Source organism: Paroedura picta, chromosome 9 (genome assembly GCF_049243985.1).
Source record: "Paroedura picta isolate Pp20150507F chromosome 9, Ppicta_v3.0, whole genome shotgun sequence".
Lineage (NCBI taxonomy): Eukaryota > Metazoa > Chordata > Lepidosauria > Squamata > Gekkonidae > Paroedura > Paroedura picta.
In genome coordinates, this window is record NC_135377.1 from 4,099,493 (window position 1) to 4,171,581 (window position 72,089).

Here is a 72,089-nt window from a genome sequence, read left to right on the forward strand (position 1 = left end):
GAGAATTTATAATCTTGGCGTTGGAAAGGGCCATAGAGGCCATCTAGTCCCACCCCCTGCTCAATGAAGGATCAGCCTAAAGCATCCGAGAAAAGTGTGTATCCAACCTTTGCTTGAAGACTGCCAGTGAAGGGGAGCTCACCACCTCCTTAGGCAGCCCATTCCACTGCTGAACTACTCGGGTGGTGAAAATTTTCCCCTGCTGTCTAACTGGTACCATTCTACACATACTTTCAAGCCATTACTACAGGTCCTCTCCTCTGCTGCCAAGAGGAACCTTTCCCTGCCCTCCTCCAAGTGACTACCTTTCAAATCCTTCAAGAGTGCCATCCTTCAAGAGTGCATAGTGCAGGGGGTTGGACTAGATGACCCAGGAGATCATCTAGAATCATAGAGCTGGAAGGGTTGTGAGTATCCTGCATAGTGCAGGAGGTTGGACTAGATGACCCAGGAGGTCTCTTCCAGCTCTATGATTCTATGCTTCCATTGTTGTGATTTTTCTTCCCAAGGCCAACAAGGCAGGTCTGCCTGGCTGTCCGTTGTCCACCTCCGAAAGGAGCTGCAGGGCGGAATTACCAGGGAAAGGGCTGCATTTCGGCCCATCAATTCCTTCATTGTTGTGATCAAAACAGTTAGGGAAGATGCCAGACAGGAGCGAGGCGCTAATTAAACAGGGATCCCCGCACGGTATACTTCTGGCCGGCCACCTATGGATTAGACCTGTCACTGAAGAAAAATGTTGCTTCTTTCTTTCGAGACCTTTTCTGCCCTTTCATTGAGAGAGGGGGGAAAAATAACCCCCCAATGCATTTCAGGGCTACAAAATGAACCAACAGATGGTTTTGTGTGACATGGTGACATTCCATCGACTGCAAAGGTCAAAGGAGATTGCCGTGCACGCTTGAGTGATGGTGATAGTCTGTCTGCAAAGATATGGGAAGAGGGATTCCATCTCTCGCCGGGCAGTCTTTTTCCACCCAGCTCTGCCCCTCATGCGCTACTCAGGGAGCATCATTTTCAGCTCGTTCTGGTTTCAAACAAGGACATCCGCTTGATCAGGTTGCAGATTGGCCTGACAGACTAGTGCCTAGATGCATGTGACAGAGTCACTGCTGATAATTTAATCCCTTGCATCCTCTACGGTCCTTTCTATAGGATCTTTCTTTAAGATCCCTCCCTTGAAGGTCAGTAGAAAGACAGTGAAGATCAGCGTTCCCCAGTGTGGAGCCCATGGGTGGCATGGCCCCTCTGATGCCTTTCTTGGTGCTCACCGCATACCTACAATAGAGTTTTAAGAAAGATGCCACCAGAAGAAGAAGAAGAAGAAGAAGAAGAAGAAGAAGAAGAAGAAGAAGAGGTGGTTCTTATATGCCACTTTTCCCTACCCGAAGGAGGCTCAAAGCAGCTTACAGTCGCCTTCCCATTCCTCTCCCCACAACAGACACCCTGTGAGGGAGGAGAGGCTGAGGGAGCCCTGATATTACTGAAGAAGAAGAAGAGTTGGTTCTTATATGCCGCTTTTCTCTACCCAAAGGAGTCTCAAAGTGGCGTACAGTCGCCTTCCCTTCCTCTCCCCACAACAGACACCCTGTGAGGTGGGTGAGGTTGAGAAAGCCCTGATATTCCTGCTCGGTTAGAGCAGTTTTATCAGTGCCGTGGCGAGCCCAAGGCCACCCAGCTGGTTGCATGTGGGGGAGCGCAGAATCGAACCTGGCATGCCAGATTAGAAGTCCACACTCCTAACCACGACACCAAACTGGCTCTTTGACTTAGAGAGAAACTAGATCTCGAGGGATGCTGGAGGGAAGTTTCATTTCTACATTTCAGCACAGGACGGGCCAGGTGAAAACCGGTCTACATTCTGGATAGATGGATGGACACATAGATAACAGATAGACAGGTGACAGATCATCATACACATATGGCCAGAGATAAAAGACAGGTGATAGAGATGTACGTAGTCTGACAGAGAGATAGGTAGACAGACTCACAAACACAGTTCCAGCAAAGAATGCTCTGATGGTTTCCTAAAACAATTTCTGAGAATCAGGTTTTCGCAGGTTATGTGGAAACACATAATCTGCAACAAACTGATTCTGGCTGGCAGCCCCGCGGCTGCCTCTTTCATTCCGGCATGAAGCCAGGAGAAGGAGACCGGGGCCCTCGTCCTCTGGTGGGGCTGGGGACGGATGACAGGCAGCAACTGAGCAGGGTCAGCACTGAGCCTCACTCACTACGCCACCATGGCTGGCCCCACTGCCAGGAGTGCGGGTGGAGGAGTAATGGGCACAGCGGTGTCTAGCCATGCCCGGTGCTGAGCCCCACTCAGCCCTCTCCCTTTGCAGTCTTAGCTGCCCACCCTCAGCTGCCTCTTTCAGAGCCATTGGTCTCAGGCAGAGCCTGGGATGGATGGAGGAGTAATGGCCATGGCGGCAGCTGGCCAGGCTCGATGCCTGAGCCCTGATCACTCTGCCGCCACCCGTCTTCCATGCCCATTCCTCCTCCACTCGCACTCCTGGCAGTGGGCTGGCCACAGAAGACAGGCCGTGGAGGTGGTGGCAGAGCAAGGGGGGCTTAGCACCAGGCCTGGCCAGCCACCACCCATCTTTTGTGGCCTTCTGTCAGTGGGGGGCGGAGTGACGGACGTCACATCCGTATTCACTTCCGTTTCCCTGACAGCGCCAGTAGATGTGTTTCCACATTAATAATGACAAAAGCCAAATCTTTGAGACGTGTTTTAGAGGGCTGCTGCCTCAGGCTGCAGTAGGGCATCCCAATTCAATTCCAGGAACCCCTTCGGGACCAGCAGGATTTGGAGGAGCATGTGCTTCCGAGAGTCAGAGTCCCCCTGGTCTTTTGCAAAATGAAGCATTTAGGGCAGACCCCACTCCAGGCTGCACCACACCTTTGCACATGCAGGATTCAACCCCGCTGGTGTCTCATCAGAAGTAGCCGACACAGCCAGCCGAAGAAGGTGCACTCAGAAGAGCTCTCATCTGAATTTGCCTTCAGCAGGCTGCAAATCAGCTTAAGGGGATGAGAGCATTGGCAATGTGCTGTATCATTGGATAAAAGCAAAGCATTTATTTTAAGTAAAATTTGTTTCCGTGCACTGGAGGGGAGGGAGCAAAGTGCTAAGAGCGGCTATTTCTTTCCCACAAAACCCTCAACTTGTTGAAGCTGCTGGGATCATGGAGGGGTATGGCAAGGAATGAATGAACAGGCTGAAATATCTGGGAGGGGGCTGAAATACCCCTCACATCTAGGGCTGACACCTTCCAGGGTGAGCCTCAGATCCCCCAGAATATCCACTGGCTTCCACTGATCTCTCAGTATTACACTAGATCTCCAGCCAACAGAGAAAATGGCTGCTTTGCAGGGTGGGACGTTATACCCTGCCGTCTCCTTCCCAAACCTGACCCTCCCCAAAATCCTTAGGTGATGATGTGGTGGTGAAGAGCAGCAGCTTCTAATCTGGAGAGCCAGGTTGGGCTACTCACAGCCCTGTTTAAGCTGTTTTTGCAGAGCAGTTCTGTCAGGGCTCTCTCAGCCCCACCTATCTCCCAGGGTTAGCCTGATCTGAGCAGCTCTTGGAAACTAAACAGGGTCAATATTTGGATGGGAGACCACCAAAGAAGTCCAAGGTTTGCCATTCATAGGCAAGTGCTGACAAGAGGTGCTTCACCACCTCTTCCAGCCACCATGCTGAAGAATGCTGTAAGAAGACCATCTTTCCACCTGTCCGTGAAATGCCCTTGAGGGCGCAGGGGGGATTCCTGTTTGCATGCCAGAAGCATTCCTGTTCTCCTTGGTGTAGTGGTTGGTGTAGTGGTTAAAAGAGGCGTCTTCTAATCTGGAGAGCTGGGTTTGATTCCCCGCCCCCCCACGTACAGCCAGCTGGGTGACCTTGGGCTCACCACAACACTGATAAAGCTGTTCTGAGCAAGCAGTGATATCAGGGCTCTCTCAGCCTCACATCCCTCAAAGGGGGTCTGTTGTGGAGGAGAAGAAGAAGAAGAAGAACCACAACACCAAACTGGTGATTGTAAGCTGCTTTGAGAGAGCGACTGGTAGAGAAAAGCGGCATATAAAAAACCAAAACCAACTCTTCTTCTTCTTCTTCTTCTTCTTCTTCTTCTTCTTCTTCTTCTTCTTCTTCTTCTTCTTCTTCCTTGGCTCCCTCCCCCACTCACAGGGAGGACCGGTGCTTCCTTCCAGAGTCCTACCTGGTGCTGCCGACAGCAGGCTGTGGCTGGGGGATGTGTGTTTGAATTCCGATTAGCCCTACTTTGAAAACACGCCCGCAAACGGTGCCAGCGCTCCGAGACACTCCAGCGCTGATGGATGCTTGTTTTGCCGCTAAACTGTGGATGTTGAGCATAATCAAGGTGCACAAACATTTGCGGCGGCAACCGGGAAAGCGACGTCTTTGGACCTGAGCCATCGTTCCTAGGCAAATAATAGCGGGAGACGTTTCACCATTCGCTGGGCACAGCACACCGGCAAAGGCAGGCTGCTTTCCAAAAACCCTGTGCCTTCTTCTTTGGGGAGGGGCAGCCCACCTTACAGGTCTTTTATTTCAGGGGTAGTCAACCTGTGGTCCTCCAGATGTCCGTGGACTACAATTCCCATGAGCCCCTGCCAGCGTTTGCTGGCAGGGGCTCATGGGAATTGTAGTCCACGGACATCTGGAGGACCACAGGTTGACTACCCCTGCTTTATTTCATTATTTATGCGCTCCAAGAACAGACTGGCTCTCCGGATTATCCGGTCCACCTCTCTTCTTTCTAAGGGTGTCCCCTGCAGAGATAAAACAACTAGTTTGTTGGTTTCTCAGTTTTCAAGGGACCCGTTCTGTCAATGTTCCCCAGGAGGCTTGGACGTTTTCATCAGATGGTCTCCTCTGACAGCTTGTCGAAGCATTGCAGGGAGTGCCCTTTTATTCAAACCACCGGTTTCTCGGCCTTTCCCCCCCTTCTGGCTCAGAGCCTAATCTTGTCCGCTACAAATGGCTTTTGGAGGAAGGGAGAGAGAGAGAGACCGAGGGGCTTGTCTGCATCCGCTGTGTTCTGCAGAGCGAAAAGCGCTTCCGTTTTTTGGAAGAGAGGATGGCGATTTACGCTGATCATCCCCTTCTTGCCGCAGGGCCCCGTGACACCCTTCCCTGGGGCTCCTGGGGGGGTCTATGGATCCTCAGGAAAGAGGCTTTCTGGGGCTTTATGACAGCCAGCTTGGTTCAGTGGTTAGAGCATTTTCAGATGGCCAAAAACTGGCTAGCTCTTGGAAATGAATTGCTAACTATTCCTGGAGATTTGGGGGGTGAAGCCTGGGGAGGGACCTCTGCTGAGTAGAATACCCAAGAGTAAAGCTTCCCACATGGTGTAGTAGTTAAGACTTGTTAAGAACAGCAGCCTCTAATTCTGGAGAATTGGGTTTGATTCCCCACTCCTCTTCAACAAACAGGCAGTTGTGTGACCTTGGGCCACTCACAGTTCTCTCAGAGCTCTCTCGGCCTCACAGGATGCCTGTTGTGGGGAGAGGAAGGAAAGGTGATTGTAAGCAGCTACGAGTCCCATGAGGCCTGTTGGATGACCCTGGGCCAGTCACAGTTCTTCCAGAGCTCTCTCAGCCTCACCTACCTCACAGGGTTTCTGTTCTCGAGAGAGGAAGGGAAGGTGATTGTAACCAGCTCTGAGACCCATGAGGCCTGCTGGATGACCCTTGGTTAGTCACATTTCTCTCCGAGCTCTCTCAGCCAACCACCTCTGCTTCTCACTTGCATTGAAAGTACCCTTGCTGGCTGCCATTTTTTGGCAAAATCATACCTTCCTTTGACAAGACTGCACATTTTTTCTTCTTCCCTATTTCATTCTTACAGCTACGCTGTTGGGTGGATAAGGCTGGCCTATGGCCTAGTGCCTCTTGTGGTGCAGGGTGGTAAGGCAGCAGACATGCAGTCTGAAAGCTTTGCCCATGAGGCTGGGAGTTCGATCCCAGCAGCTGGCTCAAGGTTGACTCAGCCTTCCATCCTTCCGAGGTCGGTAAAATGAGGACCCAGCTTGCTGGGGGGTAAACGGTCATGACTGGGGAAGGCACTGGCAAACCACCCCGTATTGAGTCTGCCATGAAAACGCTGGAGGGCGTCACCCCAAGGGTCAGACACAGGGGGTACCTTTTACTATGGCCTAGTGCAATAAAGTTGGATAAGGCTAAGAAGGGAACAGCTGACCAAAGCTGGTCCAGTGATTTTTATGTTGCTGCAGAGTGGAGATTACAGAAGAAACATCTCGTCATTTGTCTTAACGGGAGGGGGGGGAACAATTTTTATCTCACCACCCCCAAATGTTAACAATCCGAAAGGTCTCATTATTAAAACATTGCAAAACAGAGACCGGCATCAATGTATACAGCCCATGAATAACAGCTTTAATAGCCCGTGTACAGCTTCTGCAGCTTTATCGGTAGAGCTCTCAGTCCTGGCCGGAACCCAGGAAAGATTTCCAATGCTATTTGTTTCAATTTACAAGATCCCGGTTAAAGCTATCTGATGGCTGTTGTGGATTCAGGAGCGCCTTTCGATGCAGATCACGGTTCAATTAGGTGATTACCACCTTCCCGCTCTGCCCTTGATTTTGTTTGCATTGTGATTTGGAAGCACAATTACATCCCCGGCAGGACTGGAGAGGTATTTGCTTACATAGTAATTCACTCGCTGCAGATTAGAGGAATCTCATTATGCTCCTGACAATGAAGGCGTGTCCAAAGAGGGAACTGGGGGGAACCGTTGCACGGAAATGCCCTGGCTCTGAGTTGTCCCCGTTGCCTGGAAAATGTATTTATTGACGGTATGGCATGTGTGTAACATAGCCTGGAGATCCTAAGACTGTCTGGCTGTCGTGCAAGAGACATTTTGCAAGTGGTTTGCCATTGCCTGTCCCCATAACATCACCCTGGTCTTCCTTGGAGGTCACCCTTCAGATAAGAATGCCAGTGCCCAAGCAGAGCCTGGGGATCTCCTGGAATTTTAGCTCACCTCCAGGTGACAGAGATCAGTTCCATCCTGCTGCACACAGTGGCCATGAGGGTTGCCACCAGCCTGGGGTTGGGAAATACCTGGAGACGTTGGGAGTGCAGACAGGAGTGGGCAGAATTTGAAGCAGGGCGCGACCTCTGTCTTGTATACTGCTATGGAGCAGCTAATTTTCTCTAGAGGAAATTATCTCAGTCACCTGGAGACGAGCTAGAATTCCTAGAGGGCCCAGGTCCCACCTGGGGACTGGCATTCCTAGTGGCCACAGCAGAAGATGCCTGCTGGATCAGACCAATAGTCCACCCAGTCCAGCCTCCCATCTCACAGAGTGGCCAACCAGTTCCTCTGGAGGTCTAACAACAGGGCAGAGAGGCCGAGGCCTTCCCCTGATAAGAACCTCAGACGAGCCCTGCTGGGTCAGCACCAGGGGTCCAGCATTCTGTCTCACACCGCGAAATCCAGCACCAGGGCACAGAATCTGAAACCTTCCCCTAATTCTAACTTCCTGGCACTGGGATTCAGAGACTGATTGCCTCTGAATGTGGAGAGTTTTCTTTTCAGTCCCCATCAGCCACTGATAGACCTAAACTCCCTGAATCTGTCTAAATCGCTTTTTAAAGCTGCCCATGCTTATGAAGAGCCCTGACCTGGATATCTCAGCCTAGGCTGATTGCATCAGGATAAGGATGCTAAGCAAGGTCAGCCCTGTCTAGTGTTTGGAAGGGAGACCTCCCAGGAATACCAGGGTCAAGATCCAGAGGCAGGCAACAGCAAAACACCCTGGAATCTCTTGCCTTGAAAACCCTACAGGGGTACCATAAGTCATATGTGAATGATACACTCATGTTGCTGTTGCTAGTTGTTGTGAGTTGCGAAGTGGTGTCCGACCCATCGCGACCCCATGGACAATGATCCTCCAGGCCTTCCTGTCCTCTACCATTCCCCAGAGTCCATTTAAGTTTGCACCTACTGCTTCAGTGACTCCATCCAGCCACCTCATTCTCTGTCGTCCCCTTCTTCTTTTGCCCTCGATCGCTCCCAGCATTAGGCTCTTCTCCAGGGAGTCCTTCCTTCTCATGAGGTGGCCAAAGTATTTGAGCTTCATCTTCAGGATCTGGCCTTCTAAGGAGCAGGCAGGGCTGATCTCCACCAGGACTGACCGGTTTGTTGGCTTTGCAGTCCAAGGGACTCGCAAGAGTCTTCTCCAGCACCAGAGTTCAAAAGCCTCAAATCTTTGACGCTCGGCCTTCCTTATGGTCCAACTTTCACAGCCATACATTGCAACTGGGAAGACCATAGCCTTGACTAGACACACTTTAGGGGGTCCCAAACAGAGTCACGCCGTTCTAAGTCAGCTGGCTTAGAAACATATAACTGTTTGGGATCGCACTGCCAGACTGTGCTATCCCCCCCTTAACCAGTGACGAGAAACCTACCTGACGTTGCCCCTGTACGTAATCATATGAAACCCTTGAGTCAAACTTGGCTCAGCAGGGCAGGTGGGAAGCGGAACTGCTGCTTTCATTGGAGGAGTTGGCTTCGTCTTGTCACCTTTTCCCTCTTGTCATGTTTGCAGATGTCAAACATCTCTCGCGGCTTGTCGTGTACCAAAGAGGCCGGCTCCCGGGGGTTTGTATAACAGGAGGGGGGTTGTTTCTGTTTTAGTAGTTGATGTCTGGTTTGTTACATGCTGTCAAATGAGACCAGGAAGGTCATCCAGCCTCAAGGTCATAAACCTGGAATGATCACTAACATCCAAAACAAAATCAACAGTAGCAGAAGACATAAGGATATCAGAAGAGCCCTGCTGGGTCAGACCAGGGAGGGTCCATCTAGTCCAGCCTCCCGTCTCACCCAGGGGCCAGCCAGTTCCTCTGCAGGGCCAGCCACAGGACAGGGAGGCCGAGGCCTCCCCCTGAGAAGACTCTCAGAAGAGCCCTGCTGGGTCAGGCCAGGGAGGGTCCCTCCAGTCCAGCCTCCCGTCTCACCCAGGGGCCAGCCCGTTCCTCTGCAGGGCCATCCACAGGGCAGAGAGGCCGAGGCCTTCCCCTGAGAAGACCCTCAGAAGAGCCCTGCTGGGTCAGGCCAGGGAGGGTCCCTCCAGTCCAGCCTCCCGTCTCACCCAGGGGCCAGCCAGTTCCTCTGCAGGGCCAGCCACAGGGCAGAGAGGCCGAGGCCTTCCCCTGAGAAGACCCTCAGAAGAGCCCTGCTGGGTCAGGCCAGGGAGGGTCCCTCCAGTCCAGCCTCCCGTCTCACGCAGGGGCCAGCCAGTTCCTCTGCAGGGCCAGCCACAGGGCAGAGAGGCCAAGGCCTTCCCCTGAGAAGACCCTCAGAAGAGCCCTGCTGGGTCAGGCCATGGAGGGTCCCTCCAGTCCAGCCTCCCGTCTCACCCAGGGGCCAGCCAGTTCCTCTGCAGGGCCAGCCACAGGGCAGGGAGGCCGAGGCCTTCCCCTGAGAAGAACATCAGAAGAGCCCTGCTGGGTCAGACCAGGGAGGGTCCCTCCAGTCCAGCCTCCCGTCTCACCCAGGGGCCAGCCAGTTCCTCTGCAGGGCCAGCCACAGGGCAGAGAGGCCGAGGCCTTCCCCTGAGAAGACCCTCAGAAGAGCCCTGCTGGGTCAGGCCAGGGAGAGTCCCTCCAGTCCAGCCTCCCGTCTCACCCAGGGGCCAGCCAGTTCCTCTGCAGGGCCAGCCACAGGGCAGGGAGGCAGAGGCCTTCCCCTGAGAAGACCCTCAGAAGAGCCCTGCTGGGTCAGGCCAGGGAGGGTCCCTCCAGTCCAGCCTCCCGTCTCACCCAGGGGCCAGCCAGTTCCTCTGCAGGGCCAGCCACAGGGCAGAGAGGCCGAGGCCTTCCCCTGAGAAGACCCTCAGGAGAGCCCTGCTGGGTCAGGCCAGGGAGGGTCCCTCCAGTCCAGCCTCCCATCTCACCCAGGGGCCAGCCAGTTCCTCTGCAGGGCCAGCCACAGGGCAGAGAGGCCGAGGCCTTCCCCTGAGAAGACCCTCAGAAGAGCCCTGCTGGGTCAGGCCACGGAGTGGCCCATCCAGTCCAGCCTCCCGTCTCACCCAGGGGCCAGCCAGTTCCTCTGCAGGGCCAGCCACAGGGCAGGGAGGCAGAGGCCTTCCCCTGAGAAGACCCTCAGAAGAGCCCTGCTGGGTCAGGCCAGGGAGGGTCCCTCCAGTCCAGCCTCCCGTCTCACCCAGGGGCCAGCCAGTTCCTCTGCAGGGCCAGCCACAGGGCAGAGAGGCCGAGGCCTTCCCCTGAGAAGACCCTCAGAAGAGCCCTGCTGGGTCAGGCCAGGGAGGGTCCCTCCAGTCCAGCCTCCCGTCTCACCCAGGGGCCAGCCAGTTCCTCTGCAGGGCCAGCCACAGGGCAGAGAGGCCGAGGCCTTCCCCTGAGAAGACCCTCAGAAGAGCCCTGCTGGGTCAGGCCAGGGAGGGTCCCTCCAGTCCAGCCTCCCGTCTCACCCAGGGGCCAGCCAGTCCCTCTGGAGGGCCAAGAAGAGGGCAGAGAGGCCGAGGCCTGGAGGAGGAGGAGTTGGTTCTTAAATGCTGCATTCTCTACCCGAAGGAGGCTCAACACGGCTTACAGTTGCCTTCCCTTTCCTCTCCCCACAACAGACCCCCTGTGAGGGAGGTGAGGCTGAGAGAGCCCTGAGATTACTGAAGAAGAAGAAGAGTTGGTTCTTATATGCCGCTTTTCTCTACCCGAAGGAGCCTCAAAGCAGCTTACATTCGCCTTCCCTTCCTCTCCCCACCACAGACACCCTGTGAGGGAGGTGAGGCTGAGAGAGCCCTGAGATTCCTGCTCAGTCAGAACAGCTTTATCAAGGCTGTGACTGGCCCAAGGTCACCCAGCTGGCTGCATGTGGAGGAGGAGCAGAGAATCAAACCCGTCTCACCAGATCAGAAGTCAGTGCTCCTGACCACTACACCAAGCGGCAGTCTCCGGCTTATGCTGCTTCATGTTACCTGAAGAAGGAAGACAGGGGTTCGGGACAGAGTGACTTCAGCAAATCTCATGGAATTCGGATGTAATGAGCAAGAGATGAGCCTTTGAAGTCTTCATTTTTCTCCCCGCGGTTGGCCTTGAAACTGCTCACGGTGGGGCAGCCCATTTCCCCCTCACCGTTCTGCACCCCTCACAGGGACAAATGTGCCAGCGGGGCCCTGCCAGGTATTGTGACTCACAGTAGGATCCCCGAAATCTTTAAATTGTCATTTCTAATGGGGCTTTTACATTACTAGTTTAGTTGCTTCCCGCTGACAGATATATTTCTGACCTGCTGGCCGTGCTGTCTTGTGTTCGTCCTGGAGAACTGTCATCTAAGCCAATTTGGAGCCCCGTCTGTCCTCCCACCATGCAACCTAAAGAGCTCACACAGTTCTGCTCATGTTGTGCCACTTAAGCAGGCCTCCGTGGTGAAAAGTGCCATCAAGTCAGAGCGGAGCTGTCTTATGGGGACCCTGTAGGGCAGGGGTAGTCAACCTGTGGTGCTCCAGATGTCCATGGACTACAATTCCCATGAGCCCCTGCCAGCTAACGCTGGCAGGGGCTCATGGGAATTGTAGTCCATGGACATCTGGAGCACCACAGGTTGACTACCCCTGCTGTAGGGTTTTCTGAGCGAGAGGCGTTCAGAGGTAGCTTGCCATTACCTGCCTCCAACCCACAACTCTGCTATTCCTTGGAGTTCTCCTGTCCAAATTCTAGCCAGGGCTGTTCCTGCTAAGCTTTCAAGAGCCAACAAGGTCAGGCTAGCCTGAGATAAGCCAGCCTTATGAAACAGATTTTCTGCAATGTCTCACTTTCCTTTTCCCATTTGTTCTCCCTAAGTGGTGACCAAAATGTCAAAAACTGTTAGCTATCACTGAATGTATGCTCCATAGTACTCTTGTATATACCGTACCCACAGTACTCTTGTATATACTGTCCATAGAAACTTTTTAGCAGAATCCTTTTGGGTGACAACACCTACATACTGCATTGGTTGGATAACATCAGTTACATATTACGTTGACTCACTGCATCATACAATGGTTTCTCCATACACCGTCAGCTGAGAGAGCTTGGGCTAGTCACGGTTGTGTGTTATGGCTATTCTTGCAGAGCAGTTCTCTCAAAGCTCCCTCAGCCCCCCCTACCTCACAGGGTGTCTATTATGTGGAGAGGAAGGGGAAAGTGTTTATATACTGCTTTGGTGCTCCTTAGTATAGTAAAACAATGGAGAATAAAAAAAAGTGAGCATTTGATTGACACGTTTATTTATATTATTTTCAAATTTCTAGACCACCACTCTTGGAAACACCAGCTTGTGGCAGTTTACAGAAATTCCTACTATTCTCCATTGTTCAGTATACACATTGCTGGCATTCCCCAAAGTCAGGTTCCATCAGAAGTGCCTTCCTTTGGGAATGCCAGCAAACAATCTACCAAACAATGGGGAATACTAGTAGCAACTATCCCTAGCAACAGGGAATGCAACAGCCATTATCAGAAATACCAGGCAATGCCAGCAACTATTCCAAACAATGGGGCAATAACAACAACTATCCCAAACAATGGGGAATGCCCGCAAACCCAAACAAGGGAGAATGCCAACAACAGCAATCCCAAACAATGGGGAATGCCAGCAACAGCAATCCCAAACAATGGGGAATGCCAGCAACCCCAAACAATGGAGAATGCCAGCAACAGCAACCCCAAACAAGGGAGAATGCCAACAACAGCAATCCCAAACAATGGGGAATGCCAGCAACCCCAAACAAGGGGGAATGCCAGCAACAGCAATCCCAAACAATGGGGAATGCCAGCAACCCCAAACAAGGGAGAATGCCAACAACAGCTATCCCAAACAATGGGGAATGCCAGCAACCCCAAACAAGGGAGAATGCCAGCAACAGCAATCCCGAACAACAGGGAATGCCAGCAACTTAATACCACCCCCTTTCAAAGGAAGGCATTTCTGCCAAAACCTGACTTTGGGGGATGCCAGCAATGAATATACTGAACAATGGGGAATAGTAGGGATTTGATTTATGCCTCCAGGCAGAGAAGGAGTCACTTAAACCACATTCAGCTGCCTCTCTTTAATATTATATCTGATCTATTGCATTACAAAGAAAAAGTAAAAGAATCATTTGTACTTTCAGGTTTGATGGACGATTTCCCCCTGTATACAACATATATTGTTTTTCCCCAGACGCCATCAGCCGCTATTATTGTGCAAGATGAGCAAATAGAGAGGTACTCTGACAGGTACAGCAGATGAGAAGATGTTTACAAGACGAAAAGCGAGAGAGAGAGAGAGAGAGAGAACGAAATTTCGTCTCCAGCCAATTCTGGTCTGATTTTCATTTGATGGGATATTCTTCAGTCGAATTAAATTAGAATGTAACCCTGCCAGTTTATCCTTCTCCACGGTGGGTGTTTCTGTCATCAATTAGAAGGCTCTTCCCTTCATGCTTGTTTTGATTATTGGTTACAAGGCCTGTATTGTTGGCCCAGCTGCGGCATTTGTTGTGCACATTTATAAAGTTAGCACCAGGCAGCCGTGCTGTTGTTTCAGCAGAGAAAATACAAAATAGGGGGGGGGGACGTTTCCAGTTAGAGGTTGTGGGGCTAAAAGTCTAGAGTAAGCTTTTTCAACCAGGATTTTGCGAAACCCTGGAATTTCATGATGGCCCCGGAGGGTTTCCCAAATGGGTGGGAGTTAATTTAATTCTCAATATGTTTTTAAAATGTGTTAAATGTTTATCAGGTGATCGGACCATCAACCCCCACCCCAAATGGTTAATGATGGGGTGGGAAGGGGAGGAATCCCAGGTTGGGGTGGGGGGTACACAGCTCTGCTTCCCAACCATATTTTGCAGGATCACACCACTTCAGGGGGTTTCGTGAAGCCTTAAGAATATTTCAGGGGGTTCTCAACAGTAAATATATATATATATTGAGAAAGGCTGGTCTAAAGCAGGATTTCCCAGCCATGGTCAATAGTATTACAGTGAGGGGGGGGTGTTCAAAATGGCAACTGGGAGGAGACCTCCCACCCCGTGCCTGTCATTTCTGGCTCCAAGCGAAAAGGAAATAAAAATATTTAAATTTTTAAAACAAATTTCAACCCTTACTTGGGCAGGATGACCACCCCCTCCAAAGTAACCAATGATGGCAGGGGATGATGGGGGAAGGGGAAGGACCCAGTTATTTAACCATTGCCACCTGAGGCTCCTCTCACTTATCTATCTATCTATCTATCTATCTATCTATCTATCTATCCATCCATCCATCCATCCATCCATCCATCCATCCATCCATCCATCCATCCATCCATCCATCCATCCATCCATCCATCTATTTATTTATTTATTTATTTATTTATTTATTTGGATTTTTATTACTTCCAGGGGCATGACAGGGAGGTCAGCTGATATCACTTCCTGGTACTTCAGAGTCTGAAAAATATTTCAGTGGTACCTCATAGAGTCATAGAATCCTAGAGTTGGAAGGGACCTCATGGGTCATCTAGTCCAACCCCCCACAGCATGCAGGACACCCACAAACCTATCGCTCCTCCACTGTCACCTGCCACCCCCTTGAGCCTTCACAGAATCAGCCTCCCTGTCAGATGACTCTCCAGACTCTGCTTAAAAATCTCCAAAGATGGAGAACCCACCACCTCCTGAGGAAGCCTATCCCACTGAGAAACCGCTCTACCTGTTAGAAAGGTCTTCCGGATGTGGTCAAAAAGTTGAAAAATCCTGGCCTAGAGGCAAGGTGAGAGCCAGCGTGGTGTAATGGTATGGCATGGGAGACCCAGGTTCAAATCCCTCCTTTGCCATAATGGAAGCTGGCTTGGATGACTTTGGGCCAGTCACACACTGCTGGCATGACCTACCTCAAAGGGTTGTTGTGAGGATAAGATGGAGGAGAGGAGAACGGCATAAGCTGCTTTGGGTCCCCATTGGCAGAAAAGGTGGGAAATATATGGAGTAAACAAATAGAGATGGAAACCAAGCGTTTTGATTGATTTAAAATATTTGTTTGCCACCCCTTCTGCCCAAATGGGGTCCTCAAGGGAGTGAAAAGAGGTTAAAGTCATTGTTCCTTGAAAAAGAGAGATGAGAAGAGAGAGAGGAGGGAGGATAGCATAAAATGTATCGATGCATAGCGCTGCAAATTTCGATGTGAAAAATTTCACCATGCATTCTCTGAATATTTAGATTTCTTGAGTATTTGACAGCTGACTATTAAGATTCAACAGCCAACGTCTCCAAGTTTTAGATAACTGGTGAGAATCTTTTTTCATACTTGAAGCATGACAACAAAGCCAAAGCAATCAAGAGATGCCAATCAGACTAACTGGATTTGGCACGAGTGAGAGCCTGTTTTCATTTCACATGTGAAATTTCACATTTCACTTTTTGAATGGGGAAAGATTGGAAGTATTTATGACGTTCGGAGATTTGCAAACATTCATCCCGGCGCAATTCAAACGGCCTTGACAGTCGTGTGTTTTAACGGCAGCTTCGTTTTGTGATCTGCTAATGGAATAATGAGTGCGGAGGCCGGGAATGTTTGGAAGAGAACGCTGTCTGTACAAATATCGTGTCAGGGGAGGCCAACCTTCTCTTTCAACAGGACCGGGTGTGTTTTGGCTCCCTCCGCAGCAGCTGCTTAGAATGTCTTCTCTGTTTGTTTGCTTGCTGAACAAAGTCTGCTTCCCAGCTAATCAGGGATCACGTTGGCAGCATGAGAATGTCAGAAACCCATCTAAAAGTCACGCACTGAGTCTGTGAAGATTATGTGATATTATTCCTAGAGGAGATCAGCCCTGACTGCTCCTTAGAAGGCCAGATCCTGAAGATGAAACTCAAATACTTTGGCCACCTCATGAGAAGGAAGGACTCCCTGGAGAAGAGCCTCATGCTGGGAGCGATCGAGGGCAAAAGAAGAAGGGGACGACAGAGAATGAGGCGGCTGGATGGAGTCACTGAAGCAGTCGGTGCAAACTTAAATGGACTCTGGGGAATGGGAGAGGACAGGAAGGCCTGGAGGATCATTGTCCATGGGGTCGCGATGGGGTGGACATGACTTCGCACCTAACAACAAATTGCTAAGCCAATGTAGACACTAACTGCACTTCTCCCAGCTCCCGCTCTGACTTTTGTCCTTCCTACCCAACTTAAAAGTCACCCCAAAGCGATTTTCTGTGCCTGGAAGCCCTGGAAAAGACAATAATGCTAGGAAAAGTTGAAGCAGAAAAGCCTGTTAAGGGTCCCTGGCCCTAAGGAGATCAAACAGACCTCAACTAGAGCCCCGGCCTTTTTGGCCCTGGCCCCAGCATGGAGGGATTCTCTGCCAGATGACTTCAGAGCCTAGCTGGACCTCAGGTGGTTCTCCAAGGCTTGCAAGACAGGGTTGCTCTGCCAGGACTATGGTTGAGGCCAGAAGTAACATCTAATTAGATGGGAGGAGACGATACCAAGGAAGAAGTGAGAGATATAGACAGGCTCGAACCCCTTCTAATCTCCATCCCACCCCTCAGCACCCAGGGGTGGAGGCTAGGCCTAAGAAACCACCTCTGTCACTGCTGCTGTGCAAAGCCAGGTCTATTAAAAACGAGGCCACCACACCGCAAGCCTATTTTGCAACTCTAGAATGCTATATCTGGGCATTTCCACCAACACGTGTTGATTAACGTTCTTAATTTGCGTAACATATTCCAATGGCCAATTTAGAGTTCTCCACTGGACAACCTGAGTTCTAGGAAAGCACAAACTTCTGTCCTTCCTGACTTGGGAACAGCCAAAAAAAGTGATAAGATGACGAACAGATCAAGACGGGCGAAAAAATAAGGCAGTCCAGAAAACTGCTCCATTGAATCATGCATCTATTGTTGATGTCGGCATTTTCCACAGAAGATTATGTAGATTGTAGCTTCAAGGTGCCACACAATCCATCACCGTGCAAATATTATCTGAACTGCCACCGGTAATGCAGTTTGTCTCCCTAGCATCGCTGCCCTAAGTACTCAACCACTCAGTTCCACCCAAGGCAGCTGAAAGCAGTTCAGCAAGATGAGGTTGTCAGATGCCTTCCCCAGATGAAGTTACGGAACTAGCTTAGTCTTCTTGAGCAATGGCGAAAGACACGTTTGCAAAAATTATTGAACTGCAAAGCTAGCAAGGAAGGAGGGGAGGAAAGAAGGAAGGGAATAACCATTGGTCACTTGCAGGGCCAACTTAAGCGGAGTTCTGTGACCTTTGACTGGAGTCATCTTGGAATGGGATAAGCTTAGAGTGGCACTGTTAGCCCTTTAACAAGGACTGCAATGGGACCTCTAGCATTTATCAAATCTCCTCTAAGTCATCTCCTCTCCAAGCTAAACAGACCAAGCTGCCCTAATCTTTCCTCATACATCTTGGTCTGCAAACCCCTCACCATCTTTGTTGCCCTCCTCTGGACATGCTCCAGTTTGACTTCATCCCTCTTCAACTGGGGTGCCCAAAACTGAACACAGGACTCCAAGTGACGCCAAACCAGATATCTGGGTCTCTGCAAGGAAGCGCTGTAGGAGACCGAAGTGGAGATAATTCATACTAAGCGATTCCTCATTATGGTGCACTGATGTGAAAGGTGTGTTGGAATTTGCAAGATGTGTATTGTGCATGATTCAGAAACATGAAGAATGTCCTGCAGGGGGCATCAGAGGCGATGTGTAATTAGCATAGTTAGAATGGGAATTTCCTTATATTTTTCATATCATGTTCTCCAATGTCCTGATTGGCCCAACAGGAGACTTCCTGCTTCTTCTTCTACTAACGTTTTGAAAGCTTTCAATATTTTCATGTAGAGGATTGACCTGATTTTAATCCACACACACACACACACACACACACATATTGCTTTTTGTATCTATTGGTCAATGACTGTGGGCAATTCCGCACCCGTTAAATGTAGTGAAATGCTTACCTTATGTAGTTGTTATATTCCGGCCCCTTCATATAACATCGCCAATATCCAGCATCTGGGCAGTAACTGGCCAGCTACATCCACCATTTTATAGCGTGAGTTTGGGAATTGCATAAAGGGGATTCCCCAACCTATTTAGCGCAAGCTACAGGAGAGCAACCAGCAGGCAACCAGCAGAGGGAAGGTATGGAGGCTCAAACACACTAAAGGCACCTGCCTTATCCCGCCCTCACATCCACCTTCCTCTCCCTTGTTCCCAGGGATGGGAATTACTTTTTAAAAATGGCTAACTTACTGGAGCAACAAATAGGCAGACAAGCATGCAGATGATGCCAGAAATAAATTTTTCGCAAAGTTGCAACACTAAACATGCCTCTATAATCCCCCCCTCAATCAGGAACGAGAATAATTTTTAAATGTGATATGCATATGGTCATTTAAACAGAGAACTATGAAGATTTTTTTAAAATTAGCGGGCATAGAGGGACCTTTAAAGCATGGAGAAAGGGGATTGGATGCCTGGATTGATTACAGGTGGAAGAGAGTCATGTATAAAGCACATTGCTCTCTTCCGCCATTTCCAGCAACCAATGTGGAGGGTGAGAAGCGCAAAAAGGCGGCAGATGAAAGCGACACAGCAAAAAGGTGAGGAGCGGCTTGGAGGCGTGATAATGTTTAGCACTACAGCATTCAGCTGGCGTAATGCTATTTTTTCTGATGTGCGGAAATGCCCCGTGAATCATAGAATCAGAGTTGGAAGGGACCACCAGGGTCATCTAGTCCAACCCCCTGCCAAATGCAGGAAATTCACAAGTACCTGCCCAACACAGTGATCCCAATTCCATGCCTGCACCTCCCTCCCTCCCTCTCCAAAACCAGAATCCCTGGCCAGTCTTGCCTGGATTGATGATGATGAGCACTGAATTAAAATTAAGCCAGGGGAGTATGAACACTCATAGTAAATGCTGCTATTTATGTCATAGTAGAATTTCTTGGTTCTCAGAGTTGTTTCTCCTGTCGTTGCTCATCTCCATCCCGTGCCCCAGCTTTCCTTCACCAAGACCCACCTTTCTGCAATTTGGTGCATGAAAATTGGTTGCAGCTGCTGCTATTGTTAGGCTGGGAGATAATTGAAAGCTAGCAAAAGCTATCAGCCATTTAATTGCTTACATTAAAGAAACAAATTGACAGCAATCAAGCCAACCTATCAAAGGTATGCGGCACAACGTGGGGTGCGGGAAACGTGAGGAGCTAGGTTAATTTTTCATCAAGGATAAATCGGGGGGGGGGGTTAGCTTTTTCAAAAAAAAAAAACCCAGCCACAACAGGCGACTCGGAGAGATATAATTATTATGAAGCATGCCTTGTTCATAAAACTTTAATCAATTTAAAACTCATTTTCAACATATTAAACTTTACTACGTGTTTAATGGTCGGAGACGATTTCAGGTGTCCGCTGTGTTTATCGGCCTAGGAGAAGTCACTTGCCAATAAAAATGGAAACTGTTCCTCGGAAATGATGACTTTATGATCGCATCCATTCATCTCGCCCGCTAGGCTCTGTCGAAAGAGGGAACGGAAGTCCCTGCAGGTTCCTCCTCTTCCTTTGAGCCTGGAAAAAAAAAATAGTCTCACGGCTTCATCCAGTGCAGAAGGAACTGCTAACCTCTGCAATTTGTGCATCTGGTTGTCACCTTTGAGGTTCTGCTTCTTCTTGAGGGTTCTAGGTTCTCTAACAAGTCACCTACAGGGGTAAAGAGCCCTGACCTGGATGGCCCAGTCTGGCCAAATCTCAGAAGTCATGCAGGGGTAGGCCTTGACTGGTATTTGGATGGGTGACCACCCAAGAAATTCAGGGTTGCTAGAGAGAGGCAGACAAGGGCAAACCACCTCTGTTAGTCTTTTGCCTTGAAAAGCCATGTGGTGGGGGTGGCCAAACTTCAGATGTCCATGGGGCAGGGGCTCCTGGCAATCCAAGCTCTGTTTAAAAATCTCCAGAGGTGGAGAACCCACTACCTCCTGGGGAAGCCTGTTCCACTGAGAAACTGCTCTGACTGTCAGGAACTTCTTCCAGATGTTTAGATGGAATTTCTTTTGCATTAATTTCATCCCATTGGTTCTGGTCTATCCCTCTGGGGCAAGAGAGAACAACTCTGCTCCATCCTCCATATGGCAGCCTTTTAAATACTTGAAGATGATTCTCAGATCCCCTCTCAGTCGTCTCCTCTCCAGGCTAAACAGACCAAGCTCCCCCAACCTTTCCTCCTACGTCTTGCTCTCCAAACCCGTCACCTTGTTGCCCTATTTGTTGCCTATTCCTATAATAGACTGAAAACTTCCCTCCACCCCTTTTAAAGCTTCTTTCCTGTGTGCAATGGTTTTATCCATGGCAGAGAGTTGAAATATGAATCCTCCCTCTTTAACCTGAAGAGGTACAGTTCTGGGATCAGGAAGAAATTTTCCTCCAGGTGAAACTGGTCAGGGATCCTGGAGGGGGGGATTTCCGTCCTCCAGGCACAGAGCAGCAGTTACTGGGGGGGGGAGGGGGCGTGGGGAAGGTAGCTGTGAATCTCCCGCCTCCCACCTCTATGGTTCTATGGTGGCTTTTTCTTCCGAACGCCCCAAACGGCCTTCAAGCTCACGAGAATCCCAAGCCAGGATTTCTCCAGCTGCTTCAGTATGCAGAGCTGCCCTCTGAGCTGCATCGTGATCACAGCGAATTCACAGTTTCAGATTCTCAGCCGAGATTTTTTTGCCTGCTTTATCAGTGACAATGGAAGATGTTGAGCGGTTGTTGCTGAAGTTGTTTCCTCCCTGTGAAAGATGGGTGTGTTGTGGGCGATGCTGTTTTGTTTTTCCCCTTGAGTTGTGTCCATTTTTCATTGGAAGGATAACCATCAGATTCCTCAAGGAGAGCAACATCAAAGCAGGGGCCAAGCGTTGATACTCCATGGCAGCTTCCCCCACCCCATCCCACCCCAATTGCTACAGAAGCAGAATCCTGTTGAATCTGCAAGGATGTGTGAGGACATCTCAACTCCCCCACCCCGCACCCCATATTACTTTCTGGGTCCCGCCTCCTGCCAGCTTCTATAACAGCCTTTCTCAACATTTTTATCATTGAGAAGCTCTGAAACATTCTTCAGGTTTTGAAAAAACCCAGATGTGGTACAGAATATGGTAGGGAAGCAAAGATGTGGACATGCCCACCCGAGGCCCCTCCTCTTCTCACCCCCTCCAGGCCCATCATTGGGCATTTTGGGAGGGGGAGGGCAAGTCGACATGACTATATAAGGTCACATCACCCAATAAATGTTTAATAAAATTAATTTAATTGAAACTGAGTTTACTCCCATTCAAGAAACCCTTCCAGGACCCTTAAGAAACCTCAGGGTTTCATGAAACCTCAGGGCCATTTCGCACGGCTTCAAAATAGCACAATGGTTGCTAATTGGAAACGCTACTAATTTGCCATAACCCACGACGTCGTAGACAATCTGCAACAATCCTGAAACCGACCCGCCAAAAGCGCTTCGTTGTGGCGCTTTCAGGGGAATCCAGAAAAGTGGATTCACCCTCCGGATAGCGATACACTCCTGCAACCAATCTGCAACAGTAGCGCTAAAGACCTGTGCGTTACCATTGTTGTGGGTTCTTCAAAGTCCCTCCTCCTGAGCCTGTCCTCCAAACTTCCGGCGAAGCGATCGCCATTTTTTTTTCCCCGAGCGAGCGGGGATAAACGCACCGGCCCGCCTCGGTTTAGCCAGTGAGGCTTCCCAGGCTGCAGTCCCTCCTCAGAGCAGTTTAGTCACTAAGCACAAGAAGCCCGCAGAAGCCCGTTTGCTGATGTATTTTCCCTTCATTTTTCACACTGTTTCGGCTGAAAATCGCGCCCGTGGGGGGGGGGGGAGGGGGGATTTTTTTTTCCCACTCGGAGGCAGCATGGCCACGTTCAAATGACAGCTCAAACAGAGGCTTCCCCGGCTTCAGTCCCTCCCCTTCAGTCACTAAGTGACCTTCAGTTTCACACATTCCATTCAGCCGAAAATCGGGCCGTGAGAGGGGGGGGATTTTTTTTTTCTCACTCGGAGCCAGCGTGTTAACGATCAAACAATCAAACGGAGCCAGCGTGTTAACGATCAAACAATCAAACTACAGCTCAAACACCCCAGGCAGCTGGATGGGTCTCTCCATTGCAACGAATCTACTCAGATTCGTTACAATGGGTGTGTTTTTTTTAAAAAAAACCTTTCTTAAAGGGAAAGGGGCTGTTTGGGAGCATGCTAACGGCTGCCCATTGGCTGCTTGACGGCCAGGGGCGGGACGAGCTTGGCAATAGCGCTTCCTTTCTAGCGATTTCTGCCGAGACCGGAAGCCTGTGGGAAACGCTAAAAAACGCAACTGATTCCACTACAAAGCCAGGTATGCAAAACGATGAATTCCACTATTTTAAATGGCGATTTTTCATTCAGTGACCAATTTGCAACAAAGATCCCCGTGCGAAATGGCCCTCAGTTTTCATGAAAACCCCATACTGTCTTCCCTTTCCTTCCTTCCTTCCTTCCTTCCTTCCTTCCTTCCTTCCTTCCTTCCTTCTTTCCTTCCTTCCTTCCTTCCTTCTTTCCTTCCTTCCTTCCTTCCTTCCTACCTACCTACATACCTACATACCTACCTACCAACCAAACTATCTTTTTATCTGCCCGTGAAGTCTATATTCAGCTTTATATCTTATTTATTTTTATTTTTATTTTCTAGTATCAAAGCCCATTTTAAAAATGGGCTCCCTCCCAGCAGGAGGGTACCTGCGGGCCGCCAAGCCCTGTCGCTGCCTCTCTCCTCGTGGGCGACAATGGAGGCCGCAGCCACAAGGCTTCTAGCAGGCAAGGAGGGAGGGTGGGAGCTGGAGGGAGAGGGCCAATCAGGGTGGACCTGGACAGACAGGGCCCCGGACAGTCTCCTCCCAGGAGGCTGTTTCCCAAATATATAAGGGAGCGAAATAGTGTTAAGGATAATTGGATTTCTATACTACCCCTTTCAGCATTCAAGTATATGTATAAAACATAGCTGCAATTAACAGCAAAACACAAATAAAAAAAACAGTTACAGTTTTTCAGCACTTCATCTGATAGAGCTTGGCACTTTCTTCCTCTGTCTCTCTCTCCACTTAATGATTATTCTAATGCGGGTGACCTTCCGCCGCACTGGATTGAGTAGTAAAAATAGCCAGCTGTTTTTCTGCTCAAAATCAATACGTTCGGGGGCCTTATCCTTTCTCTTTTTTGCTCAGGACATCGGGACCGGACTGTGAGCCTCTTGCCCTGCAGATACTAAGAAGATGTGAGATACAATCCTTGGGATGCCAGAACTTGCAGGAATACCAGAGAGGGGGGACTCAGAGGCCAAGAAGGAGTTTCTTTGGGGTTCCCCCCTCCCCAACTACCTACCTCTCAGAAGCTCCCTGGTAAGATTCCAGAATCAATCCATAAAACCTAATACTTATTTGCCAGTTTACCTACTGGTTTCACCTGTTCCTTGCATCCGTCTTTTCCAGAAAATGTTGTATTGCCGTCACCTTTCATAGCATTATTCCCTTTCCCAGTAGAAAAAAGCAAGAATCCGGAAGCACCTTAAAGATAAACAAAATATGTGTGTGTGTGCGTGTGTGTATGTGGGGGTCTTTGGGGAGTCACTGCTCATTTCTTCAGATAGAGTAGGGGTTCCCAATGTGGGTGGTATGCCCTCTGGGGGGGGGATGGAAAGATCCAGGGGGAAGCGAGGACTTTGGGTGTTGTGGCTGCATTTTCCTAGCAAAAGATGTTCCAAGGTGTCTTGCCACGGCCTGCCTCTGTGTACAGCAATCCGGTACTTCCTCGGTGGTCGCCCATCCCAGTGCTGACCGGGGCCAACCCTGCTTAGCTTCCTGAAGTAAATGACATCTTCAGAAGGTGGGCTTGGTGAGATCATGTTCCTGATGAACCCCTGCCCCTCCTCAGACTGTGTCCTGCCCAGGCTCCATCCCAGATCTCCAGGAATTTCTTAACCCAGGGTTGGCAACCCTTCCCCAAGCGGCTCTTACAAAAGATTTTACAAAGAACAGTTTTCCCCCCAGGCTAAAACATGGCTGCCACACAACAACTGAAAAAGAAGTGTAGGCAACACATTGCGTTCTGAATTTGCGGTAGACCTAACACCAGGAAAGAGGTGTGTCTTCGTATGTTGATGGGGAGGCACTAGGCATGTGGCCTGGGAGCCAAGGGGGCAGCAGCCAAAACAAGTTTGGCAACTACTGAGATAGAGCAAGATGGCGGCCATTTTAGCCTGTCTGGAGCAGGAGAAAAGGGCCAGAGTCCAGGAGCACCTGAAAGAAGAACAAAATGTGTGGCAGGGGAGGAGCTTTTGGGAATCACTGCTCAGTTCTTAAATCATGCTGGGTGGCCATGTTGGTCTGTCTGGAGCAGTAGAAAAGGCAGTCCTATTGGAGCTCTCTCAGCCCCACCAACCTCGCAGGGTGCCTGTTGTGAGGAGAGGAAGGGAAGGAGATTGTAGGCCGCTTGGAGACTCCTTAGGGCAGTGAAAAGCGGGTAGAAAAACCAGCTCTTTTTCTTTGCAGGCTGTTTTCCCATGCGCATGTTGGCTCTCTCTGTCTTACCAGCACATGCACCATTTATGCTTCCTTCATAGTTTTAGGATGTTTTAGGATGCTTTGGGCTGATCCTGCGTTGAGCAGGGGGTTGGACTAGATGGCCTGTATGGCCCCTTCCAACTATATGATTCTCTGATTCTATGATGCAAACATCCTGAAGAGGCAAGGCCTGGGCAATGACAAATTGTGCGCTAGAAATGAGATCCAAGAGTAGATTTGACTGGATTCAGTAACATTGGATAGAATTCCATTTTTTTCGGCTCTGCACATGAGCGCCCACAGCTCTCCTTAAGATGTACACCGTCAGAACTCAGGGGACCATTCGTCTTCTGCATATTCATTGCATCCAAAGCCCACAATGAGATCAATAGTTCCCCTCCTGTTGGCCTCTGGCGTGTTCTTCCCAGCCACTTGCAAACCCACACATGGTGTCCCGCGCATGTCTCTAAATCTACTAGTATGATAAGCCCAGAGGCACCATAACCTTTATGCCTCTCCAAGGAGATACGAAAGGCAGCTATAATTTTGTGTGTGTGTGTGTGTGTGTGTGTGTGTGTGTGTGTGTGTGTGTGTGTGTGTGTGTGTGCATGCACCCCCTCCTTTCAAAGGTGACTGCGAGGACAGACCTGAAGCCAAGGTTTGCATGCACACAGGGACCAGGGGGAGAGAATTATCGCCGAGATTTTATTAGAGCGCATAAAGATATGACGTTTTTGATACTACAATCACCAGCAGTGCCATTGTTGCATTGAAGTCCATATTTCTCTTCTTCTTCTTCTTCCCCCTTTGGCTTTTCGTGCAAGGGGGAAAATCATATTTTCTCTGTGCTACATATACAGACTTAAAAAAAAAATGGACCCAATTTCTTGCAGTCTCAGGAGATGAAACCTCACAAGGGTCAGGAAACTCTATGGTTTTTGGTAGAGGCGGATCAATTAACAGCCAAGGGAACTTCTCCAGAATGGCTTGTTCCGTTGTGGAACACATTTTTAGGCCTCAGCTCCCTGCCTGCCAGCTTGTGACAGCAAACAACAGATCAAATAGCAGTAAAACAATACCCTAAGATAAGGTGACCAGATTTTAACATTGGTAAAGTGGGACACCATTGACCGGGGGGGGGGGGGGGGGGTTCTTGATTAAAAATTTGGTCTATATGGAGCAACAAAAAGTTTCATAAGTGGGACAATCTGGTCACCTTACCCTAAAACCCACCCACCCACCCCCACCCCTAGATTGCTGATATGACTTCAGGGCAATGATGTAGCCAACTTGCCTCAACCAAATGCCTAGCGGAAAAGCTCCATCTTGCAGACCCCATGGAACCTACTTCATTTCATCAGGGCCCTTAACTCTTCTGGGAGCTCATTCCACCAGGCAGGGTCCCGGGCCAAAAAGACCCTGGCCCTGGTCGAGGCCAGGTGAATCTCATGAGTCTGTGCCCAACGACTGTACTGAGATCCTTCCCCTGGAGAAGTAACCCCTTTGGAGAGTGGACTGGATGGTAGTATACCCCACTGAGGTCTCTTCCCTCCCCAAACCTTGCCCTCCCCAGGCTCCACTCTCAATCTCCAAGGATTCCCCTACCTGGAGTTGGCATCCCTAGGTGACAAAGCAGAGGAACTTTCCCCTAGCACAGAAATACAGTCTAACTATATTTGAATGCACCAGGGGGAAAAATCCTACAAAATTATGTTCTCAACTCTTCCAGCCGGAAATTGCTTTCTTTCTCCCCTCCCTCCTCCCTCGTTTTCTTTCTAAACACGGATGCCTCTCTAGGACGGTCCGGCGGATCGCACCGCAATAGCGGGAGAACTTATCGCATTTTCCCTTCATCAGTCATGTCACCGGGAGATAATTATAGAATAAATAAGCAGAGATTGGTTCGGAGTTGACAGGCGATTATGGAAATGCCATAAAAGCTCTTTCCGTCTTAGTCCCCTTCAGATCCCGGCGGGCGTGCAACAAATCCCGGCGTAATGCGCAGGCTCATAGTCGCTTGCATTGTGCTAATGTTTGCCAGGCCCTGTTTCACTGGGGCACGTATTCAAAAGATGTATGGCCCTCGTTTGATGACAATCTCATGAGGGCCTCAAAGCCACTAAGTGACTTCCTTGTGACCTAAAAAACAAGCATTTGTTCCGAATGTACCAAAAGGTATCTGGAGTAAACTCTGAATGCAAGAGGGTTTTTTTTTAAAGAAGAGTATGTCTCACCATCCCCAGAAGTCTAAGATCTATTGAGCAAAATTTGCGAAGGTCCCCAGTCCCAAGGGAGTGGCTCAACCAGGGCGAGAACTTTTTCAGCCCAGGTCCCGGAATGGTGGAACGCTCTGCCTAACGAGGTCAGGGACCCTGCGGGACCATAGACATTTCTGCAGGGCCTGTAAGACAGAGCTGATCCACCAGGCCTATGAGGTCTGGAAATGCCATCAATAGTTTGTCCTCCCCACCTGAGATGCCCAGAATGCCCACCAATTGATCAGTAAAAATGCACTTTATTTTCTCCTCTCTCTAAAAACTAAATGGCCTGTATGGCCCCTTCCAACTCTATGATTCTATGATTTGAAAGGTTGTCACTTGGAGGAGGGCAGGATGCTGTTTCTGCTGGCTGCAGAGGAGAGGACACGCAGTAATGGGTTTAAACTTCAAGTACAACGATATAGGCTACATATCAGGAAAAAGTTTTTCTCAGTCAGAGTCGTTCAGCAGTGGAATAGGCTGCCTAAGGAGATGGTGAGCTCCCCCTCACTGGCAGTCTTCAAGCAAAGGTTGGATACACACTTTTCTTGGATGCTTTAGGATGCTTTGGGCTGATCCTGTGTTGAGCAGGGGGTTGGACTAGATGGCCTGTATGGCCCCTTCTGAAATGCAGCAAAAACATCTCCATTTCGGGAGAGCCTTCTAGACATGACCTAGGACTTCACAGCCGTGACCCAGCGACTGAAAACAACTACATTAAAGCAATCAATGGGAATGTAGCAGGATCTCTCAGAAGGTCTCCAGGATAATAAGACAGGCTGTTCCTCTCTGAGAACCCATTGAAATTTTGAAGCTGAACGTTTTAAAAATAGACACTCTCCCCAGTTCCCCCGTCAATCTCAGAGTTGAAAAGGCAGGAACTTTTGTCACAGGAGCAAAACCTAAGAGATGAAATGACAGAACCATTTGTTTTAATCCCCTTTTCCCTTTATTTCCCCCAAACGACAGCCGCAAAATAGCTTGCCCTCGTAGTTTTGTTTCCCTTTCTCCTCTCTTCCGTGATCGAAGAGATAACTGCCTGCAGGTCATAGAGGCTCATGGCTGAAGCACACGGGGACCATATAAACTGTGAGAGAATCATACCCAAAGGAGTCCCAAAGCGGCTTCCATTCGCCTTCCCTTCCTCTCCCCACAACAGACACCCTGTGAGGGAGGTGAGGCTGAGGAGCCCTGATATTACTGAAGAAGAAGAAGAGTTGGTTCTTAGATGCAGCTTTTCTCTACCCGAAGGAGGCTCAAAGCGGCTTCCATTCTCCTTCCCTTTCCTCTCCCCACAACTAGACACCCTGTGAGGAAGGGGAGGCTGAGAGAGCCCTGATATCACTGAAGAAGAAGAAGAGTTGGTTCTTAGATGCAGCTTTTCTCTACCCGAAGGAGGCTCAAAGTGGCTTACAGTCGCCTTCCCTTCCTCTCCCCACAACAGACACCCTGTGAGGTGGGTGAGGCTGAGTGAGCCCTGATATTCCTACTCGGTCAGAACAGCTTTATCAGTGCTGTGATGAGCCCAAGGTCACCCAGCTGGCTGCATGTGGAGGAGGGGCGGGGAATCAAACTCAGCTCATCAGATTTCAAGTCCGCACTTCTAGCCGCTACACCTAGCTGGTGAACAAGAATTGCACCCCAGCTGTGACTGAGTGTAATGAAATGTTAGATTTTTCTATTTATAGCAAACCCTAGGTTTTCTTGGTGGCCCTAGAAGGGTTCCCTGAATGGGTGGGAGTTAGTTTGGTGTAGTGGTTAGGAGTGCGGATTTCTAATCTGGCATGCCAGGTTCGATTCTGCGCTCCCCCACATGCAGCCAGCTGGGTGACCTTGGGCTCGCCACAGCACTGATAAAACTGTTCTGACTGAGCAGGAATATCAGGGCTCTCTCAGCCTCACCCACCTCACAGGGTGTCTGTTGTGGGGAGAGGAAAGGGAAGGCAATTGTAGGCCGCTTTGAGACTCCTTTGGGTAGAGAAAAGCAGCATCTAAGAACCAACTCTTCTTCTTCTTCAGTGATATCAGGGCTCCCTCAGCCTCACCTCCCTCACAGGGTGTCTGTCATGGGAAGAGGAAAGGGAAGGCAATTAGAAGCCGTTTTGAGACTCCTTCAGGTAGAGAAAAGCAGCATATAAGAACCAGCTCTTCTTCTTCTTCTTCTTCTTAGTTAAATTTAAATTTTTAACATTTGTTCAACATTTATTGGGCTACATGTCCATATATAGTCATGATGACCCCCTCCCCTCCCCAAATGACCAATGATGGTCCTGGACAGGGTGGGAAGGGGAGGAGCCCTGGGTGGGCATGTCCACAGCTCTGCTTCCCAACCATATTCTGTGCCATTGTGCCACTTCTGGGGATTTTCGACGCCTGAAGAACGTTTCAGGGGTTTCTCAATGGTAAAAGAGGGATTGCCCAGTCAGCTTGCACATCCACTGTGTACTACCCATTGTATATGTATTATGGTATGCTGTAACTCTGCCATATCAATAAATAAATAGCCCTTCCTGACTGGCCCTATAGTCAAATAGGACTTGACTCCTCCACATTGTGGAATAATGGAAGCCATTTTACAAGCACTTCCAGCAATTGCCTCTCTCCAAAGCCCAGCGCAAAGTGACAGAACTGGTAATTATCCCTCTGGAGCTTGGAACACCTGCTCATGTGAAACAGAACGGAGCATTTAGAAAAGCAGCCAGTTAACCACCTTGAGGGCCTCCCATGATGGAAATGCAATTGTTTCTTTTTTAGATCCCATTAAAAGGGGAGGGGGGGGATCCACGTCTGCTATATGGGCCTCGTCGGCAATGACTTAGTCTGAATAGGATTCCATCATGCCCGTAAAAACAAGTTGTATATTATACGTTCTTCCTTTGCTCAGTGCCTGCAGTTCTCTGATGGGGGGGGGGGGAACCATTGCCTTAGGAAAAGCACAGTACAGCTATTGTGGGTGCTAATAGACTACTGCACCCAAGATAGAAAAACTCCAAAGCATTTTCTTTCTGTCCCATAACAAGCTTGGCTGCTGGCTCCCACGATTACAATTTTTATTTATTTAATTTGTTGACCTGCTACCCAGCTTACCTGCAGCCGGCTCTTACTCCTCCCAGGTTCCCGGAAGGGGCAGTGAGGAGGAAGAGGAGGAAGACGGGAAGACCTTTGTTTGGTTCTCATTGGGAGAGTGCCCACTCCCCATTGGGGGCATGTCCCCCAGTGAGGGCCAATAGGTAGAGTGTGTGTTGTCCACGCACCAACTGAAGATTCTCTTGGCTAAAGATGCTTTAGGCCAGGGGTAGTCAAACTGCGGCCCTCCAGATGACCATGGATTACAATTCCCAAATGCTGGCAGGGGCTTCTGGGAATTGTAGTCCATGGACATCTGGAGGGCCGCAGTTTGACTACCCCTGCTTTAGGCTGTTCCTGCATTAAGTGGCCCTTATGGCCCCTTCCACTCCCATGATTCTATGCTTCCATACTCTTTTTGGAGACTTTCATTTTTTGAAAGTTTACACCCAGAAAAATCTTGCTGGTTTCTAAAGTGCTCCTGGACTCGGATCTAGTTCTCCTGCTGACCCAGAAGGCTGCCCACTGAAATGTTCAAATTACTAAGGTTGCAACCAGTGAGTTGGGAAATACTTGGATATTTGTGAGTAGAGACTTGGGAAGGGAGGGTTTGGGGAGATGAGGGGCCTCATTGATACATAATACCTTAGAGTCCCCCCTCCAAAGCAGCCCTTTTCTCCAGGGGAACTGATCTCTGCTGTCTGGAGATGAGCTGGAATTCCAGGGGATCCCCAGGCCCCACCTGGAGGCTGGCATCCCTGACCCTCAGTGGGGTCCAAGGCCACAGAGTCCCCCCACCCAAGCAGCCCTTTTCTCCAGGGGAACTGATCTCTGCAGTCTGGAGAGGAGCTGGAATTCTGGGGGATCCCCAGGCCCCACCTGGAGGCTGGCATCCCTGACCCTAAAACAGCAATAAAACCCCAACAGCATAAAACAACAGTATAAAACCCCAACTGCCCAACAGAAGGTTTTAAAGGAGGTGGTTTATCAGAATAAATTAAGTCATACATGTTAATTTAAAGCATTTTTTAAAAACTGTTTATCACTGGCAGTCTTCAAGCAAAGGTTGGATACACACTTTTCTTGGATGCTTTAGGATGCTTAGGGCTGATCCTGCGTTGAGCAGGGGGTGGGACTAGATGGCCTGTATGGCCCCTTCCAACTCTATGATTCTGTGATTCTATGTAAGTTAATTACTTGTATGCCTCTTGTCCTTATTCACCCTGAGCCAGCTGGGAAAGGTGAGCAAAAAATAACGTTCATGTTGTTATTATATGCAGAGGGCACAGTCTCTCTCTCTCACACACACACACACAATTATCTGTCACTTCAGCATGATCTAGACACACAAAAAGGGGAGTACCCGATAAATCACGGACAAAGTCCCAAGGAAGGCTTGCAGGCAGCCCGGAACGTAAATCTTCAAAACAGATGAGTGAACATGAAGTAGCTTTAATCATCAGAACTTGTACCGGTTGGGACCGTTTGTTTGGCTGTTTGAATTCTTGCAAGGCTAACTGTTAATTGTCACTCTGTAAGGATTTACGGAACCTAACCGGTGCAAGTTCTGACGATTAAAGCTACTTTGACGATTAAAGCTACTTCATGTTCACTCATCTGTTTTAAAGATTTACGTTCCGGGCGGCCTACGGGGGGGGTGTTCCTTGGGGCTTTGACTTTTCACTTCAGTGTGATCTGTCACCAGTAGCTTAAGTGAATACCGAACAAGAACAGTCATATGCGTACAAAGTGGTTTAAAACACACACACACACAACTCTTAGCATGTTGACCCGCGTCTATTGCATCCACGTTAACGGCTGCGGATCTGTTGCATTTGTGGTTGTTCACACGCCCAGTCCAGAGGAGTTGCCATTCTCTAGGGCAGGGGTAGTCAAACTGCGGCCCTCCAGATGTCCATGGACTACAATTCCCAGGAGCCCATGCCAGCGAATGCTGGCAGGGGCTCCAGGGAATTGAAGTCCATGGACATCTGGAGGGCCGCAGTTTGACTACCCCTGCTCTAGGGCCACTGTAACATATGGATGCAGGTCCCCAAGGGGAACCTGGAGAGCCCCTGGAATTCTGTCTCATCTCCAGACTGCAGAGCTCAGTTCCCCTGAAGAAAATGGCTGCTTGGGAGGGGGGACTCAGGGATGCCAGCCTCCAGGTGGGACCTGAGGATCCCCTGGAATTCCAGCTCCTCTCCAGACTGCAGAGATCAGTTCCCATGGGGAAAAGTCCGGCCAACACCTGAATGCATGGCTGCCTTTGCAGCCGCAGGGGACGCTGGTGGGGAAGAGCAGGCAACGTGGTGGAGCTGCTGGGGCCCAAGGTAGGCTTGGGCTGGGCCACCGAGAGCAGCTTTAAAAGAGAGAGCCGCAGGGTGATTGGCCTCTCGCTCTCCTCCGTCACTCCACCTGGCCACTTCGGCATTCTCAATGCACACCCACCTGTCCTAGTCTTCCAATGCGGTTGGGCAAGTTGGAGGTTGGGTCTCTCTGTGGAAGGCCTGATGAGCACACCAGCAACCTCCCACACACACAGGGTGCAGGGTACTGGTAAGGCGAAAGGGGGAAGCATTTGGGGGGTAGAATCTCAGGCATCGGAGGTCCCTTGGCCCTGCGGCACTTCCAGCCCCTTTGCTTTGTAGCCACGACTTGTCCAGCTGCCTGGGCTGAGAGGCTGAATTTGGCTCACTCGCTCTGGCCCTTGTTCCTGGCTGGACTGTGGGGGTAGTGGAAGCACATATAGGCACTCACCATGCGCAAGGCACTTGTCGAGGCAGCAGTGGTGCATTTTGCACCCACCTCACATGGTGCACTCAATCCTCCATGTGTGTTGCCCCTTCACTGTTTGCCTGGGGGGTGGGGTGTTCTCATACAGCTTCTTAGGCCACACTATGTGCCTGACCCCAACGCCTCTCCTCCTCCATTCCCTCCCTGTCCTGAATCCCACCGACTCCTGACTCTATCCCCAAAGGATGATAGAGTAGGAAGGGACCTCCTGGGTCATCTAGTCCATCCCCTTGCACTATGCAGGACACTCTCAATCCTATCGCTCATCCCCTGTAACCCCCCACTCCCTTGAACCTTCACAAGAATCAGCCTCTCCGTCAGATGGCTCTCCAGCCTCTGTTTAAACATTTCCAAAGATGGAGAACCCACCACCTCCCGAGGAAGCCTGTTCCACTGAGAAACCGTTCTGTCAGGAACTTCTTCTGGATGTTTAGATGGAATTTAGAATCATAGAATAACAGAGTTGGAACTCCTGGGTCATCTAGTCCAACCCCCTGCACCATGCAGGACACTCCCAACCCTATCGCTTCTCCACTGTCACCTGCCACCCCCTTGAACCTTCAGAGAATCAGCCTCTCTGTCAGATGGCTCTCCAGCCTCTGCTTAAAGCTCTCCAAGGATGGAGAACCCAACACCTCCCGAGGAAGCCTGTTCCACTGAGAAAGCGTTCTCACTGTCCGGAACTTCTTCTAGATGTTTAGATGGAATTTCTTTTGAACTGATTTCATCCCATTCGTTCTGGTCCGTCCCTCTGGGGCAAGAGAGAACAACTCTGCTCCATCCTCCATATGGCAGCCTTTTAAATACTTGAAGATGGTGATCAGATCCCCACTCAGTCATCTCCTCTCCAGGCTAAACAGGCCAAGCTCCCCCAACCTTTCCTCGTACATTTTGGTCTCCAAACCCTTCACAATCTTTGTTGCCCTCATCTGGACATGCTCCAGTTTGTCTACATTCATATATAGGTATGAACCCAAGAAACTTGCTTCTGATTTACTACCGTCTTTTAACTCCTAGCCTCAGTAACACTTTAGGTTCCTTCTGGGTATCGGCCCCAAGTGAATGCTGCTGAAGAATCTCTACTTCCATTGCAAACTTTTATTAAAGCATAGCTTTCATTAAGGGATAAGTGCTTCCATGCTAAGCTTTTATTAAAGCATTACTATTGATTCTTACTGACTAACTTAACAGAAACTTATGCCATCCATCTTTATTACGTAGATAATTACAGGAAAGAAACTACATGAGGTCATCCAAGTATCTTACCCCAAAAGTGAACTCCTTCTGAGAAAAAGCCCTGGTCCAACTTGACTTCCCTTATTTTAACATCATCTCCTAACAATAGCGAACTTTCCCACTTGACACTGGACACACATTCTTGGCTAACTCATACACCGCCTTGAATTGTGATAACTTCAAACACCATAGAAGCTTATCCATGCCTAAAATGTCTTCCAGCTTGCTGTAATGGTCAAAAGCAGTGGCCTCTAATCTGGAGAACCAGGTCTGATTCCCCACTCCTCCACATGCAGCCAGCTGGGTGACCTTGAACCAGTCACAGTTCTCTTAGAGCTCTCTCAGAGGGTGTCTGTTGTGGGGAGAGGAAGGGCAGGCAATTATAAGATGCTCTGAGACTCTTTTGGGTAGGCAAAAAGGGATTATAAAAATACAGCTTAAAACCTGTAAATTGTTAGTTCATTCTTGCTTTTTTTTATCTTCATGAAGTCTATGCAAAAATTGTGATCACTGGTTTCTCATATATATGAAGAACTTTCAGCCCTCAGCCAGCAAACCCTTCTTCAAGCTCTGTTTCCACTTCTGTGGAGTTAGGAATTTCTACCATTCTTACTGCAAACTTAAATGGACTCCGGGAATGGTAGAGGACAGGAAGGCCTGGAGAATCATTGTCCATGGGGTCGCGATGGGTCGGACACGACTTCTCACCTAACAAAAACAACAACAACAACAACAACAACAACCATTCTTACTCTTTGCACCTTGGCCTCAACAAATGACATCTATTGCTAGGCATTAGACAGCTTCTACTCTACACAAGGCCACATAATCATGTTAATACTTTGTTACTTCTGATCCCTCTCAAAGACTGTTCTTCACCTCTGAACTTCCTTTAATGGTATGCTCAGTGGAGAGGCCAATCAAACTCTATTTCTGTGCAAGGAGAAATTTTCCAGCAACTATCTGTTCTACTATTTCTGGAAAGGCCTTGGAGGACGAGCGTGTCTCATGGCTTAAGTGCCACTCAGAGCTTAACACCCACTCAGGGCAGCTGTCCTGCCCCTGAGTGCCTCCTCCTCCAACCAGCTTGCCTGTCTGTCCAGGGGCCAGCCAATTGCTTCCATCCCCCACCCTTGACCACCCCCCTCCTCCTTCCACTTCCCTCTGAGGCTCGGAGGCTGCAGATCCCTGCCTCATGAGAGCTGTCCCTAACGGTGAGTTCCTTAACAGCTGCCTGCAGCATTTCCTGGTTCTGGGGGGAGAGGGAGTCTGTCTACAGAGTTCTTCCATTCCACCCCCCTAATCTAGTACCTGTTGTATTCCTGAATGCAACAGGCTTGGTCCCTAGTTCCCCTATATTTCCAGTTTATCCATGAAGGCTCACGAAGGACAGAGCAATTGCTCCTTTGGGGCAGACCGATTTACCCGTATTATAAGCAGAAACTGTTTACAAATGATGTGGAATATACCAAAACTTCTTATCCTATTGAAAGGACTTTTGTCTGACAGGAAAGCTGTCCAGGTCCATCTATCAGGTGAGCTGTCCCTCATTGTCCATATATCAGTCTGTCAGATGCCCGGTTGCAATGATGGATACCATCATTGGTTGGGTGCCGACTTGATCAATGACATGTTTCATTCTGTTTCAGACATGATGCTGCATAGCTGCTGTCTGGAGCCATGGCGGAGGCTGTGGTTTGGCATGCTGATAGAGTGGAAGTGCCAACTTTTGCCCAGCAGAGAATCCAATACCAAAAACTTTTTTGCTGATATGCTGTCACTTTGGCTTCCTTGGGAACGGACGCCTCCATCCTTCAGCTTGTATTGATTACGCACAAGGAGGTTGGAAAAAACCCAGCAAATGTCCAGGCTGTAAGGATAAAGAAATCTAGTCATACAAAGTCTTTTATTTGGGCAGAATGTGGGGGGGGGGAGTGGAAGGATGGGAGAGTGTACATGAAGAATCTGGTTTTTACATTCTTTTGAAATGGCTGTTAGTTCAAGGTATAAGTGTGGGTCAGTGAGACTGCTGAGGGGTGTCCCATCAACCCCCACTTACTTCCTTGCCAAGCAAGTGCAGCTTCTGTGCACTGCCACACCCAGGTCTGCTATGGTTTCTGCGCTCCAATGCAGCCACTAGTGATTGCAACAGAACTAGATGCAGTCTCTGCACTTGCACAGAGGATCGTTTTTTAGTTGGGAGGCAATTTGAAACCTCCAATGTGTTTTTGTTTCACGTTTTTCTGCAAACTTGAGGAATCCCCCATCTTTGCAAACCCCCTTTGCAAAATATTGTATTCTTAAAAATAAAATAAACATGTTTATTTCTTATTTTTATTTCAGTCACCCAGTGAAAATCCTTGAGCTGTGGTGGCAGTTACTGCCAAGTTAACATTCCAGAAAATCTGCACAGCCTATCCAATCTCCAACAGCCAATCAGAAGCCTTCCCATGTTCTGAAACACTTAGTGCAGGGGTAGTCAACCTGTGGTTCTCCAGATGTTCATGGGCTACAATTCCCAAAAGCCCCTGCCAGCAAACGCTGGCAGGGGCTCGTGGGAATTGTAGTCCATGGACATCTGGAGGACCACAGGTTGACTACTCCTGACTTAGTGGACTCCAAGAGAGGCATCAGCAGGCACCACCATGCTTGCAGGTGCCACAATGAGGGTGCCATGCATAAAGAACCCACAAGAGAGCCTGGTTTTAAAAGGGCAGAATTGACTGCCAACGGTTCAAGCAAACACCCCCTTTTCTTCCAGGTCCTGCCGCCAGAGAGGCATGGAAAGATAGTCTTCAAATCAGGCCATTTGCAAAATACAACTGGTTCTGCACGGAAGATGTGGCATTTTCAAGCAGAAACACTTTCCTTGTTATACTGTGATTTTACGTCAGCCCATTTTTTAAACCAGCATCCCGAACCCAGAGATTATTTATGCCGCAATTTATTTGCTATTTTGGCTTTGCCTCGGGATTTTGCTTTCTGTTTTATTTATTTTGAAAGTTTTTCGGGTGTTTTAAATAGAATCGTCAGCGCGGGCAGGAGGGCAATGCAGGCCTCCTGCCTCTAATCAGGGGGGATGCCCTCCCCACCTCCCCCCTTTCAAAGCTTCCTTTCTTTCTACCCCCCCCCCCCCCCGTAGACTCGTACTTATCGAGATACACAAAAGAGGTTTGGATTCAGCAGAGAGCGTTATAAATCTTTCCTGACAGGTGCACAAATATAGATCCTATCGTTACGGAGGGGCCTCTCTGTTTTCTTCCTCCTCTGATCTTAGTCCTAATTAGGTTTCGCTGTTTGGACCGAGAGACACTGAATTGTGCCATCTTTTTTTAGAAGGAGACACAGGTGTGTCAGATAGTTTGGTTCTGGTTTGCTTGTTCCTTTTTTGAGTGCATCTGTGTCCCAGACTTCAAATATTTCACATATGGCTCCCTTAGCACGCTGGCTCAAAGCTACACGGAGGGCTGATTTTGAATTTCTCCTCTTTGCTGTTTCAATCCCTCCCATGCCCCTTTCCTGTTTCAGTTTGCCTTTGTGCCAATCCACTCCGAGATGCCACAGTTTCATGCCATCTTCTGTTTCCTCAACCCAGTTTCCCCTTTTAAAAAGAATTAGGTGTCATAAATTAGCCAGGTTTCCCAACTCTGAGTCTGGAAATATGAGGGAGGGGGTGAAGCCACCAAACCACAACGTTTGGGGAGCAGGAGGGACCTAAGGGGGTATAATGCTAAGCAGTCCATCTACTTGGTGTATCTTAAGCACTACACCACTTGTGGGAGCTTCTAATCTGGCAAACTGGGTTTGATTCCTTGCTCCTCCACATGCAGCCAGCTGGGTGACCTTGGGCTCACCACAGCACTGATAAAGCTGCTCTGACCAAGCAGTAACATCAGGGCTCTCTCAGCCTCACCTTCCTCATAGGGTGTCTGTTGTGGGGAGAGGAAGGGAAGGCGATTGGAAGCCACTTTGAGACTCCTTTGGGTAGAGAAAAGCAGCATATAAGAACCAACTCTTCTTCTTCTTCAGTAATATCAAGGCTCTCTCAGCCTCCCCTACCTTACAGGTGTATGTTGTGGGGAGAGGAATGGAAAAGGCGATTGTAAGGCGATTCAGAAATTTACTACCTCTGAACATGGAAGTTCCCTTTAGTCACCATGTGTCATGAAAAACAAAACCAACAATATTTGTTTCTTGTTTTTGGGGGAAGGAATGGATTGCTCACACCATGATATCCTACCCTCTGCTACCAAAAGCTGTTGTGGATCTGTGATCCCCGATAAGTTCCGCACTTGCCCACACATTACGAACACACCTGGAAATGCTGGCAAAAGTCACCAAAAACACAGAAAGGAGGATTGCCCTTTTACCCACTCTGTAAGTTTCCACGCTTAGCACACCTTGACAGTGCAGTAAATGCTTTGCCTTAGATCCTTGAGATATAGCTTCAATGAGGCTCAGAAACAAATAGAGAGAATTTAATAAACAAAGTTTACTTGCTACACAAATATGTCATGCTCACTGATAGTCAGCCTTGCCAATTAGGGCTCCACAAACTCAGGCAAATGACAAAACAAAAGTTCTTATCATGCTGCTACAAAATGGAGAGCAGCCATGGACTGTCTCACACACGACAGGCAAAAAAAAGGTTGAATGACTGGGAACAAAGCCCTGGCCTTCCCTTCCTGTTCCAAGAGGAAATGGGTGTTCCCATCTGAGCAAAATCCTCTGATGACTGAGAGCCAACATGTCCATGCATGCCTTTTTGGCATTAACGGCAGTTCCTGCTCTGCTGCCACCAGATGTCTCTACTGAGCACATGAACAGGACCTTGCAGTTTACAACAACCATCCCTAAAAGGTAGGCCTGCTCCAAATAATTTGCTGATTGTACTCCAACACAGAGATAGACTTCTCCTCCATGAATCAGTTTCACTGCCTTTCAAAGTTGCTTTTGTGATTATCACTTCATCCTCGGGCAGAGAATTCCACATTTTAATCACTATGTTAGTGAGTATTTACATGTGCAATATCTAGGGCAAGCCAATTCTTGCATTCTTAACCCATCAGTATATCTCATTTTCAACATGGCCTCCTCTGTGGATACTTAAATCTGGAGACTGGGGCCATGGACAGACAAGACTGATCTTTCTATAAACCTTGAGAAAAGATCCAGGTTTTTAGGGAAAAAATCAGAAATCTAAAAAATTAAAATTAAAATGCATACACGAGGGGATTAGCACATACACCCAATGACAAAAGGCATGCTTATTTTGGATTTAAAATGTAATTTTTTCATCCAGCCTCTCAGATTTTGAATTGGCATGTTTCACTGGCCCCTCGGAAGAACGATTTTCTGAAGCTGTGAAATATTGAAGAATTAATCACGGTAGTAATGGACCACTGCATGCTGGGAAAGCCGATATACTTTCTGTCAATAACCCGCTGTATATAAATGGCTCGGTTCAGTAGGTAGAAAGGAAAACGCACCTTAAGAAAGCCTGCTGATAATCAAAGAGGTGGATGTACCTCCCTAGGCACCGAATTGATTTATGCTTTATCTCTTCCACTCTTCAAAGCCAATGCTCTTTTGTGAGGTGTTCCCCCTTTCCTATTTAAATAGGATGACAGGGAGAAAATCAGAAGCAAATGTCAGTGCCTGAGGCACAACGTGTCATGAAACTGGGAACTCTCTCAAGATGACAGCATCTGGAGATGGGAGAACTTAAACTCAGCTGTTCATTGTTGCCAAGCAGTTTCACATGACTGAATGCGTCCCTCAAGCTGTTATTCGCTGACTATCAGCAACGGTGTAGAACCAGGGGGGAAAGGTAGGGCCGCCTCATCCAGGCTGAGAAACACTTGGGGAATCGGGGGGTGGGGTCTGAGGAGGGCGGGGTTTGGGGAGGGGAGGGGCTTCAGTGCCACTGAGTCCGCCTTCCTAAGCGGCCATTTTCTCCAGGAAGTGAAACTGGCCAATAGTGCACAGCAGCAGGAAGATCTATGGTGCTGTTCTGTAAATAAGCAGGAGTTTTCATGGGTTTTCCCTGGTTCAGTTTGGATCCTGTTTCAGTTTCAGTTCTTGTACTATCTCTTTGCAGGCTTAGGTAGGTAGGTGGATGGATGGATGGATGGATGGATGGATGGATGGATGGATAATCGGTAGACAGACTGATAGATGGTGGATAGGTGGGTGGATGGATAGATGGATGGGCAATAGGTAAGATATATAGGTAGCTAGGTGGAAAAAGAGAGAGGTGGATGGGTGGGTGGATGGATGGATAGTAGGTAGATGATGGATGGGTGGATGGGGGAATGGATGGATGGATAGACATTAGGTAAGATAGATATATAGGGAGGGAGGCAGGGAGGGAGGGGGAGAGAGAGATGGGTGAATGGATGGATGGATGGATAGATGGATAGGTAGGTAGGTAGGTAGGTGGGTGGGTGGATGGATGGATGGCTCTGGGGGAATGCCCCCTTCTGAAGACAGCTGGGGGGCTACCAAGTGATAAGAGCATGCTGGTAGAGTTGCCAGCCTTATTATTGTATTATTCTTAAATTCAGTTATCTGTACCATTTCTGTTTTATGTAAACCACCTCAGCCTTTAGGGACGGCGGTAAATAAATTAGATGGATGGATGGATGGATGGATGGATGGATGGATGGATGGATGGATAGATGGATGGATGGATAGATGGATAGATGGATAGATAGATGGATAGATAGATAGATAGATAGATAGATAGATAGATAGATAGATAGATAGATAGATAGATAGATAGATAGATAGATAGATAGATAGATAGATAGATAGATAGATAGATAGATAGATAGATAGATAGATAGATAGATAGATAGATAGATAGACAACCAATGCCGCTGCCACAGCATCAACTACACATGGGACCTCCATGATGGCTTAGTGAGACCCTCGCAGCCATATTCTGTCCCAGTTGCAACTTCCGGGTCAGGGACAAGGGTAGGCCAGATCAGAGGAAACGAGGAAACCACAACGAGGCACGTCAGGACATTGACACAATTGAATGTAAACTTTCCTTTGTGCCATTTAAAAGCCCCATTCAGTTCGTCCTCCTCTCTTTCTAGTCACTGAGGGGGAAATTTATGTTCACGGGGATGATTGGAACCCTGACAGAAAACCTGAAGGCAGCTCATGACAGGGAAGACCCAAAGCACAATCAGCCATCTGTAATCTCTTCCCTTCTTTAAACGAGAATGTTACACGGTGACACAGGAGGAGTCGCATGAATGATATCATCTTATGTAAATAATGCTAATAGGCGATAACGTTAATTAGAGCCATAAAATTTCCTCCCCCCCCCCTTCGGAGGCAGCAGGTATTCGTTTGTACGGATTAATTTATATTTTAATTTGAAATTTACATTTTTTGGCACTTGTGCAGAAAGCAAGTCCCAATTCCCAGTGCATTTGAGCCTCTCTTTTTTCCAGTTGAAGGGGAATCTGTTGACCCTGAAGGGTCATTCTAAGTAGTTTGTCGCCCTTTACAGTGGGACTGCGATGTTTCATTGCTGCCCGTTCATGACCTTTGGATTTTGGAAAAAGTATATCAAGATGTACATTGGGAAGTGGGGGGGGGGGAGGGCTTCATAATTTGGCTTCCATAAAGCATTTTTGAGAAAAATTATTGGCAGGATAGGCCCGTCTTCACGTTTAGTTTTATCTTACAAAAAAAAATGTTTCTGAAATAATGAACTCGGAATGACAATAAATCAGACAATGTATATATTACACGAACATGAAGTTAAGCAAATTATTCCGTGTATAATTAACTTTCCAATGAGCCATGTGAATCAGAGGTTAAGGAGATTTTCATGATTCATCACTTAGATGGGCTTTTAAGAGGACTGAGCATTTTGAAATGCTGCCAGGACAAGGTCTGGGGTGCGAGAAGTGCTGTCAGGTTTTATGCGAACTATGCCGACCCCAGAGGGCTTTCGAGGGAAGAGATATTCAGAAGGAGCTTGCTAAGACCATTTATGCACTGGAGGTTTCATGCCAGGCTGCAGGCTGGAGTTTCAGTCGTGGCAGGTTATCCCACCTCTTCCTGCACCCACATGGGGGAGCATTTGGCCTGGTGCACATCATCCACCCCCGATTTGTGCTCCTGCACAGGAGCTGAGGCAGTGAACTTCCCTGTGCATAAACTGTCTAAGGGCTGCCTCTGAGTAGCAACCCTGTTTTTCCTTGGTGGTCTCCCCTCCTAGTGCTAACCAGGGCAGAGTCTGCACTTACTTTGTTTATTCCATTCAGATCAATTTGAACTCGGGTCTTCCTGTCCCCCGCCCCCATTGAAACTGAAAAGTGTTCTGCACGTGGTTAGAGAGCCTCAGAAGGGGGGGGGGAGGCAAATGGAGCCTCTTTCTTTGTTTTCTTGAAGGGGGGAGGGGATCAAAGAAGGCAGAGGAGGGAGAAAAAAATCCAAGACTGACAGAAGTTGAGAGAAATTAGGGGCTTCTCCTTTAAGGCAAGCTTGTCACATGAGCACCTAGTCCAATCAGGGAATCTCTAACACAGAGCAGAGCCCAGATTCAAAACAGCCTGCTTTCTCAATCCGAATCTTAAAATATTGGGGTTTAAAAGCACTCTAAGATATCGCACAATAAAGGCAGGGTCACTCCGGATCAATCCTGCTTGTTATAGAAGGGAAATTTAAATCGCCCAAAATCAAAACGGAAATCGCATTCTGTGTAGACGGCAGGGACTGAATCGACCTGGGATTGGAATAAAAGCTCCGTGCAGTTTACACCCAGGGCTGATCCCATTTGACTTCCGAGATCTGATGAGTATGGGCCATACATGACCCCATGATGTTGCCTAATACCATCCTTTCTCAACTCTTTTACTGCTGAGAAACCCCTGAAGCATTCTTCAGGCTTTGACAGACCCCAGAAGTGGCACCATCATGAAGGATATGGTTGGGAAGCAGAGCTGTAGACACGCCCACCTTGAGCCCCTCCCCTTCCCACCCCCTCCAGGCTCATCATTGGCCATTTGGGGAGGGAGGGACAGGTCAGCAAGACCATATATGGGCATATCACCCAATAAATGTTTAACAATTTTTAAAATATTGTTTTTTAATTAATTAACTCCCACCCTTTTGGGAAAATCTTCCAGGGCTGTCAAGAAGCCCTAAGATTTCATGAAAATACCTGGTTGAGAAAGCTTCCCTTATACTAAATCAGCCTCCTTTCCTTTTTAGCCTTTATTATATTTTTTTTTAAAAAAAGAAATAGGGGGAGCTTAACTCAATTCCCACTCCCCATGGTATATCCCTCTCAGGGATATGGAAAATGTTCTTATTTATTACTGTTATGAAGAGAAACAATATTGTAGACAAAGAGAGGAGAGAGAGATTTCTAATAGTCTTAATTGTCTAATTATTGTCTTCCACACTCTGTATATTTGCCCTAATGGAATGAGCTTTCCCTTCCTCTGTTGTAACAACTTTTATAAAAGGCTTTGAAAAATATGGTGAGTTCACTCCTCCTTGGCTAGGGTTGCCAGCCTCCAGCTGGAACCTGGACATTCTCTGCAATCACAGCAGGAGTGGTTTAAGGATTTGTGGGGTTCGTAGAATCACAGCCAGTTTACAGGTCTGTGGGACCCCCATCCCCCATACCCTACCAGTGGCCGGGGGGATCCTGACAATCCTATTCTTGGCTCATAGACATTTTCTGCAGGAGTTTTGGAATCCATCCACGTTTGACAAGAGGAGAAGCCAGTTGCCGATACTGTAAGTACCGTTCTTACACTTTCCCTTTTGTTTGCTGAATATTTCATGTTGCCAGGATCTGGTGGCATTTGTAGAACAAATAACACTTGACTTCCTATTGACTTTCCTAGGCAGGTAATTCCTGATCGAGGATCTTTGAAAGAAGAGGTCAAAGTAGTGTTTACCTGCTTACTGCCCTGCATGAGAAGTAAAGAGAGAACAGACAGTGTGATACAGAGGTAAAGAAAGCTAATGCAGTCTTGGGCTGTATCAACATCACATCTAGATCGCAAGATGCCATAGTCCCATTGTATACCGAATTGGCCAGACCCCTCCTGGAGTCCTGTGCGCTGTTCTGGAGGTCTCACTTCACAAATATGTAGACAAAGTGGAGATGGTGCAGAGGAGAGTGACGAGGATGATCCGGGGCCTGGGGACCAAGCCCTAGGAGGAAAGACTGAGGGACTTGAGAACGTTCACCCTGGAGAAGAGGAGGCAGAGGGGGGACAGGATGGCTTTCTTGAAGGATTTGAAAGGTTTACAGGAGGGCTGGGAAAGATTTCTGTAGCCAGCAGAGGAGAGGCCCCGCAGTAATGGCTTTAAACTACATGTAGAACGATATCTGTTAGAAATCAGGAAAATACATTTCAGTCAGAGTCGTGCAGCAGTGGGATGGGTTGCCTAAGGAGGTGGGGAGCTCCCCCTCACTGGCGGTCTTCAAGCAGCGGCTGGACAGATCCTTCTCCTGGATGCTTGAGGCTGATCCTGCACTGAGCAGGGGGTGGGACTGGATGGCCTGCATGGCCCCTTCCCACTCTAGGATTCTCTAAGTCTAGTTCAGCAGTGGAAGGGGCTGCCTAAGGAAGTGGTGAGCTCCGCCTCACTGGCAGTCTTCAAGCAGAGGCTGGACAGATCCTTCTCCTGGATGCTTGTTGCTGATCCTGCACTGAGCAGGGGTTGGGACTAGATGGCCTGGATGGCCCCTTCCCACATTAGGATTCTGTGAGTCTAGTTCAGCAGTGGAAGGGGCTGCCTAAGGAGGTGGTGAACTCCGCCTCACTGGCGGTCTTCAAGCAGTGGCTGGACAGATCCTTCTCCTGGATGCTTGAGGCTGACCCTGCATTGAGCAGGGGGTGGGACTGGATGGCCTGCATGGCCCCTTCCCCCTCTAGGATTCTAGGAGTCCAGTTCAGCAGTGGAAGGGACTGCCTAAGGAGGTGGGGAGCTCCCCCTCACTGGCCGTCTTCAAGCAGCAGCTGGACAGATCCTTCTCCTGGATGCTGGAGGCTGACCCTGCATTGAGCAGGGGGTGGGACTGGATGGCCTGCATGGCCCCTTCCCACTCTAGTATTCTTTGATTCTAGATTTTTCTTTTTAAGGAGGGTATTGGTGTATCAGAACAAAGGCCTGTCACAAGGCATGCCTCTCTACAGTCCCCCGCCCCCCCAAAAAATTAGGAACAAGATTAATTTTTAAATGATTCAAGACACGTGATTCCATCAGGGGGGTGTTATAAAAAGAACTATGTAACTATGATTAGATGCATAGGTGTTTCAACAGTGAACTATTAATTTTAAAAGAATTGGCAAGCATCATGAGACCTTTAAGAATAGGAGAAAAGGGATTGGCTGCCTGGCTTAATTGACAGGCGGAAAATAGTTCTGTATAAACCGCGTTGCTCTCTTCCGCTATTTCCAGCAGCCGATGTGGAGTGTAAGAAGTGTGAAAAGACAGCAGACTACAGTGAAGAATGGTCGGGGGGCGTGATAATCTTTAGCGCTACACCATTCAGCTGGTATAGCGCTATTTTTTGCAATGAGCAGAAATGCAGATTGTTTTCTTTTGGGTGAAGCCAAATCCATGCATGTTTATTCGGTAGAGTCACAGTCTGCTTGGGAGAGGTGTCCCTGTTGGCAAAGTTTAAATATGCAAAGGAGATGAGCACAGGCTACTTAAAAGAAAACAATAATTTTATTGAGAAGACAAACAAACTTTTTAAGAAAGGAGAGAGAGAGAGAGAGAGAGAGAGAGAGAGAGAGAGAGAGAGAGAGAGAGAGAGAGAGAGAGTCAAAACAGTCTAACTGACTAAATGTTCTGGAGGGGGAAGAAGTCATGCTGAAAGGAGAAATGGGCTTAGGAGACTATTGAGTATGTTTTACAACTGCCAGTTTTAGTGCATTGGTGACAAAAGCACATGTCTCGTGAAGGCAGAAAGCAAAGCAAGCTGATAAGAAGTGGTATCTCCAAGCAGCCAATCTGCAAAATGGAACAGAGTGGATTGGGAGGGGAGGAAGAGGGAGCGCGGTTTTTCATGTCTTTCTATTAGCAGACAATCCTCAGCATTCAAATGAAATTAAACAGCAAGATGATTCCATTGTTCATCCCATCCCTAATCCCATTTTTAATACTACAAGAACAAAGAAGCCAATTAAACTGACAAAAGCGCTTCCCCCACCCCTTTTGTCTGCAAATTCTGTGAAGTGTGCCGCAAGATGAATTGCCTGCCTTTTTTTGCTCCTTAAATCAAGCAGAGCTTAGGCCCATCAAGTCAAGTTCCTCCCCAAAATGTTTGTCTTTCAGAGATTAAGTCCATTTCTTTTCCTACTTTTACTGTCTCTTGGGACAGTTTTGGAGTTCTGTCAGAGTCTATCTATACTGCAGTGCTCTATGGCAGCGTTCCGAGCCTTTTGGGTATGGTCCCCATTTACTCAGGATGATAACCCACTCAAAACGGGCCCCAGGCAAGGGCTGAGGGCTCAGTGAGGGAGGGCGGGAGCTGTAGGGCAGGGCCAATCAGGGTGCAGGTGGCCACACCCTGATTGGCCCTATTCCAACTTGGACAGGGAGGGTGGGAGCTGTAGGGGCAGGGCCAATCAGGGTGCAGCTGGCTGCACCCTGATTGGCCCTGGAGAGGCCGGACCGTTCTTCCCCCAAGGCTGTTTCACAATTATTTATAGGCACCAAATGGATAAGATATAACCCAATATTAAATAAATAAATACATAAATATTTAACTCCCATCTGATCTGCGAAACTCTTCCAGGGCAGTTGTGAAACCACAATGTTTCACAAAACCCTGGTTGAGAAAACCTGGGCTGATTCAGCAATTACTTGGATTATTCCGTTGTGGATCCTGTTGAATTCAGATCAATTTGAACTCAGGTCTTCCTCTACCCCCCCTCCCCAATTGAAACAGAAAAGTGTCTGCACATGATTAGGGAAGCTCAGAAGGAGGGCGCCAACCACAGTAGGAGCCTCATTCTTTCTTTTCTTGAAGGGGGACGAAAGAGGATTGGAGACAGCAGAGGAGGAGGACTAAATCCAAGAGGCAAATCTCTGCCAAGTGAAGTTAGGGCTTCCGGAGCCTCTGCTGAGATAACTTAGGGCTTCCCCTTTAAAGGAAACCTTGCAGCCTGGAAAAGAGGAAGCCTTTGAACAGACGCCCTGGCCAATCAGGGCTTTTCTACAGCATTGGAGGCTCAGCAGCAAGTTATTTTGGGGAAAGCAGAGAGCTGCACCTTTACTGATGCCGATTTTTTCAAATATCAAGGGTTATATACACTCCAGGATATCACGGGGGAAAGGTAGGATCACTCTGGATCAATTATGCTTGTTGCAGAGGGAAAATTTAAATCGCCCAGAATCAAAATGGAAATCGCATTCAGTGGAGACGGCAGGGATTGAATCGACCTGGGATTGGAATAAAAGCTCCATGCAGATTCAGCCGCGTTCTAAACCCAGAGTATCCTGTCAAATCCACTTTTGCTCTCTCTCTTCCTGCATTTCCTCCTCCTGAAGAAATTGCAGCGCTACTCCACCCTGTAATAAGATTAAGACATTAATAGCTTTCCTAAAGAGTGTTGATCCAATATCCCTTGAACTCTGACTTAGATTAATGTGGCAATGTTTGTTCTGGAGGGGGGCTCTGTTTGTTTAATGTCAAGACTCATCACTTGAGGAAGAATGCTCCTAATCAGGAGTCGGATGCTAATCTGGCAATATTTCAGGAGAACCCCCCTCCCCCGCTGATGTTTGTTTTGGGGAGGGGAAGGTTAATGATTAAGCCGCCTAAGCTTGTAATACTTAATATTAAGCTTAATTATTTGTGTAATAGAACAGCCGGTGTGTACTGAGGGGAAATATTTCCATTTTGTATGTGTTCTAAGACTTTCATACCAGAATTTTGGGGCAGGGAGGGTAACAGGAGTCAATTAATTTCACAGCCATGTTGGTCTGCGGGAAAAAATCAAGCCCAGGGGTCCCTGACAGACTAGCGAGATTTGGGGTCAACTCTCCCTTCATCAGATACAAGCCAGCATGAAGATCCCTGAGTCCCTCTATCCCATTCAGAAGATGGGAGGGATGTTGCAGAGATGGAACTCAGGGTGGGAACATACAATGTGAATTGTAATCTGCTTGAACAGAACATAGAAGAAATACTTAGAAGAAGAATCTGTAGTGAGACAGGAATCCAATGTCCTTGTTCAGCCCTGGGGCTCCACTGTTCTGAATTTCTGAATGCAGTTCACCAATCTCACATTGTAATCTCCCCTTGAAACTTGACAACAATAGGAGAGCTCTGCTGAATCAGACCAGTAGTCCATCTGATCCAGCATCCTGGCTCACACAGTGACCAACCTAAGAATCAGGCTTAGAGAGAGAGAGAGAGAGAGAGAGAGAGAGAGAGAGAGAGAGAGCTTTTCCTCTGATATTGCCATCTGTCACTGGGATTCCAAGGTTGACTGCCTCTGAACATGGAGGCTCAGAAATTTCACTGTATAATGACTACCGCTCTCAGGTCAGCAATGGAGTAGCCTGGAAGCTTAAAAGGTTCTCCCACAGGTTTTAAGGGCTTCCTTAAGACAGTCGCCTATAAATAGCATCAGTGTTGGCAGCAACAAGTTATATGTCATGTTCTGATATCATCGATAACACTGCCTCTCAGTGCTGTCAATCAGCTTAATTGACAGGGAGGGCAAGAACAGCAAGACGAAGAAAGAGAAAGACAGAAAGCAATTTTTTTAGACAGTGTGAATGTTTCACAAAACCCTGGTTGTGAAAACCTGGGCTGATTCTGCACTTACTTTGTTTATTCCATTGTGGATCCTGTTGAATTCAGATCAATTTGAATCCAACAAAGGAGTCCATCACTGTCTCTGACCTCTGCACCCAATGCAAGGTTAACATCTTACATCAGGAGTAGTCAAACTGCAGCCCTCCAGATGTCCATTGACTACAATTCCCATGAGCCCTTGCTGGCAGGGGCTCACGGGGATTGTAGTCTATAGACATCTGGAGGGCTGCAGTTTGACTACCCCTGTCTTCCATCCTCAAGATGCCGTGGCCTGATCTACAGAACAACAAGCACCACCAGGGCGTTGATGTACAGATGCTGTCGGGCTCTGACACATGCAATATGTTGGGTGTTCAGCACTGTGAGGCTACTGACTAGCAAATTCTGACAGCTACAGAATGCCAGCTGTCAAAACATTAAATCCTGACTGCTGGGGCCAAATCTGCAGGTGTTACAAGCTGGCTGTCAGATCCCAGTCGACTTTCCCCATGAACACACTTGGCAGAGCAGCAAAAGCCGTTTGTTGAGGAAGTGATGCAAAGTCCATGATTACGCTTGCTGAAACTAATTTGATAGGCAATGCATTCATCCATATAACCCCAAGAGTGCCCGCCCCCGACAGCCCTAAACATACCCCAACTGAAGGAGGAGAAACTCACCTTTTTCTCAAGGAAAAGGCATGCTCCTCCATTCCTGTGGAGAGTGCATGAAATAGCCATGCCCCCAGGTGCACATTATAGAATCATAGAATCATAGAGTTGGAAGGGGCCACACAGGCCATCTAGTCCAACCCCCTGCTCAACGCAGGATCAGCCCTACATCACATGTATAAGGCGACTACGATCAGGCTCGCCTGATAACATCCAAGCTCCCTTCCTGCCTTGAGTCCATTCTCCCAAAAGAAATTTAGCAATTAAATTACACATTACAACAAGTAAAGCACAACAATCAAAAGGGTTACCTGCTGACACCCCCTGCCCCTTTACAAATGACTGTATGTTGACAGTTCACACTGGCAGATTATTCTTTACATGTTAGCAATACCTTACAAATAGAAGAAAAGTTGGTATTTATACCCCGCTTTTCACCACTCGAGGGCGTCCCAAGGCGGCTCACAAACACCTTTCCCTTCCTCTTCCCACAAAAGACACCCTGTGAGATAGGTGGGGCTGAGAGAGCTTTAAGAGAACTGCTTGGCAAGAACGGCTCAAAGAGAACTGTGAGTATCTAATCCAGCAGGGCTTTTTAATGTTCTCTCCTGTGTGGACTCGGAGTGGTTTACCATAAAACATTTGAGAGTAAAATACATGTAACCTTTAAAAGCTCTGGTCAAAAATACAGTTACAGTAAAAAAAAATTGTAAGATGTCACTGCGTTCATTTTCATACTTGTAAAAAGTAGCATGAGGCTGATCCTGCGTTGAGCAGGGGGTGGGACTAGATGGCCTCCATGGCCCCTTCCTACTCTAGGATTCTAGGAGTCTAGTTCAGCAGTGGAAGGGGCTGCCTAAGGAGATGGGGATCTCCCCCTCACTGGTGGTCTTCAAGCTGGACAGAGACTTCTCCTGGATGCTTGAGGCTGATCCTGCACTGAGCAGGGGGTGGGACTAGATGGCCTGCATGGCCCCTTCCCACTCTGGGATTCTAGGAGTCTAGTTCAGCAGTGGAAGGGGCTGCCTAAGGAGGTGGGGAGCTCCCCCTCACTGGCCGTCTTCAAGCAGCGGCTGGACAGATCCTTCTCCTGGATGCTGGAGGCTGATCCTGCACTGAGCAGGGGGTGGGACTAGATGGCCTGCATGGCCCCTTCCCACTCTAGGATTCTAGGAGTCTAGTTCAGCAGTGGAAGGGGCTGCCTAAGGAGGTGGGGAGCTCCCTCTCACTGGTGGTCTTCAAGCAGCGGCTGGACAGATCTTTCTCCTGGATGCCTGAGGCTGATCCTGCACTGAGCAGGAGGTGGACTGGATGGCCTGGATGGCCCCTTCCCACTCTAGGATTCTCTCTCAGATTCTGAGAGTCAAAAATACAAATAATGCAGAGCTGGACCTCACAGCTTTCTCTCTACCCCGTAGGAAGTGGGGTGAAGACAATGGAGAACAGCCCCTTTTAGTTAGATAACAGATATGAATTGGGAGGCTTGGCCAGAGAGTGATGGCGGGAGATGGGGAGAAGCCCTTTGAGGGAGACGCGCTGGAGAAAAAAAAGATTTGAGGCAAAGTATAGAACGATTTCGAGGGCATGAAATAAAATAATTTTCACTTGCTTACGAGTGGTGCTTGCATTTTGTGGTCAAACTCGATTTGAGCAGAGTAGTCATTCATTTCCTCAGTCTGCTGTTGAAGACGCCAGTTTCTATTTATATGTACGCACCTGCCGCTTTATTCATCCAATAGAGTTGGATCCAGCTCACAAAGTTCATACCTATTTATCTCTGAGCACCTGTTCTCTCTCGCTCTCGCTCTCCCCCCCCCCCCTCTGTCTTTGGGCTGGGAAATTCCCGGATAACCGGGGGGGGGGGTGTAGGGCTTGGAGAGGACAGTGTCTGGGGAGGAGGGGGTTCACGGTGTGCATGACACCATAAATTCCACCCTCCAGCGCAGCCTTTTCCTCTAGCGAGATCTCTGGGCCTTGCCTGGAGGCTACAACCCTGTTCTTCCCTTTTTGTTTTCCTGCTGCGTGTGTCAAAGCTTCCCGATTTGGAGGAACGAGTTTTCAATGGATTAAACTTTGCAAGAGCTTTTTCTTCTTTAATTAAAAAAGCCGGATGTGGTTTTTTAAAAATCCGCCGTTGCTACGGGAAAGGAGTTATCAAAGGTAAGCATGCATGCAGGGAGGAAAGAGGTTTGTTGGGATTGGCTGACAGCTTGCCAAAGAAGGGCTAGGGCAGGATTGGAGGGGCAGGGCATGTGAATATTCTCACTAGAATTCGGCACAGAAAAGATTAAAAGACAAGACAGGTGCAGGGAGTGGGGGACAAACTTGGAAACCAAGCGGAACAAAACCACAGAAGGGAGTTCAACTTAGTGCAAGGGGCACAATAAAATCAGAGTCCAATAGCACCTTTAAGACCCACAAAGATTTACTCGAAAGCTCACGCCCTGAATAAATCTTTGTTGGTCTTAAAGGAGCTACTGGACTCTGATTTTATTGTGCTACTTCAGACTAACATGGCTACCCATTTGAATCAATTCATGCCAGGCTATTTGTGATGGAACAAAAACAGCCTTTCTAAAAACTTTTGACCATCAAGGAGCCCCTGGGACAATTTTTCAGGCTGCGAGGAGCTCTGGAAGTGATGTCAGCTGGCCACGCCTCCCTGCCACACACCCCGGAAGTGACATGTCACTGGAAATGACATCATCACCCATCTTAACAGGCACGTTCGAGGACGTCTGAGGCAGGGGAGAGACAAGAGGAGACTTAACGGGGGAGTAGGCATGCAGACTCCGCCCCTTTACAGGTGCAGAAACCACGAGAGAGTTCACTCATGCTCAGGAGTAGAGGAAGGGGAACAATAGATATGACCGGTTCCCTAGTCTATGGTCCTCCACTAACACAGGAAAGGGAAAGCGGGGAGAACCCATTACACAGCTCCTGTGGACCCCTGGCCGAAAACCCCAACAATCAAGGAGCAAAGATCCAATGAGACCTATATTATTATTGTTCTTGTTATTAACCTGATTAGCAGTTTGTCCTTCTTTTGACATTGATCCAGTCGATACATGATCGCTGATTGGCTCATTTCATCCATGTGACCAATCCAGGTCGGCCCAAAATAAAGTTGCTAGGATGGAATTCTGGCCAGTAGATGACAACAGAAACCTTAACGGCATGAATTGATTTGTATCAGGGGTAGTCAAACTGTGGCCCTCCAGATGTCCATAGACTACAATTCCCATGAGCCCCTGCCAGCGTTCGCTGGCAGGGGCTCATGGGAATTGTAGTCCATGGACATCTGGAGGGCCGCAGTTTGACAACTCCTAGTCTAAATCTTTTCCCGGGCATTTTGAACCCCAGCATTAAATATAGAGGCGAATAATGACAGGCTACTTGGGGAGTCGTTTGGAATTTCTCCGGAGGATCGACCCCAGCGGCTTCCAATCTCTTTCTGCGTTTGAACCGTGCCCATAAAATATCACCTCTTTTATCTGTCCCAGAAACTTCACAGTCGTAATGGGCTGCCCCCTAGCCTTTTCAGCAAGGCTGCCGTTCCCTTTCATGTTTTAAACATCGTGCCAGGATTCCGAGATATGCGCTGGCAGCATTTGTAGATAATACAAAATTCATCCCCGGTCTTTGTCCGAATAACCTTGAGACTTTTCAACTTCCAGCATTCGGTGAAAAAAGAAGGGGTGGGGGGAGACAGCTTTCTAAGGCTGATCCCGCCCTGGGAACTTAATGATATTCATTTGATTGAAGTCGACAAGAGCATCTTTGCATGATGCATGGCTCCATTTATGAAAAGTCGCCGGCTGGTTACGGTTGATAATCGCCCCGTGATTTAGTTAAGTCTCAATTCTGCACTTGCAAACAACCCGCTAATTGGATGCGGCCTATTCTCTCCTCTTCAAGACTCGTCTGCTCGGGCGGCGAGGGGCACGGGAAATAGATGGCCTGCTCTGAAAGCAGAGGCAGCTTGCGGAAAGCTGATAGGGGCCTGAATTATCAGCCCTGTTTCCGGCATCCTGGAAAGTGGGGCGTTTAGAACAGATGTACATGAGGATACCGAAGGCTTGAAAGGTCCCTGGTCTCCAATGAAAAAGGCTGCATCTGGACCTTGCAGAATCCTTTTTCTTGACTTTTTAAAATTTGTATATATTAATTGGTAAGCGTTAGCATTGCGGTACTTGAACAGAAGCAAGGACATCATTCCGGAAGGTCGCGGGGAGGTGTTGCATTAACGTATGCCAGAAACAGGAAAAGGCAAAAACCAACCTGAGAAGAGGAGCGGGGTTTTGTACCCCGCTTTTTTTCTTCCCGGAGAAGTTTCAAAGCAGCTTACAATCACCTTCCCGTCCTCTCTCCACCTCTGAGAGGTCTGTGACAGGCCCAAGGTCACCCAGCTGGCTGCATGCAGGTGGAAGGGGAGTGGGGAATCAAAGCCGCTTCCCCAGATTAGAAGCCGCCGCTGTTTACCATAACACCAAGGGTTGGGGAATGAATGAGCATTATCATAGAATCATAGAATAACAGAGTAGGAAGGGACCTCCTGGGTCATCTAGTCCAACCCCCTGCACTATGCAGGACACTCCCAACCCTATTGCTCATCCACTGTCACCTGCCACCCCCTTGAATCTTCACAGAATCAGCCTCTCCTTCAGATGGCTCTCCAGCCTCTGTTTAATTTAATAGTTTATGTGAATAATTTTTATCTACAGTATTTTATGTATTGGTATATGTCGTTCATTGCCCTGAGCCAGCAATGGAAAGATGGTATATTATTATTATTATTATTATTATTGTTATTGTTATTGTTATTGTTATTATTATTATTATTATTATTATTATTATTATTATTATTATCTGTTCCACATAAACTAGCACCGATTGTATTCCTGAATGCAACAGGCTTGCCCCCCAATTATTATATAATGGTATGTAAACCAAACAACCGTGTCTTACCTATAAATTAGCAATATTAATTTGTTTCTAGGGACACAAATATGCCTGTTTTGTTTCTTTTTGTATTTTTTATCTTGTCCCTACGTGACCTTTAAGTTCTTTTCATTTTCATTGGTTTGTAGTATGAAAAGCCCTGAGGAACCCCTGCCAGCCAGCATCTGCAAAATTGACCATGACCAATCAAGGGTCTGACTCACTAACAGGTGACTTCTGGAGGGGGCATAGGTCAGTGGTACAGCCTCTAAGGTCCCAGGTTCAATCCCGCCCATCGCCAGCTAGAAGAATCAGACAGCAGGTGACATGAAAACTTCTATGAATCCAGAAACGCTGCCAGTTCGAAGAAAGGGGGCTCTGATTTGCTGGCATAAATATGCAAAGGAGGAGCAGTGCGTCGGCTGCTTGAGGAATAAACAGATTTCTTGAGATGAGAAACAACTTTGCACAAAGAGAGAGAGGAGGAAGAGAGAGAGTCCTGACTAGCTGTTGTGGAGGCAAGCAGGGAGGAACCGTGCTCAAAGGATCAGGAAGTCTCCAACAGCCAATCAGGAGGAGCTTATTTGAAAAATACCAGGAAGTTCCTGATCTAGCTATGCTAAATACACATCTCCTCTGATGCCCCCTGCAGGACTCTCTTCATATGCAGCCGAATCAGGCACATTGCAACATGATTCAGGATAAGGCAGCTTCAAGGGTCTTCCCATGGCTTCATGCCTTCCTCTCCCATCTCTCAACAAGTGGATTTCAGTGTTCTACAGGCTGCAGGAAGCAGAGCCTGACAAAGCGTTTGCCTTCACCACGCGGTTAATATTTAAATAACAAATCTGTCAACAGATTAATTGGCATCGGCTCGTTCCAGCCGTTCCACGATAGCCTTCGGCGGTTGGCAGTCGATCCCTAAATGGAACCCTGTCGCGATTACATCTGCACAGATGTGGCAGGGCTTATAAACACCGGGAAGCCAGCTTGGAATTGCCATGCCTTTGTCCCTTCAGGGGGAATGAGCCATTGCAATTTAGGGATGTGTTGGCAAAATGAAGAAGAAGAAGAAGAAGAAGAAGAAGAAGAAGAAGAAGAAGAAGAAGAAGAAGAAGAAGAAGAAGAAGAAGAAGAAGAAGAAGAAGAAGTTGTTTCAGTGCCAGCTGCACAATATGAATTTTCCTTCAAATCAACTGTTCCAAGGTGACTTGGGAATGCAGTGAAATTGTAGAGGAGGGTTGGCCAAACTGCGGTTCTCTAGACGCCCATGGACTATCCAGACAAATGAATCCATCAGAATAAAAGGCTTTCCCTGCCGTAGGTAGAGAGTTCTCGCCGGCTACTTCCAATTGAACCCGTAGGACTGATTCGCTTTTCTAGCAAAGAATGATCATACTGCATATTTGGACTTTTAATGCTGCTTACAGTTTTGTCACTAATGTATCCCTATATCTGTACTCTTATAACCTTATGAATGCCATAAAGGCCTGTCTCCGGATCCCCATCATGATCTTATCATCTTCAAAACATCGAGATGGCATCACCTTTCGGCCTACCTTTCCCCCACCACCTTTCCCTTGCGCGCTGTTGACATAAGGAGACCACGTGGAAGATCTTTTTCACAGATACGGAATCCTAATAATGAGACCGAGCAATAAATAACAGTTCAGTTTTGCAATCTAATTAATGAAAGCTGAATTAGCCCAATTTGAATGTGAATAAACACCATTTGAATTCATTTGCATTCGTGTTCCGTCGCTCCCCGGGGGCTGTTCATTCTCATCCAAGCGTTCAGGTGAGCAATCAGACATTGTAATCTGATTTGCATGTTTGGGACTGGAAGTGCTTCTCCTCTTCTCTCACCTGCAATATCAAGGTGAGTGGCACAGAGGGAGCGAGCGAGAGGTCGGATGGGACTGCAAAGGGGAAATTTTGAATGCACCAAATGGCAAACCTTGTTCTACTTGTCGTAACCCGTGGCCACACACCGGCCTCCAGCCCCCCACGGGGCCCAGAATTTATAAGCTGGCATTTCAAAGCTGTCGCTTTCATGCTGCATCAGATGTTCAACCATAAAATCAATCGCTGCAATTTACTTTTTTTCCCCAACCCCTTAAAACACAGTTTTATGACCAAGTTCTGACAGCAGTTATGTTTCCAATGAGAATTCATTCTCGAGAAACATGTCTGAACATGGAGGGAAGGGACAGTCACCTCGGTGTTGTGGTCAAGAGCTGGGGCCTCTATTCCGGAGAACCAGGTTTGATACCCTGCTCCTCCTCTACATGCAGCCTGCTGGGTAATCTTGGGTCATTCACAGTTCTCTCAGAGCTCTCTCAGCCCCATCTGCCTCACAGAGTTGTCTGTTGGGGAGAAAGGAAGGGGAAATTATTGCAAGCTGCTTTGAGACCCCTTTGGGCAGTGAAAATTGGGGTACAAGAAACAGCTTTTGTGCTTCCCAGCTGTAGCGATATCTCTGCACTGTCCAGATATGGAAATGACAAAAAGGCAATCCAAAACTTGCCACTTTCCCCTTAACTTCTCAGGGAAATCCTGTGCTTTCTTTTTTACTTTTTCCACCACGTTGATGGGAGATTTGTGTTGCTTCGGCAACTTAAAGGTATCCCCTGTGCAAGCACCGAGTCATGTCTGACCCTTGGGGTGACCCCCTCTAGCGTTTTCATGGCAGACTCAATACGGGGTGGTTTGCCAGTGCCTTCCCCAGTCATTACCGTTTACCCCCCAGCAAGCTGGGTACTCATTTTACCGACCTCGGAAGGATGGAAGGCTGAGTCAACCTTGAGCCGGCTGCTGGGATTGAACTCCCAGCCTTATGGGCAAAGCTGTCAGACGGCTGCCTTACCACTCTGCGCCACAAGAGGCTCAAACTTAGGCAGAGATAATTAGTAGACCACACAGTAAACATGAGTCGATAGTGAGTGGCTAAAAAGGCAAATGGGATTTTGGGCTGTATCAAACGGCATATCGTGTCCAGATCACGGGAGGTGATGGTACCGCTGTACTCTGCTCTGGTTTCACACAGCAGCTGTGCCTGGATACCTTCACAGGCCCACACAGAAAGACCTTTTAAGAACATAAGAAAACCCCTGCTGGATCAAACTACCAAAGCCTTGTCTAGTCCATGTCTTGTATCTAACAAAGTGCACAAGGACACAAAAACTTCTACCTTGAATAAAACTTGGTTGGTCTTTCAGGTGTTCCTGGACTTTGTCCTGCTGCTTCAGACCAACACAGTGAGAGAGTTCTGAGAGAACTGTGAGGGGCCCAAGGTCACCCAGCAGGCCTCCTGTTTAACTTTGTGGGTCTGAAAGGTACCCCTTGAGTCAATCTTTGTTCTGCTGCTGCTTCAGACCAACCGGCGACCCACCTGGACCTAGTCCCATGTCCTGTTCACCGTGCCAGCCAACTAAATCCCAGAGCCTATCCTGTTATTCTTCCCTACCTTCAGACAATTTTCTCGGGAAGTTGAAAAGCTGCAATTGCCATTTGTTATGCAGAGGGTACCTGAATTGCCTTGTTGTTTTCTGTTGCTTTTCTCTTCATGGGTGTACCCTTAGTCTTGACCTGGGAACTGCAGCTGGTAGAAAATGCAGCCATTCATGTCCTTACTAGGATACCGTGGAGGGACCATAATTGACCTATCCTCCCACGGATTTGAGGCCAGTTAAATTCCAGACACAATCATAGAATTGGAAGGGACCTCTAGGGTCATCTAGTCCAACCCCACTGCAGAATGTAAGAAATTCACAATTACCTGCCCACCTACAGTGACCCCAATTCCAGGCCTAGATGATGCCCCCTCCAAAAAAAAAAACCAGAATCTCTGGTCAGTGGCCTGAAAGAAATTCAAGTTTTTGTTGGTTCTCATCTACACAGTCTGGGCCCTGCGTATATAAGGGGCCATGTCTCCCAGTATGCTCCCAGAAGAACCTTCTAATACCAACATAGAATCATAGAATCATAGAGTTGGAAGGGGCCATACAGGCCATCTAGTCCAACCCCCTGCTCAACGCAGGATCAGCCCTAAGCATCCTAAAGCAATGTTGTGGTCCCCAGCCCCAACGGAAGTGTGTCTGGCCTCAACCAAGGCCAGGGCCATCTCAGCCATGGCCCAAGCCTGACGGAATGAGCTACCAGTCAAAATGCAAGCCCTGACAAACCTACCAGGCCTTCATTTGAGGCCAGAACAAATTAGTAACCAATAAAATCTACAAGCCTCCCTCCATTCATCTCCGGGTTATTCCCTCCACTGAATTTGAATCCGATTAAAAGAGTCTACTGTCTGTGAAATGGACCAGGAGGCAGATCGATGAACCAATGAGCAGAGGTAATGGAGCACCGTACGTTTTTAATAATATTTTTAACTGTGATTTTAGAAACGATGCCCATGCAGCACATGTTTTTGAACTGCCCCGAGTTTGTGTGTAGGGAAAGGCAGTATATTATTAAAACTAATAAAGCAAACAAACAAATAGAAATCCACGGAGTCTGGCTTTTTCACTGCTGCTGGGTAACGGGCTGCCATTTTCATGGCGCTGTCCTCCGTAACCCCAAAATCTCTTTCGGCCTCAGCCAGCTCTGAACCCATCCATTTCAAGTTGGGATGTCTTGTTCAAACACGCAGCGCCTTTCTCTTAAGAGAACAAATCTTTTCTTTACCACATTGTTGCCTCTCCTCCAGTTTTGAAAGCTCTCCCTGTAGCTCCTTACAAGTCATGCTCGTTTTCACAGTCCTGTGTAATTGGGCAGAAGAAGTTGGTTTTTATACCCCACTTGTTCGCTACTCAAAGGAGTCTCAAAGCAGCTTACAAACACAGTTCCCTTCCTCTCCCCACAACAGGGGAGGTAAGGGGAGTTGAAAGAATTCCGACAGGACTGCTCTGGGAGAACAGAACTATCAGGACAGTGACTGACCCAAAGTCACTCAGCTGGCTGCATGTGGAGTTGCAGGGATGGAGCCTGGGGAGGACAGATGCTTCAGTGGGGTGCAATGCCATAGACTCCACCCTCCCCAAAACCATCCCTTTTCTCTAGGGAAACTGATCTCAATAGTCCCCAGGAGACCCCCAGGTCCCTCCTGGAGAGGCTGGCATCCCAATGTGGCACCTGTGCTTAGCAAAATGTGGCCAATTAACCTGCCCTTTCTAAACATCTCCTTCCCTATAAAATCAGAGTCCAGCAACACTTTTAAAGGTCTTACAGGTGCTCCTGGACTCTGATTTTATTGTGCTACTTCAGAGCAACCCGGCTACTCATTTGAATCTCCTTCCCTAGTGAAAGAAAAAGCCACATCTGGGAAAGTAGAGTCTTTAGGAGCAAACTAAGTAATTACACTGAAATGGTTTCCTGAAGGAGAAAGTAACAGCTGTTACCCGACTTGCTGTTATTAGGATATTCCTGCAATGGAGCTAGTAGGGCTGAAAACAATATATAATGCACATCTGAAGAATCTTCACCTTCATTTCTTCCAATTAGCCCTATGATGGATCATCAGACAGGTCCTGTCCGTCCCACATTCGGGGGCTTCATCCAGGGGTGATTTCTGCCAACTCTTGGTTCTCATTTCATAACCCACCAGCGCTCTCCCTCTCCCTCTCCCACCCTGCCCTTTCTTTTTTGGCTCTTTTAAGGTGAAAAACAGGCCAGGATCCGTTCAGCCGCTCCATTAAGCCCTCCTCTTAAAATTCCCATAAAATCAATTTGCAGGAGCCGGCGTATCTCTCCCCTGACATCATAATACGGCAATTAGAAGCAACTTTCATCTTGCCACTTCCTTTGAAGGTTTTGATTGCAATTAATTAAACATGCATGGCTTTCAAAGTGGAAATTGGATGAGGAGCTCGTGATAAGGGGAGGGCCTTGATTACAGCAACGATACCTCCCGCCCCAGTTCCAAAATGACCACTTTTTAAATTCTTTTTTTTTTTTTTTTTTGCCAACTCACTAGAGAACAACTTTGCAATGGGAAACTTTCTTTCTTCCCTTCCAGGAATGCCAAGAGCCAGTGCTCTGTTCGCATTTGAATCACTCACATAAGGGAGAAATAAAGAGGACTTACACCGTTTTTAGGTTCACGATGAAGATTTTGGGGATTTCCTATTCCTTGGCTCCATCATCAACACAAAGGCCTCGTCATCCTCATCTGGGATATGTGTGTCACAGCCAAAAATTGTCTGGCAGGTAAGCAAGTGACATTCAGGGGCAGTTGGCCATTGCTGAGGTTGTGTCATGACCCCAGGATTCCTTGAAGGTCACCCTTCCATATATTAGCCAAGGCTGCCCCTGCTTAGCTTCCGAAATCGGGTGAGATCAGGTTTGATCTCACTTAGCTTCCACAAGCCTGAGCTTTCCACGTTGGGTACCCCAAGGGAGGCTGCACCTATCTGTGGGCATTTGGCCAATGATGCAAATGAGGTTTTCTGCCAGCCAAGGAACTAACCAATCAAAGGAACCTGATCGCTCTGCTTAGAACCAATCCAATTGCTCTTCTTAGGGCCAATTAGATTGCCCTGCTTAGGGCCAATCGGATTGCCTGTTCTATGCAGCTGTCTTCCATATATGCGGAAAGCCATTCACAACAGGCTGTTTAGGTGGTTGGTAGTCAGAAAATGGATGCTTCAAGTATCTCTTCTTAGGTAACTTGCAAAATCAGAAGGAGGCTACAAAAGAATTCCATACTTATTAGAAATACAGATCTGTCATCACAATCTAATCGCCTCCAGTGACATATTTGCACATTAATGATAGATAGATAGATAGATAGACAGATAGATAGATAGATAGATAGATAGATAGATAGATAGATAGATAGATAGATAGATAGATAGATAGATAGATAGATAGATAGATAGATAGATAGATAGATAGATAGATAGTTTATTTAAAAATGCATAAAATATAGTGTGATGTTCCTATTTCTACCCTGTCACTGGACGTCAAGGGTGCTGTCCAGGGAAGGAAACGTGCATCGCTGCTTCCCTGTGGGAAAAATGAACCGGCCTGAACAATTCACTTCCTCCCTGCTTGCTATTCCATTGACATTTGCAATCTGCTGCCCCAGCAGGCGGACTCCCCCAGGCCTCATTCAAGGGAAGCTTGCTTTGAAGCCGGAAGTGAACCTCAGAATCGGTTTACCGCTTTGTTCTGAGCAATTATTTCAAGGGCTGCCAAGTCTTTTGTTTGCAGAGGTCGCAGGAAAGCAAGGACTCGGCCGGCAGGGAGAGAGGTAGAGTGTAGGCCAGAGCCCTGACAGAGACCTTTCTCCGATCACAGGGGGAGGTCAGAGAAGGCGACGTGTCCCTTGGCTCCGGCTGGAGAGAAACAAACATGTTTGATTAGCTAAACCAGGCGTAACGTACAGCCGCGAGAAACTGGAAGCAAAGCATCTGCAGAAACAGGCCGAGACGCCTGTGACACGGGGAAGGGAGGAGGGAGAGAAAAACATGTCTCTTTCTCATTCAAAATAGGAAGGCGTCATACCTGCCCGTCCCCCATCTGCCATTGTTGTTGGATACTTCAAGTTCCTTTTTAGGAAGCATTATACCAGACTTTTTTGTGAAATCCTGGGGTTTCTTGATGGCCATGGAAGGGTTTCCTGGGTGGGTGGGTGGGATGGATGGATGGATGGATGGATGGATGGATGGATGGATGGATGGATGGATGGATGGATGGATGGATGGATGGATGGATGGATGGATGGATGGATGGATGGATGGATGGATGGATGGATAGATAGATAGATAGATAGATAGATAGATAGATAGATAGATAGATAGATAGATAGATAGATCTGCTTCCCAACCATATTCTATACAATCACATCACCTCCATGGTTTGTTGAAGCCTGAAGAATGTTTCAGGGCTTTCTCAATGGTAAAAAAGCAAAGAAAAGTTGCATTATGGTATGCTGTAGAGGATATCAGATGCACAATAATTTAGCTTTCAACCTCTGGGAGTCCGGAAAAGGACAGCGTTCTGAGACAGCAAAGAAAGAGATGTGAAGAAAGAATCTAACGATCAAACGCAGGATACTGAGCACATTTCTCCAAAACCTCCAATAACCGCAGGGTGGGATTGAACCACTGGGATGCCGTCGCCTGACCATATTAAGCCTTTCTGATGTTCACTCGTTTCTTTCATGCTATTGATATGCTGGCGAGGCAAAGGTCATGTTAAAAATGGCATATGCTTCTAGGGGGGGAATCAGAAAAAAGATGTGGAGATCAATCTTTGTGGGTTCTGTCTGCACAAGGGGAAAAAATAAAACGACACCTCAGGAAAAAAACATCCAGTGGCACTCTTTAAAATCAGCCAAGCTAGAGTTGTGCAAACACTCAACCCATTTGGCTCCATCCTGCTTAACAGTTGCAAACATCGAGCCAACTTTTCAGCAGGCCTCTCGTCTGTTCATTGACGCCTCCATGGATTTTCAGCAGGCTGCTTCACCTTGTTCCTTCAAAACAGCACGATCCTTGACAGCCCTGCAGCTAAGAGAGGGCCCGGTTGTACCAAGCTTGACATTACCCCAAACCGTGCCAGACTGGAAAACCTTTTAATGAGCTATTTATTTCAGCTGCAGTGACAAGAAAAAGTCGCAGAGGGATTAAGTGTCCAAAGGTCCTGCCAAGTATAAAAGGCTCCATGGGGTTTTATACACCTACCTCATAGGGATGGCTCAGAGGCTGGGAGAAACACAATAATTCCACTCCTTCAGTGTCATCTCCAGGTCCGTCCCCAAAGTCTCCATTCCTGGGGCCCCTGATGTAGCATGAGGTCACTGGGTCAGCCCTCACCCCCCAAGGTCAGGAGCAAGCCTATAGAAGAAGAAGAGTTGGTTCTTATATGCTGCTTTTCTCTACCTGAAGGAGGCTCAAAGCAGCTTACAGTCGCCTTCCCTGCCTCTCTCCACAACAGACACCCTGTGAGGGAGGTGAGGCTGAGAGAGCCCTGATATTCCTGCTCAGTCAGAACAGCTTTATCATAGCTATGATGAGCCCAAGGTCACCCAGCTGGCTGTATGTGGGGGAGTGCAGAATCAAACCTGGCTCGCCAGATTAGAAGTTTGCACTCCTAACCACTACACCAAGCTGGCTCTCCAATGCATCTTTCTCCTTCAGTGAATAATAGAATAACTATACCCTTCTTTGACTTTCTTGTGCCATTTCTTCTTTTGGCAGGTGCCTGTTTACTACTGTCTATTGTTAATCTAGTGGTAGAAAGTATTGGAATATGCATCTCATCAGTATAAGAAGAATATCCTGCAGGGGTCATCAGAGGAGAAGTGTATTTAGCATAGTTCGATCAGGAGCTTCCTGATTTAAAAACAACAACAACAACAACAACAAAACAGGCACTGCCAAAGTCCTTATTGGCTCTTGGGAGCCTTCCTGCTCCTCCGAGTATATTTCTACCCTGCTTGCCAAAAGAATAGAACAGACTGAAGGAATGGAACAACAGAACAGTTAGATAGTTGGGCTTCTCTCTCTCTCTCCTCTTTTTTTACAAAGTGGTTTCTCTCTTTTAAATAGAACTATTAAAGTCTTTTAAGCAGCCTGGTTCTCCATTCTCTCTGCATGTTGAAACTCTGCCAACAGAAAGTGCCATTGAGTCACAGCTGATTTATGGTGATTCTGTACGATTTTCAAGGCAAGAGATGTTCAGAAGGGGTTTGTCTTTGCCTGTAGGGATGGGCACGAATCCAGCAGGGCTCTTCTGAGGTTCTCATGAAGGCTTCAGGCTCTCTGCCCTGTTGTTGGCCCTCCAGAGGAACTGGTTGGCCACTGTGTGAGAAGGGAGGCTGAACTAGATGGACCCTTAGTGGTCTGATCCAGCAGAGCTCTTCCGAGGTTCCTATCAAGGGAAGGCTTCAACCCCTGGATCTTGTTGACCATCCAGGGATAGTAACCTCATAAGCTGGGGGTACCTAAAGCAGGGACTCAGAAAATGACCCTGGGCGACAGGTAAGTTTGCAAGTGAGTACATGTGTTTCAAGCATGCATAGTTTAATGGTTGTTTTAAATCATTTTTATACTGTTTATTTTAACATTTGTTAGGGTTAGTGATTGCTACTTTTGAGACCCTAAACTGGGTGGATATGAAGCATAAGGCCGATCTCGGGAGTGGCAGGAAATCATCATCATCATCATCATAATCAATACTTGCTCTGCCTCTGAGCTGTGGTATTTTGGTCACCTTTGAAAGACCTTTAAAAAAAAAACAGCCCAGAAATCAGGTTTCATCCTGTGGTAGGAATGGGCAATTGTGTGATTTTATTGGGAGAGCATCAGCTGAACATTGTCGGGAATATTGGGTAAATCTCTCTTCTCCCCCCCCCTCTCCATTTGGGGGCCTGACTAAATGAGTGGAGAAGGAACATATGGTCTTGATTTTTTAAAATGTGTTAATTGCTGCCACGTTGTTGCTAGGGAGAGGTTGGGAACGGGAGACAATGCCAGGAATAGATGAATGGCTGAGTTGTTTTAATGAATACATTGACTTTATACAAACATATGTCGGATGGGAAACGGTACACAAGAGATTTACTTTTACAACTCTGGCAGGCGTTTGTCAGGCCCTGCAACAGGAATAATGCATTGGGGGGGAGAGATACGTTAAAGCTCCAAGACTTGATGTTTATATATATGTGTGTGTGTGTGTGTGTGTGTGTGTATGTATATGAGTGTATATATGTGTGTGTATATATATGTGTGTGTGTGTGTGTGTATGTGTATGTGTGTATATATGTATATGTATATGTATATGTATATGTATATGTATATGTATATGTATATGTATATGTATTTGTGTGTGTATATGTGTATATGTGTATATGTGTATATGTATGTATATATGTATATGTGTATGTATGTATATATGTATATGTGTATGTATGTATATGTGTATGTGTATGTATGTGTATGTGTATGTGTATGTATATATGTATATGTATATATGTGTTTATATGTATATGTATATGTATGTATATATGTGTATGTGTATGTGTATGTGTATGTGTATGTGTATGTGTATGTATATGTATATGTATATGTATATGTATATGTATATGTATATGTGTGTGTGTGTGTGTGTGTGTGTATATATAATTTTCATAAAGATAGAAATATTAAAAAGAGACAGTATAAGTTGTTAATACAAAAAATGGTAAAATAAAGACTTCATTGGTTACATTTACACCCCCTCCATTAGGTGCCTCCTTTTAGTTATGCTTTAAGTTTAGGCTGGGAGGCACTGCAGAGATATATTTAATAATACAGATTCAGCTTACATAGGAAATCTAAGACCCCACATTAGCTACATAATAGTATAAACTTAAGACTTGATGTTGATTTGAATGTAATGGGAACTACCCCTTTCTTTCTTTTCTTCATTTTTATATAGATTCAAGTGGGTCTCCATGTTGGTCTGAAGCAGCCCAACAAAACAAAGTCAGAGTCCAGGGGCACCTTTGAGATCAACAAAGATTTATTCAAGGCGGGAATTTTCAAGTGTTTTTTTCTATGTCATGGTTATTTAAAAAAATAAAATAAAATGTGTCTCCCTTTAGTAAGTCTTGCTACATTTAGAAAGCAAACCTAAGCAGGTCTACTCAGAAGTAAGTCCAGTTACATCCCGGGGGGGGGGGGTGACTTCCAGGAGAATATTCTTAGGATAGCAGCCTGAATTTGTATGAAATGCGAAATTAGCAACCCGCCCTGAACTTCATGCATGTGTGCATTTTCGGGTCAGTTAGTTTTAATGGCAAAGGAACCGGAGGGGAAGGGGGGAGACAGAAGGAAGGAAGAAAAGAAATTGGGGCCTGCTTCTCTCACTGCCCACCCCCTTCTCCTGCCTCTCCCAAGGCAGCCTTCACCTCCCAATTTCCTTCCAATTCCTTGCCTTCCTCAAGGAAAACCCGAGCGCATCGCAGAACTAAAGTGACACCTTCTGGCCAACCAACACAGGAACAGCCTGACACCCAAAAAGCGGCACTTTCACTGCTGTTCCGGTGTGACACCCAAATCATTGCTTAGATTAGAAGACAGCTTGGCATCGGTAAAAGGAGGGGGCGGCAGAGGCAGAAGATTCCTGTTTACAGGTAGAAGACAGCAGCGAAAACTGACAGATTGTCATATAAGGGAGAGTTGCGCACTGATCAAGCCACCAGGCTCCACGGGAAACAGCAGCTGGAGAGCTGATTCTGCTATGGCAGGGGGCTCCTGTTGTCTACCTGCTGTCATAAGAACATCGGGAGAGCCCTGCTGGGTCAGACCAGGGGTCCCTCCAGTCCAGCCTCCCGTCTCACCCAGTGGCCAACCAGTTCCTCTGGAGGGCCAACAACAGAGCAGAGAAGCCGAGGCCTTCAAAAGAACATGAAACAAACCCTGCTGGATCAGACCAGGGGTCCATCCAGTCCAGCATCCTCTCTCACCCAGTGGCCAACCAGTTCCTCTGGAAGACCAAAAACAGGGCATAGAATATCTCAAGCCCCTTTTCTGAAATGGTCCACCACCGTTCTCTTGGAGCTCTCTTGGCCCCACCTACCTCACTGGGCGTCTGTTATGGGGTGAGGAAGGGGAAGGTGATTGTAAGCCACTTTCAGACTCCTTTGCGGCGTAAAAAGCAGGTTACAAAGAAAACAGCTCTTCTTCTTCTTCATCTTTTCCCTGCCAAACGCAAGGATGTTGTAATCTTGATGAAGATGAAGTCTGAGGCAGCTTCGTGTGTTGAAATGATGGCAAAATGGAGGACATTCCTCTCCTTCGAGGGAGGCAATTCCTAGGCTTGCTGTATCCCCCCAAGGCCATCAGCAGGGAACCGTGGGGGGGGGGAGGTGTTTCCAGCTCCATGTCGGGAAAAATTGGGAAATTTGGGTGTAGAACCAGGGAGGACATGGGCATCAAGAGGGTACATTGCCACAGAGCCCATCCTTCAAAGCATCCATTTTCTCCAAGGGAACGGATCTCTGTATTATGAAGAAGAGCTATAATTCTTGAGGATCCCCAGGTCTCACCTGGAGGTTGGCATCCCTAGCAACTCCTGGCACACACGGGCTGACCGTCACATGCCTAGATGCGTGGCTTGGCAAACATGGTTGGTGCTCTAATCAAGCAGCGGTGCTTGCATACTGCCCAATGGGTCTGTCCGAACGCAGTCCTCATCTATCCTTCCCCGCTGTGTGCTGGTCCACCAATAGCTTCACACTGACATGGATGACCCTCCTGCATCCCTTTAAAATCCTCCGCTGGGGCGGGAGCTGTTTCTGCCTGAGGCCCAAGGCAGTGCGAAGATTAAATAAGAAAAACAATGCTAAAAGTTCCTAATTGAATCAACAGAAACCTATTGGCAACGTCCCAATAGAAAAATGCATTTTCTGCTCCCAGGCCTGTGCACCGGCCTGCCAGGGTGGTTTTGGGGCCAGGGCAGCTTGCCCCGCCTCTTCCTGGGTCTGTACGGGGGAGCATTTCCCCCGCTGTACCCGGATTACTGCCTCTGGATGAGGCAGCTGGGACGGCCATTTTTCTACCTGCTGTTGAGCCGCCTGGGGTATTTCTTTTCATTTTTCAGAAAGTGGGATTGCATTACAGCGCCCTAAAACCTTCTTTAAAATAAAAAGATATGCCCCTGGCAGCTCCGCCATGCTGTGCAGCACAGCAAAGCAGCCTAGGGAATGTTCTTGTCCCTTCCGGGATGCCGTACTTTGCCACGGGTAGGGAGGAATCAGGCCACGCGTCTAATCTGGAAAGCTGGGTTTGATTCCCCATTCCTCCTGTACATGAAGCCCACTGGGTGACCTTGAAGAAGAAGTTGGTTCTTATATGCCGCTTTTCTCTACCCGAAGGAGTCTCAAAGAGGCTTACAGTCACCTTCCCTTTCCTCTCCCCACAACAGACACCCTGTGAGGTGGGTGAGGCTGAGAGAGCCCTGATATTACTGAAGAAGAAGAAGAGTTGGTTCTTATATGCCACTTTTCTCTACCCGAAGGAGTCTCCAAGCGGCTTACAGTCACCTTCCCTTTCCTCTCCCTACAACAGACACCCTGTGAGGTGGGTGAGGCTGAGAGAGCCCTGATATTACTGAAGAAGAAGAAGAGTTGGTTCTTATAAGCGACTTTTCTCTACCCGGAGGTAGAGAGGCTTCCATTCTCCTTCCCTTTCCTCTCCCCACAACAGATACCCTCTGAGGTAGGTGTGGCTGAGAGAGCCCTGCTCAGTCAGAACAGCTTTATCAGTGCTGTAACTAGCCCAAGGTCATCCAGCTGGATGCAAGTAGGGTAGAGCGGAATCGAACCTGGCTTGCCAGATTAGAAATCCGCACTCCTAACCACTACACCAAGAGTCGAGAAAAAGTGAGGAAGAACTAAGTAAGAAGTCTAACAGAAGTTCTGGAATACGTTTTAACCCCCCACCCTTTTAAAAATCCTAGGCATGCATGGGCACAAAGATCCAACCCATCTCAACTTCGGTTCGGCATAATTAGAAGGCCTTCGGGCATGCCCAGGAGCAATCAAGCTGACGAAGACGTCTTCAGAACGCTCTGCGAATAGCTGACTGTTGAGCTCCCATAACCGTGCCGTTCAGATTTATCTCTTAATCATTAGGAAGTCAATCAAAAAAAAAATAGACTGAGAAATAATTGGAGTTTAAAGGTGGAGGAAATTGACAATTTAAGAACAAATTAATTTTGATTAGCATCAGATAAAATCATTTTTTTAAGGCAATGCAATGAATGGTGAGTCGGAAGATTGACTCCTGTCAAGGGGGGGAGAAAGCCCTGTCTGGGAATTTTAGGCGGGAGGGGGCATTAATAATACTGTGTTTTAACTCTTAACTTTTGTAAGTTGCTTTCAGTGTTTTTACCTGCCCTGAGTGATATGGAAGAACAGGATAAAAATTTTAAAAATATCGTTATTCCTATTCTCTCTTTCTCTTTCTCCCCCCACCTCTTCATCTCCAAATTCCACAAATGTAAAAAGAGCTGCTTTTTTAATACCCTGCTTTTCACTAACGAACACCTTTCCCTTCCTCTCCCCACAACAGATACACTGTGAGAGAGGTGGGGCTGAGAGAGCTCTGAGAGAATTGCACTGAAAGAGAGAACTGTGACTAGCCCATTTAAAGGCAGCAGGAAAGAGAAAGATGCAACTTGAGATGGATTGACTCCACCAAAGAAATCACGAGGGCCTTCCGTTTGCAAGACCTGAGCAAGACTGTTAACAAGAGCATATTTGGGAGGTCCATAATTCATGGACTCCGGGGAATGGTGGAGGACAGGAAGGCCTGGGGGATCATTGTCCATGGGGTCGTGATGGGTCAGACATGACTTCTCACCTAACAACAACATAATTCATAGGGTCTCCATAAGTCAGAAGCGGCTTAATAGCCCTTAACACATTTCTCCGTTCTTTGGGAAAGTAGCAAACACCCCAGAAGATAGAGATAGAGTTCCTTATCCTGGATGCTTGCGGATCCTGCAATAAGCATGGGGCTAGACTAGATGGCCTCTATGGCCCCTTCCCACTCTAGGATTCTATGATTCAACAAGGTCTGATGCTGGGGAAGTGGGCAAATAAGAACAAGATGCAATTCAAAAAGAAGTGCAGGGCTCCACGTCTGGGTCACAAAAATGAGAAGCAGACATATTGGATCGGAGAGGGCAGCAGTGTGTACGAGTAAGATCTTGGGCTCCTCGTGGACTGTAAGCTAAATAAGACAGCGTGACGCGGCGGTAAAGAAGGCAAATGCAGTCTTGGCCTGTATCAACAGAGGCGTCACATGGAAATTGCAAGGTGTCATAATATTTGCATCTGTTCAACACCTTTATTGTGCTGTATGCTAATTTTCTGCTCTCCGTCTACCAATATGTACAGACTGGTGACTTCCATTCCAAAGCAGACAAAGGAGTGTGTGTGCACACAAAAGCATCTACCTTGGATCAACTTGTTTGGCATTAAAGATGTCACTGGACTCAAACTTTGTTACACACACACACATATTTGTGGAAGACTTATCTGATATTGACTGAGACATTGTCTGTTGGAACGATTCCCCGGCAAGCAGAGCGGTTATGCAGTGATAGAAGGATGGCAGGACGTAATTTTGCAAAGGGGTAAGGTGCATGCATGGAAAGTCAGTCGAACTACCCTGCCTGGTTAGAAAGGAACAGAGTCTTCACCACGCAGCCAGAAATGGGTTGACGAACCGTCAAAACTGATCACAGAAAAATCAACTTTCTGTTTGCGATCGGCGAGTAGGACGTGAGTTGAACCCTCAAGTCCTCAAACAATTCTAGTTCAATCAATCTTTATTATCGCGGTCATAGACCAGCTCCAATCTTGCCGGATTCCAATCCATCATAATATAATTTAAATTAGTGCCACGCTTAAGATGAAATTCAGTGGGAGGTACAAGTTCAGAAAGGAATACGTCTTAACGATAAATAAAAGATCATTAAAATCCTACAACGTATAAATGAACTTAAATCACCAGTAATTGGCGAATTCTAAGAACGACTGCAAAACTTTGGAGGAAGTGCTGACATCCGTGGATTTCCATCTATGAGTAGCAATTTTGCACTGGTCACTCGAGGAAGGGAAGAATAAACTTGGAATGAGGCTCTTGGTAGGAGGAGGAGGAGGAGAAGTTGGTTTTTATATCCCACTTTTCACTGCCCAAAGAAGTCTCAAAGCAGCTTACAATAACTTTCCCTCCCTCTCCCAACAACAGATACCTTGTGAGGGAGGTGGGGCTGAGAGAGCTCTGTGACAACAGCTCTAAGAGAACTGTGACTAGCCCACACGTGGTGAGAGCCAGCTTGGTGTAGTGGTTCGCAGCATGGACATCTAATCTGGCCAGCTGGGCTTGATTCCCTGCTCTTCCCCGACATGCGGCCAGCTGGGTGGTCTAGGTGTGATAAAGCTGTTCTGACCGAGCAGGAATATCAGGGCTCTCTCAGCCTCACCCACCTCACAGGGTGTCTGTTGTGGGCAGAGGAAAGGGAAGGTGATTGGAAGTCGCTTTGAGACTCCTTCGGGTAGAGAAAAGCGGCATACAAGAACCAACTCTTCTTCTTCTTCTCTCTTAGCCTCCCCTCCCTCAAAGGGTGTCTGTTGTGGGGAGAAGAAAGGGAAGGAGAATGTAACCTACTTTGAGTCTCCAGGTAGAGAAAAGTCGCTTATAAGAACCAACTCTTCTTCTTCAAGGTCACCCAGTGGGCTGCATGTAGAGGAGGAAGGGGGAATCAAACCCAGCTTTCCAGATTAGAATCCCCTCTCTTAACCACTACACCAAGCTTGCAACGAAAAGAACATGTTCCATAGCTTCTACCTCCCCTGACCCACAGGAACAAAGCCTGTTTGCCTGGGGAACCCTTTTGTACCTCCTCTCCAAAACTGCTGAAGGGAGTCCTTGGCATCTAACCAGGGGGAAAACCTTTCTGTGACTAAAAATAAATCTCCAGGTGGGAGACAGCATTTCTAGCTAGCTTTCTGGCCTGCGCATGCATCTGCATTTGCTTTCGGTACAGGACCCAGCCATTCCGCATGCCCTCATCAGAGCCCTTTCAAAAGCCAAGCGTTCTAGCCGGAGTAAGGCAAGGTGCTGCTTCCGTGCGCAAACACCTTTTGGCAGTTTCGCAAAATATACTCCTTTCAGGTTTCCAGACGGCGCCAACTCTCA

General features: G+C 47.8%; 1 long non-coding RNA gene across 1 annotated transcript; it reads left to right on the top strand.

Annotated features, from left to right (window-relative positions):
* The first annotated feature begins 18,557 nt into the window (after positions 1-18,557).
* Positions 18,558-36,234, top strand: LOC143844143 (uncharacterized). Its single transcript, XR_013233829.1, has 3 exons — positions 18,558-18,642; positions 23,285-23,458; positions 35,625-36,234. It is a non-coding gene; the product is annotated as an uncharacterized LOC143844143 (long non-coding RNA).
* The last annotated feature ends 35,855 nt before the right edge of the window (positions 36,235-72,089 follow it).